At 41.5% G+C, this 72,089-nt stretch overlaps 1 protein-coding gene across 1 annotated transcript; it reads left to right on the forward strand.

Moving 5' to 3' along the window:
• Window positions 1-1,568: 1,568 nt before the first annotated feature.
• ngfr.L (nerve growth factor receptor L homeolog) lies at window positions 1,569-30,150 on the forward strand. Its single transcript, NM_001088466.1, is given in 6 exon segments — window positions 1,569-1,668; window positions 13,468-13,609; window positions 21,416-21,775; window positions 26,227-26,446; window positions 27,462-27,610; window positions 28,371-30,150. Coding segments are annotated over 6 exon segments (1,206 nt in total). The 5' UTR covers window positions 1,569-1,632; the 3' UTR covers window positions 28,670-30,150.
• The last annotated feature ends 41,939 nt before the right edge of the window (window positions 30,151-72,089 follow it).

Raw genomic sequence — 72,089 nt, forward strand, 5'->3', positions numbered from 1 at the left:
GCTGCTTTAATTGTCCCATGTAGGGCCAGTTTTCCTCCCTGCCTTTCCCTGTATAAGGAGATTCCTTGCATTTACTTAGTTACTTAGTGAGTCGGGCGGGGGAGGTGCTTGGCCAGGGGCCACTGATAATGAGCAGTTTTCTGGCTTATTGTGGCAGCCGTTTTTTTCCTGCTGGGGGGCATAATTGTCTCTGCACTGCTGTCCCTCAGTCACAGCCATAACAACTATGACCTTATTCCTACCCTATGACAGTGTTCCTTTAAATACGTCCCACCCTGCACTGACCGGCATGTCACAATAGCAGCAGGCTGAAGACTTTGGAGGCGGGGTTACTTGAACCAAAGAGCTTGCAATCTAGCCAACTGTAGCTGCTGTCCCCTGTCAGAGGAGGCTGTTGGAGAGGTTACTGAGAGGTTCGTTCTTTACTATACACACAATGGCACAGTCATCGTTTCAGCCCCATCACCTTTTTGCCTTACTATGCACAGTGCCCCAGACCCTTACCCTGACACCATCTTGCCTTACTACACCCATTACCCCCAGTTACAGCCCCTTACCTAATCCATTCTAACTATTCTCCAGTTATACCCCCTTCCCCTGAACCTCTTTGCCTTACTATACCCAACACCAACAAGTTACAGACTCTCTCCTGGCACTTATATTCTTTATTATACCCACTACCCTGACACCATCTTGCCTTACTACACCCATTACCCTCCTTTACAGCCCCTTACCTAATCCATCATAACTATTCTCCAGTTATACCCCTGGCTTACTATATACCAAATAGTTACAGATCCTCTCCTGGCACGTAAATGCTTTATTATACCCACTTCCCTGCACTGTCTTGCTGCCTTACAATATACACTGCCCCCCACATCTTGCCTTACTACACCCATAATGGCAGTTACACATTGCACCAAGTTTCTCCCCGTTGGGCTGTTTCTTTGCCATTACAGACAGACAGACAGACAGAAGCAGAGGGCAGAGGTGCAGCTGTAAGTACAGTTCTGCTGTTAGACAGGCACTTTGGAAACCTAAAGGGAAAATAAAACACTTATTTAAAGACAAGAGTGCTCAGTGGTCTCCCCCACCCCTCTTCCATACATGATGCTGTATAATGTCTGCCCTTGAGGATATTTAATGGGACCCCCAGACTAATTCCAAGAATGCCTAATGCCTTCCCCCTGGCACCCTCCCCATTACCTGTGCCCCTGCCTATTGCTTAAAAGCTCTATTATCTTCCTGCCAAACCCCAAGTGTGCACAGTAAGCCCCACTAAGACAATAAAGAGGAGATCAAGAGAATAAAAATGCTGCCTCTCGCTTTCCCTTTTTTTTTTTTTGCTGTCTCCTAATGAGCGTTAAGTGTATGTGGGGCTCCCATCCAAATATCTTTCCCTAAATCCAATCCAAGCCACCACCAGTCTTTGCTTGTTCTTATTGCAGAAGGGGCGGGGCTGTGGGTGACAGTGGGCGGGGCCTGTGGGGAGGAGGACAGCTCGGGGGGGTGGTTTTCATAAGCAGAAGGGGATGGATTCTTAAGGCTTAAGGGGCAGGTGTTGTTGAATCGTACAGAGCTGCATTCTGCATCTGCTTATCTGCCCTCAGCCATCAGCTTTCTAGGATCAGCATGGAAACCCCTCTGTTTATTATCCTGGGCTGCATGGTAAGTTCCTGACATCTGCCGGCTGCCTGTGCATTGGGATTTAACTGGCTCTAGAATAAAGCAATGGTCCAATGGGGTGTGGAGGATGCTCTGAGCATCCCCCTATGTGCAGCTTGGAGGGCTTCATTATCCCTATGGCTAGAGTAGGAGTTCTGCTGCTGGGAAGGGCTGTCTCAGCTTCCAGCTCATAAATGAAGGTTTATTTTTCCTCTTCCCTTTGAAGTCCTGAAATGTTTTCATTTTTGCTTAAGATCTGAGCTCTTGGGTGTCCCAATAACAGGACACTAGCACATCTAAAGTTTTATTGGGGCGTGTGCACCGGTTTACTGGTACTTTGAGTTCAGCACCCGTGCCGTGTTGTATGGGGTGTTTGTGTTTACAGGGCAGGTCTGAGGACTCTGCAGTGCACAACTAATGCAGTGGTGATAATTACCTTCCTATTACTGCGCACACAAAAACCTCTCCATGCTCAGATTTCAGCACAAGCGGCACAATGCCTGCTCTTCAGTCCCAGGCTTCCCCCTCCCTCCCTTCTCTGCAAAAAATCCATTAATGGAAGAGATAAGTTGGGCTGTCAGATGAATGGACTCTGTCGCTGTCCCTTTCCTTGGCAGGGCCCATCGTTGTTGGCTTTGGAAGCCTTTGCCACCCCCTTCTCCTTTAACCTGTCACTCAGGGCTGGAGAGGAGGTGGAGATATTGTTGGGGATCCCCCTATCAGGCGTCATCCATGGAGCCGGTACTAAATGGGACTTTGTTTTTTCTTTGGAATGGGTACAGGAGATCCGTGTGTGTATAGTGTTTAGCCATGGGATAGTGTCCTTATGTGGCACCGTGTAGTAGGTGCAAATAAACACACACAGGCTGCTACTCCTAGAATAGGACATAAAGGTCCAAGCTGCTTGACAATTAAGTGCAATGTTAATGCTGTTGGCAGATGGGTGGCATTTCATATCTATCCAGTGCTGGGTTGCATGTGTGTGACACTTCATATCAATCAGACCCTGGGTGCATGTTTGTGGCACTTACTATCAATCTCATCCCGGGTTCATGTTTGTGGCACTATATATATAAAAGTGACCCTCAAACTAACTGTGATCTGTCCAAAACTTCTTATGAAACTGATTCTGGAGGCACGTGTACCACTCTTAACTCTCAATTTAATTGGCCCTGGGTACATGTGTGTGCCACTTTATATCAGATTAACTTTGGCTGCATCTTGGTGGCATCAGATTGACCCACTTTATTTTCAACTGACCCCAGGTACATGTGTGTGTGTGGCATGTTGTCCAACTGTTTGTATAAATAAGGGCATCTCTTTCATGTTATGCTTTATTTGCTGTTTGGAATTTCATGAACAAGTTGGGAAAGGCTGGGCAGTGTGAGACATGTTTGTTAGAGAAAAACTTGGAAGAGGTTCTTGGATGTTATTGCCACAGACTTGTTCTGGATGGAGACTTGATAAGGGGAACTATAAATGTACTTGTGGCTTGGGATGGGGTGTCTGGATGGTTTGGGAAGTCTTCTTCTAGATGAGGAGCTCTGAAGATGACAAGGTGGTGCATGTTTGGGTTTATGAGGGAGATCACTCTGAAAGCACATGGGTTTGGTCGGTGCGTCCAGATTGGATAACAATAATAGGTTGGGGAAGAAAAGTAGATTTTTGATGGAGCTCTGATTTTAAGTGGGAGGTTTCGCATACTTTTCTAGATAGCCTTGGTAAGTGAGTGGGTGTTCTGGACCATCTGCTAAATGGCTGTTGTGTTTCTAGATAATCATCTGTGATTATTTCTAGTCCCTTGGGCTTCCGTACTTTTCCTTTGCAGTTGGAAGATGTAGTCTCATCCCGGGATAGAGACTGTTAGTGGCTTTGGCCAAATTGCACAAATGGTGGGATTACTGCTCCTCAAAAGACAGCATTAATTAGGAATGTGGGACTTTGTATGGTTTGGCCACAAGCATTCCATATAGATGACATGCGTAATATTTACCCACTTACTGCACCATGGAAAGAATTATTTACATAGTTTGGGCTTAGTGGCTTTAGGTAAGGTTTTGTGTTTTTTTTCCCATTTTTTATTTTTGTGTATATGTTTATATCTATGAAGAGGAAAGATACAGGACTTGTGAGGAGAGAAATCAGTTTATTAAGGAAACTGATACAAGTATGGGATCTGTTATCCAGAAAGCTCTGAATTATGGGAAAACCATCTCCCATTAAGTCAATTTTAATCAAATAATTCCATTTTTTATAATTGATTTCCTTTTTCTCTGTAATAATTAAACAGCACCTTGTACTTAGTCACAACAAAGATATAATTAATCCCTATTGAAGGCAAAACAGTAGACTTGAGGTAATTTCTGAAAGACCCCTTATCCAGAAAACCTAACATTCTGAGCATTCTGGATAACAGGTCCCACATTGATAACATGAAGATACATTTATATCCTGGATTTATCATATTCCACATTGGGTGTTCTCATGAGGGACCCAGATAAAGTTGGGACTCAGATTTGGAACCCAAGTATGCCCTTTATTAAAATTAGTTTTGTCTTTTGAATGGGATATGGTTATATTTAAGGGAATCATGGAGACCCACCCTGAACAACATGTCAAAGCCATTTTTGGGTCCCAATCCATATGTTAAGAATCCCTCTTCTAGAGAAATATAGAGCGATCATGGATAATGTGTGTGTTTATGACAAATACCTGAAAAACCCCAAATCTGTAGATTTTTTGATGATGGAAATTGTTTAGTACAAAGAGATTTGTGATGTTGGTATGAGTAGATATTTGGTTTCTCAAACAATTCCTGAGATGTTAATGTTTAGGAAATAACCTTCAGAAGGTTCATGGTAGTCTGCACCACCCAACACCCAGTTATGGTCTGTTATCCCATAATATGATAATATTCTCACCAAAAATGATGTTGGGGTGGTGATGCCGTGAGTTACATTTTGGTAACGACATTTCTGATTCAAGATGCTTGTGTTTTCCCATTTAAGTTGTACCTTGTTGCAGCAGATCTTTGGCTAGGCTCTGTTGGTTTGAGGGTTGACATAGCTTCTCTTTGAGGGATTCAAGACCTCCATGAGTCTGCTGAAATTAATTTCTGTAGCACTTTAGGTTCTCATGTGAAGCAGTTCCAGATAACATGAAACCACATTCCAAGCTGCTAGTCACTACCACGCCCAGAGTAAAATGCATTTTGAAGTGGCAGGTAGACGTAGTGACAGCTATGGCTGATAGAGGGTGATGATACTCATCGCTCATACGCAGGTTGTGCAGGAATAGGCACGACCAGTAAATGTGCTGACTCATAATACAGACCCAAACCCAACCCACATATAAAACATAGAACTAAAAGCCTTGGTTACATTGGGAGTAAAATACCCATTATATAAAACTTACTTAAAAGCCTACCTGAAAAACATATGTTGGACTTTTACACATTTATTTGTCAACCTGGCCCCCAACCCCCTGGCTCTGAGTCAGCATAATCTTTTTTGTTCTTCTTATCATCCTTAATGTATCTAATGTAAGTATATTGCACAGCTACTAGTCCCAATGGAGCTTGTCATCTCATTTCCCATTCCCTATCCCTAACCACACATTGGTGCAATTTGATCTTAAACCCATTAACATCTTTCAGTGCAGGAAATCACTAGAGAACCGATATAATATATCTATCATATATCTATCCATCTATCTATCTATCTATCATCAATCTATCTATCTATCTATCATCAATCTATCTATCTATCTATCTATCTATCTATCTATCTATCTATCTATCTATTCATCTATCTATCTATCTATCTATCTATCTATCTATCTATCCAGCCATCCATCTATTCAACTGTCCATCCATCTATTATCTATCTATCTATCTATCTATCTATTATCTATCTATCTATCTATCTATCTATCTTTCTATCTATCTATCAATCTATCTATCTATCTATCTATCTATCATCTATCTATCTATCTATCTATTCATCTGTCCATCCATCTATCATATATCTATCATCTATCTATCTATCCATCGATCATGCATCTATCTAAAGCCTGTGTAATACCTTTGTCCACCAGAACCTGCCCATCCCTTCCTAAACCTGGGGACCCCTAAATATGCCTGTTTGTGGCACATTGTTTAAAAAAAAAAAGGGAGTTCTGTCTTGCACCACTTCGGGTCCTCTTTTCTGCAGTCTCCAGACAAGACTATGAGCAGTTAAAGATCCAGACCTGGCTTTATCTGAGCATGCTTGGTGTCTGGGATTTTGAAGGACCTGAATTGGTGAAAGATTGTGCCCAACAACCCAATGGAGCTTACTGCTAGTGCAAAAAACAACAAACAAGGACATTTTTGAAGGACCCCACTGATGCAGTTCCGGAAGTGGGTGTGATAGCTCTGGAGAAGGTTCAAGGCATTAAACAAACTTTAGTTCTCCTTTAGTTCTCCTGTAGTATAAAGATGCATCTAGTAGAAATTCCGCAGTATAGTATTCTGATTATTTTGTGACATTCCATCATTAAATCTACTGTAAGAAAATACACAGGTGTAACAGTTATGTAAAAGTCTTGTTCGTCAGCAGGCTGAACCTCACAGCTGATAGCATTGCCTTCCTTTCCTTTTCCCCCTGAGGGAAGAGGAGGAGGAGTTGGATCTGAGCAGGTTCTGAGCTGAGTCTTATGATTCATACAGTTTGTTTGAAAAGAAGTAAAGAAAGAGAAAAGATTGTGTGTTTGTGGGAACATTCTTTTGTGCCTGCTCAAGCAAGCTGCAGAGCTTGCACTCTAATTTTTGGTGCCCCAAGCATGGGAAGCTTAAGATAGATGACATGGTTTTGTTATGTGTTTCCAACCAGAGTCTATTCTCAGTTCATGGAAGGAAGAGCAGTTCTATATCAGCATTGATGCTGAGAAATGTACTTCTGCAGCAACTGAGGAACCAGAAACATTTACAGTACTTCTATTAGAGCCGACATTAACATGACGTGTTTCAGGAAGAATCTCTATTATCTGCTAATTAGACTCTTCCTTCTCTAAAAGGGGAAAGATCCTCTTTCTTATTAAGGGTTCCACTCTCCTTGGCGATTCTGTCCAATATCCCAACCTTGGTAAATGATTCAACTGACTACTGAACCAAACCCTAATTTAGATTTTTAGAATTGAGCAAAATTACCCCAAAAATAAACAAAGAACCCCTAGAGTCTTAATCGTTGGCAAGGAAGTTTCTTCATTTTTGGATTACAGCTGGCAAGGTCAATATTAGTGTCATGTGACTTATGATAAGGGTTTGGATTTGGCCTGAATAAACTGACTACTGGATTTGGGGGTATCCTTACTTATGAGGATGGTAGGCACCTGCTAGCTCCGCTCCTGTTCTCCAACCAGTAGTATTAGGCATGCCACCCGGGCTGGGATGGAGATGCAGGTGAGGCATGCCACCCCTAGAATCCTGCTACCCTATGCACTTTGACCTTCCTATAAATGGGACCTGGATGACTGACTGTGAGTGGAGTCAGTGTTTATGAGCCAAGGAAACTTAAGTGCTAAGAAATTGCACTGGACAAAGTGAGGATTGGCAGTGGAGACCAGACAAGCATTGCTATCTATCAAGGAAAATTTAAATTCACTATTACTTTGGCAAACACAGAAAATATTCCTTGATTGGCTGAGCTATAATCTTTTAATTTTGGGTGACTCAGCAAGAGGTTTTGCACAAAACAACTATTCTTTTCCAAATCCTATAATTGGCCCTAGTCAGAAAGGGTGGTAACACATATGAGTCTGTGCCAGCGGCTGGCTCAAGTCCTTCATGGGGCAGGGTGCCATTCTACATGCCATTGGCTTTGTCCTGGAACAAGAGCACAGTAAAGTTCTTGAACCCTGGCATTACAGACAGATGGCATATTATACGTATTTGATGACATGTCTGTATGGGCCTTTATAGGAAAATGCTCAGTCAAACTATAGAAAGTCGAGATGAATTAAGAATTTGAATTTTTTTAAGACAGGAGCTACAAACTCACCAAAAAATAACCAGTTTTCCATGTTTTAATGTCACCTTGAGAAGAGGGAACACAGGCAACACATCAGCTATTCAAACCAGTTGTGCCGTGAAATGTAGGTCAAGAACTGGGCCCTGTACCCATAGGAGACACATAGATATGTTTGGTGTATGTGCAGGTCACTAGGAACTGGTGTGTCTGGAGCTTTGCATGACAGGTAATGACGCCCATAATGCTCTAGGGCAGAGTCTTTTCACCTGGGAGACGTGATCTGTGCTCACACAACCTCCAGCTAATGTTGTCCCATAATAACATCACTGAGAGTAAGAGGCAGGTCTTCAAACACAGCAAATACTTGAGATGTTATTAGTTCCATTCCAGGCATTGGCTCCTAAATAATATGATTACAGATATAAGGAAATGCACATATTTAAATTACAAGAAAAAAACCCCCAGAAGTTGGGAAATCATAGTCACCATGGAAACCAAAATATAGCGAAAACACGTCAGAGTGTATCGGAGACAACATAGTCCAGAGCCCAACATCAAATTACATTACGACAAAACAGAACCCTAACCCTGACGTTGTTACACGAATAAGTAGGGATTATGGGCTTTGTTTAAATCTCTCCAAAGTATATAGTTATTTTAGATAGATAGATAGATAGATAGATAGATAGATAGATAGACAGATAGATAGATAGCACAGACAGAAAGGTCTCATAGAGGAAGATATCTCAAACATTAAGGAGGTCCTTTTTAAGGCAGAGCTCTGCCCTGAGATAGCAAGGGCTCCAGACATTTATATATTGCATAGAACTAATCATTGCGAAATTGGCATTCTCCATCAATGTCACCCTTCTTTGCCTTCAGGCTGATCCAACTGCTGCGCCTGGGCCCTTAGGTGGACAGATTGACAGTTTTGGGAACCACTAGTCCAAACTCAAGACCACACACCTTCCTAATGTCAACATACATAAAGCCCAGGGAATTAAGAAGGTGCATATTTTAATTCCGGACCCTTGAGAAAAAGTTGTAATTTGTCCTAAACTTTTAGTATGATGTAGTCTAAGACAATTTGCAACTGGCAGTTCTTGAAGCATTCCACTTTTCCTTGTAACATCATCCAGTTTGTTGTAAATAACAGGTGGTTGCTATGAGGTAATAGACCTTTTATAACATGACCTCCTTTGTAGCCTGCCATATCAAGCCAAAAGCTATTTGCTTCCCGTGGGAGAAATTTGCTATATAAACCTTCACATTATGATTATCATTAATAAGAGAGCAAAGCTCGACGATGATGGGAAGAGGTGCTTTACACAAGTCAGGGCAAGAATCTCAGCTCTGTATGAATGAGTAGAGGAAACACCAGCATTGAAGACCTGAGATTTAGGAACGTGATCAAGAGGTCATAGAGATTAGATGGAATTGTCTGTACTCCATAGGAAAGGAGAACATGCTCAGAAGTATTTAAAATAGTATTGAGGGTTTCCTAAAGAGAATCATATGGCCCACTGGATGTAACAACCTGTGCGTCTCAGGGATCCTCAGGGGAGGCATGTCCTATCTTCTCAGGGAAAGACATGACCTGTTGGTCTCACTGATACTCAAGTGAAGGCACATGGAGGAGACGTGTCTCATGGATACTGAGGTATAGGCATGTCCTGTGTGTCTTGGATACTCAGAGCAAGCCATGTCCTGTGTGTAAGGGATGTGTATCAGGGATACTGAGTAGGAGACATGACCTGTGTGCCTCAGGGATACTGAGGTGAATGAACAGAGAAGACCTGGCAGGTTTGGAAGTCCAAATAATCAAAAATATCCTATAGCTGGCACAATAACCATCATTATCTGGAGCTGAGACTCCTCCGTGCCCTACGCTGAATTTACTACACATTTGACTCTTTTATGGTCATTATAACTCAGATTTATTTCTACTTAAGCTCTTTTCCCGCAACTGTTTCTTCTTTAATAACATTCCTGTATAAATGCTGACATGTCTTTGCTAAAACCCCTTTCTATTAGCGAGCTTTTACTTTTTAATTAGGGTTTGGCTTATGGTACATTTGTTAGAGGGCTGATGAGGTGCAAGAGAAACAAACAGGCTGTTCCTTAAGAATTCTCCCTTGGCTTCGGGCTAAATCTTATCTCTCCAAGATCTACGGAAACCTGCTAATGAAGTTTTGAAGTTTGGACACATACATTCTATCAGGCTCACCCACTTCTCTCCAATTCTTTCTTATCTGTAATCTGGGGGTTCCTCTTACATTTATGTTCAACCCCCCCATCCCCGTGGCTAGAAATTGTCTTTACCGGGGGGTTTGACCTAAACTTTATCTAATAGATTTAGTAAAAGAGGTGCTTTATGGTATGTTGTCCCCGTTGACTTGTGGAGTGCCCCACTGTCACTTCAGCATGCTACACACATGTGAGGCTCTGTATAATATGGGTTCCTTCTGTGGCAGGAATGCAGCGCTCACATCTCCTTAACGTCGATATACATCTTGTTCACGGATTGAGGACCCTGTGATCTTTTGCTATGTATAAACTTTGATGTGGATCATGTCTGCAGGGGAGTTGCAAATACCTGGGGGCACACATATGCTTCATATATAGGGGATTAGTGAGAAGGAGAACCCATGTGTCCTTGCTCAGAATTGGACTTTTATTTTTGGAAACAGATCAGCACTGGCTCTATTTCGTCTTTTCTTTCCTGTTTTCTCTACATCTCTCTTTTCTCACCTTCTCAATTTATTGAATGTCATCTACAGTATCGGTCCTGTATTCCAGCTTTTCTAACGTAGAGTTGTTTTTTGCTGGTTCTGCCGACGTATGTGCCTCACATAGAGCAATGGACAGAAATGTACAGATGTGTTCTGCTTAGTAACAATGGAGCACTGGGCAAAACAGATCATGCAGGACCATTTATTTTTTAATAAAGTAGTGGCCTAGCAGCCTTTGTTGGAATAAAACTCTTAGCATTCCAAATAGTCTTTGGTGGTTGCTACGACTGCAGGTTGAGTTACACTAAGATAATGTGTTAATTGCCAACATCTTGCTCTACTGGCAATTTAGGCTGTGCCTCTTATCCAACCATGGCCATGGTAAGTAAAGCTTCATAACCAGGACAATGCTTGAGGTGGTAGCTTTAGAGGGGCAGCTTTCTGGTGCCTCTCTAGAAGAACAGTGAAGGCCTTCTGATCAAACAGATCACAAGGCAATCCTGGTCATGTGAAGTGAAGCTGAAGCTTCAGAACCAGGCCCAAGGGCCCATGCTTAAGGCAGTAGCTTTAAAGGGACACATGTCTGGTGCCTCTGAAGCAGAATGGTGAAGGCCTTCTGATCTGTCCGATCAAATGATTAAAAAAGAGTAACGTTAATAAGCCAGTCTTATAGTATACTCAGAGACATCAACCTCAAGGAGGTGATTTCTGGGATGTCACTTTGGCCATACCGTTATGCCACTCAAACCACCAGCTTCATCCTATTACAGTGTATAAAGCACTGCGAAAAATGTGGTAGGGCTGACAACTGTCTGTACCAAACAATATCTTCACGTGCACTTTAGTATAAGGAACATCAGAAAAAGATGGTTGTGATGGATTAAAAAGTACTGAGAATGAGGCAATTCCCTGCCAGTGCCACCAAACAGAAGCTATGGAAGACCTCCTACATCATGGAATTGTAACTTTTCAGCCCCAATGTATTATGGGAAGTTTAGTTTTTCAGCCTCTGCCCTGACGATTAAAATAAAAAACACAACCTTGGTGCCCCCATTGGAAGCATTAAGATCTACAGCTGACATTCAGTGCCCAGGAGCTAAGCACTTTGTCTGAAGTGCAATGCCTTTATATGGACAAGGACAGAGCTCTAGTGGAACATTTAATCTCTGTACTAAAATATGTAAAAATACCCATAAATTATAACACTGTGAATTGACTCAGGCTCTAAAAAGTGCCAGTTAAGACATAGAGGCCACTGCCTGAATACTGGATCTAGAGGGATGTATTTTGGGGGGCATCATTATTTGTTTACCAATGAGTAAAGCCGGTTGGATCCCCTTGTAGTAGAACAGCACAGAAACAGGAGGTGTAACAGATGCCAGGTATCCCCATGCGGAATTGTGATGAATCATTATTTTACAATACAAATGCTTCAGATTAATGTTCCTAACAAACCGTGATGACCCAGACGGGCAGCATACGTTTACTGAAACTAGCTATGATAAATGTGCAAACCTTTGCTTACACTGGGGTAGCTGTGATGGTTTGATTTATTAAAATAATGGATTATTATACAAGGCAGGCTTATCATGTGCTTAATTTCATTTTCTTTCTCTGCCATGCTTAGAATTATCTGACACATGGACAAAATATCAAACTAGTTATTGGCTGTCAATATGTCCTCACGGAATTCACGGACCCTCCTCACCGCATTCATTCTAACCTGTCCTATCGAATTCTCACTGACCTTTGATAACAGATTCTTATTGGCCTCTCCTACAAACTTCTCAATGGTTTCCCACGGCAGATGTTCATTCTCTTCTCGTATCAGTTTATTATTCCACTTACCTCACCTACCAGATCCCCACTCACTATCTCTTTCTATAGACTCACTGACCTTTTCTACTATGTTCTTACTGACCTCTCCTACCAGTTTCTCATTGACCTTTCCTACCAGATTCTCACTGACCTTCCCTACCAGATTCTCATTGACCTTTCCTACAAGAGTCTAACTGACCTTTCCTACCAGAATCTCACTGACCTTCCCTACCAGATTCTCATTGACCTTTCCTACAAGAGTCTAATCGACCTTTCCTACCAGAATCTCATTGACCTTTCCTACCAGATTCTCATTGACTTTTCTTACCAGAGTCTTACTGACCTTCCCTACCAGATTCTCACTGCCCTTTCCTACCAGATTCTCACTGACCTTCCCTACCAGATTCTCACTGCCCTTTCCTACCAGATTCTCACTGACCTTCCCTACCAGATTCTCACTGCCCTTTCCTACCAGATTCTTACTGAGCTTTCCTAACAGAATCTCATTGACCTTTCCTACCAGATTCTCATTGACCTTCCCTACCAGATTCTCATTGACCTTTCCTACCAGATTCTCATTGACCTTTCCTACCAGATTCTCATTGACCTTCCCTACCAGATTCTCATTGACCTTTCCTACCAGATTCTCATTGACCTTTCCTACCAGATTCTCACTGACTTTTCCTACCAGATTCTCATTGACCTTCCCTACCAGATTCTCATTGACCTTTCCTACCAGATTCTCATTGACCTTTCCTACTAGATTCTGATTGACCTTCCCTACCAGATTCTCATTGACCTTTTCTACCAGATTCTCATTGACCTTTCCTACTAGATTCTCATTGACCTTCCCTACCAGATTCTTATTGACCTTTTCTACCAGATTCTCATTGACCTTTCCTAAGTGATTCTCATTGACCTTGCCTATCATATTTGGACCGACCTTTCCTACCAGATTCTCACTGACCTCTCCTACAATATTCTCTTTTAGGTGTCCTACATACAGTATAACTGCTGCCATCGTCTGCTGACTATTTCCACTGACTTCTCTTACCAACTTCTTACCTCTCTGACTAGTTTCTCATTCCCGTAGCATATTCTCATTCATCTCTCCTACTAGCTTAAAATGCTTCATGTTCCTATTCCAGTAGGCTCTATGTTTTGTCATTCTTTAGTTTCACTGCACTTTGTCCATGAGTTCTGTATTTTTCCAGAATCTAACCTGGGGTTGTGTTCTCTTGCAGGCAATGCTCAATGCTCAGAAAGAGCCATGTTGGTCAGGGCAATACACCGCAAAAGGGGAGTGCTGCATTTCTTGCCAAGTAGGCGAGGGGGTTATAAAACGCTGCGGAGTAAACCAAACTGTCTGCGAACCATGCCTTGACAGTAAGTACAGTTCTACCACGTTGTATATCTTTGTAACTTATTCTCAATAGTAATCCTCTGAAGTATTGTTACTAAACTGTTACTAATCTGTCATTAGCTGGTCTTTTTCATTACCTTCCATTTTCCATATAACTGCCGCCTGTAATTAATCCTATTAGTTATATTAAATATAATTATTTTAATCATAATTCCAGCTATTATAATGACATTATTATGTAACTTTTGATGTTGATTGCTTTCTATAAGGTGTCAGTTATTTTGTAAAAGGGTTGGGTATGTAGGGGTTAAGCCAGCAGCTGCTGCCCAGACCTGGGTATGATCCTACCCTTCGATGTGGGGGGGGGGGAGGCTGTCTTTATGCCCTTCAATTCAAAATCTGGATTCCATCTGCAATAATGTAAACCTTGTTACTGCAAAATCAATGGTTCACTCCTCTCTTCCTACTATGCCCTTGATGGCGACCTTGAGAGGGAAGCTAATGTTCACTGCTGTAGACTGAAGCAGACATTCATCTCTAATATCAGCACACGCTGAATATGGGAGAGCTTTCTCTCTTAATTCATTCTCCTATAGTGAAGGGCAGCTGAGCTTGTTGGGTGTCACTCTTACAATAAATAGTGTGGTTACTGAATGCCAGACAATTCCACATATACACATCCTTAAGCCTTGTCTGGGGCATCTACAGGGAATTGTTGACCAAAAATTATAACTTTTTTATAGTGCATGGAAAAGCTCAGGCCTGGGCTAGAATTTAAATGCATATATTAATGGTGATGATCAGGTTGTGATTATGGGGAAAGCAATTGCCCTATGCAAATGCACAGGCCACCAGTCTGGTCACACACAAAAGTCTAAGAACCAGACCAAAACATTGACTATGTATGCAATGAAGTCATTTTTATTTGAAAGCCTCATTTTTTGCATCTATTTTTCATACAGTTGAGCACGCGAGCACTATAATAATATTCTTATGGAGCAGATTTTTAAGGGGATAATCAGTTCCTCCTACATGGCACAAAGAATTTTCTGCTTCCCTAGCAACAGGGTTCCCAACATCACCCCCCACCAATACTTACGAAACTCATGTTGTAATCTCTGTAGAGATGTATGAGATATGGATTTACAGTACTGTAAATACCACATGTGATAGACCCCTACCTTGTTTTTCCTAGTAGAGAACTTATTTATAGATTCCTTGTCCCACCATAGACAGTGGGGCAATCAAAAGTCATGCTATTAATCACAAGTGGAGGTTAACTTGAATTTGGGGGACAGTTGAGCATGGAGTTGGAGTTGAGAGGAGCATGCAGCCCTCAAAAATGCACCAAGTATCATGTAGGGGCTCTAATGGTCCTTCTCCTTTGCATGCATTGACATATTGCTATTTTAGCAATCATGGACATTGTACAGAGCAGATGTCTGCCAATCAGACAATAAGTACACCTGAAAGAGGTGACCACCTTAAGCATTTTATAAATACACCACCAGACTCACATTAGGTTTGTTTTGACCCTGCCTGGAATTGAGATACTTTATGGTATGGTGCCCTGCTTGCAAAAGATTTGCATTCATTAGCCATGCTTCCAAATTGTCCAAGTCTGTAGTCGGCGTACAAAAACTTCAAAAAGTGGTGCTATGCTCTATAGTTTCTTATCATAATGAATTGCTTTCGCCAAAAATTCCTGCATAATTGCTCATGGGAGATAAGGACATATTGTCTACATCTTCCTTACATGTAGCCTTTGTCTATCTTGTCATTAGAAGTTACACAACTCTACATACCAAAGAGGGGTCAATTGCATGTTAGGACCATCTCCATTGTATTCTGAATGCCTTCCCCATGCTTCCTTCCCATGCTTGGAAAATGATATTTAGATAAGGGATACCTGGATCAGAGAATTCATTGAAGAAGTACTGAGTACATATAAAAGAAAGAGCAAATTCTCCAATATCTGGAGTTCTATGGCATCTCATATATCAGAAAGGCTTATCTTTCGTCTCTGTCCCCTTGAATAGAAGGTTAGGGATGGCTGAAGGCATTCTTCCTCTGCATCCTTGAAGTATGAATAGATAAGCCAATCTGAGATGCCATAGAACTCCAGATATTGGAGAATTTGTGTCGGTAAATACATTTAGTGGAAACGGGATCTCTGACTTTATAAAATGTTACAGTTTGATTCATTGTTCAGTAGCAGCAACTTCAACCACCTACCGAGTATGCTCCCTGTAACAGAGGCACTGTTAATATTGATACATTCGTTTATCTGCCATTTCTGTTACATAGTGTTTTGGCTCAGGTATCAAATTGTAACAGTTTAGAAGGTTGGCCCGCCTCCCTTGCAGAATTTATACAAGATGGACGAAAAGCATGATGAGTTTTAAAGCTTACAATTTTCTTTTTTTTTAAAAAAAAAAAAAAAAAAAGGAAAGAAGTAGCAATTGTAAGCAGCCATTATTTTTGGCGTACAATCTGAAAATGATACATTTTTGTATAGATGAACTTCCCCTTTAAGTGCTGTATCATGTTCTTACAGGGAGGAACCACACATTGTCTATAATATTTTTGCCTTAATAGTTCATTTGCATTACCTTAGAGCCCTTCGTTTCAGATTAAGCTGGAAAAGTACAATAGGAATGAGATGCTCACTGCAGCCCCAGTGAGCCCTGTCCACAAATCTTGTTCTATTAGAGGATTAGACCGTACATATTCTTGTCTGTTATTTCAGTTACTTTAGGCTTTGGGGATAAGTGTTAAAAAGCTAGGATTTCCACAATTATGTCCAAAAGCTGCATCCCCGCTGAGCCTTATCTCTGAAAGTTAATGCAGTTGACCTGAGGGAATGTGCATGTTATCCCAGGCTCAGTCGCCATTCAGCTGAGGCCTGAGTTCTTCTGAGCCTATTCTGAATTTTTCCTCCTAGTTGGCCACTGTGTTACCTGGTTATTGACAAAGCAAACTGCACAATGTATTTTAGCTGGACAATACATGTTAACTGCACAATTGTGTTACAAGAAAATGCAGATTTCCTAAATTAAGGGTGGCCAGTTGGGTAGCAATTAATGCTGTCCATGATTTTTCATGCAGTGGGCCAATTATCCTCTATTATACAGTTATTTCAAGGGGACTATAGCAGTCTTGGGTTTCCTGGGGGACTCCAGTTGGACAACCTTGATATAATGTATAATTATTACAAATTATCAGCCCCTATGGTCCCCAAGATACACCTAAAGAGCCCTAAAGAGTCATAGGTCACCTCAGCGTGTATAATACCAAGTTTTACTTATAGACCAGGGGTCCCCAACCTTTTTTTTTTTTTTTTACCTGTGAGCTCACTTAAATTTAAAAACTGTTGAGGAGCCACATAAGCAAGAAAATTCTTGGAGATGCCAAATAAGGGCTGTGATAGTCTAATTGATAGCACCATGGGGACTGCTAGTCTGCAGGAGGCTCTGTTGGAGGAAACCTGTGTCTTTATCCTCCAAAAACTTGAATTTTAGCCAGGAATTTCAAAATGAACACTTACTAATGAGAGCGGAGAGCAACATGTTCCACACAAGTCACAGGTTGAGGATCACTGTTATAGACAGTGGTTCAAGTTTCCCAGCAGTGTCCTCTCCTTCAAGTTGTAAAATGGACAAGACTTCCCAAATAAATACATTCCCAGATACATAGAGAGTCACAGTATTGGCAATGAGAAGCACATTTTGAGACCCTACCACCCTATCTTACTGGGGTCAAAAGAACTAACGTTTTTTCCTTATTCAAAGAGTAAATGGAGACTGACCAATCTTATGGCCTGATTCTCTGATTATACTGGATTAGAACTGACATTAGTTTAAGACCCCTCAGGGCTCACTATATGACTGGGAATCACAGCAACTGCTGACCTATTGGTTCACCTTGGGCAGAGGCTTTTTTAGCAGTATGATGGGAATACTATAACTTCAGTGGTACAATACTATCATTGCAATACTATCCTAAAGAATTCTTACTAGTTTGGTCATAGTGCTACAGTCCCAGGTTCAAGCCCCTGGTCCATCTCCTTGGGCCTAGTTCAAAAATGAGCCAACTCATCCTGATGACCCAGCATATGTCATGTGTTCAAAGATAGCCACTACTCTGATTGTGGTTCCACACTTTTAAGCCTCACAATTCCCATCAGACAAAAGTGCTGAGTAAACACTGGGCTTTCCATTCATGCATTAGCATTGGTATCACCACGTCAGTCAAGCTTTTGCTGTTCCATGCACTATGTAGTCCAAATATAACATAGTACACAATATGGTAGCTCTCACTATTAGCCTCCCTTATAGTAATTGAAAGCTTAACCCTACTTAGAGGTAAGGTATATATTTATGTTAGGAGTTGGTAGCGTTATCACTGCCTACTCAGATGTTGAGAGAACAAACCCATCGTAATCAAAGGCACTTTCCAGACAACATGCAAAAACTAATTATCCCTCTAAATGAGCTCAAATAATTTTTCATGTTCAGACCTGGTAAGAACAACAGTACTGAGTGCCTGAAATTGAAATACATAAACTTTAAAGGGAAAAAAACTTGAATCCGTCTTGAATCTGGCTGATGCAAGTATGATAAACATATCCCAATATGTCCCATTCCCATATAGCTATGCAACCAAAATGGTAGGAAGGGTCTGATATTCCTTGCTCTTCATCTATAAGGGAAAATGAATCAGGCTTGGAATAAAGCGGCAATACAGATCGGTGTCTTGGCATACTGAGCAAATTTTAGCTTTTGTTGAGGGGGCCACAAATTCTAGAGATCACCCTCATTCAAAGTGAATGGGAATTGCACCTGTGCACCAGGTCCTGTTAGGTGACAGGTATTTAGAAAAAATGCAGGAAATTGTAACTAGAGAGGACCATAGTGGTGATTCCCATGGTGATTTCCTATGGTAGCTGCCATGTTGTTTTCCTCATCTAAGGAAAGGTTTTTACATTGTAAAACACTCATTTCTGAGAAGGAAACTTGCATTTTGCTCCTTGGTGATACGGCTCATAGGTTTTCATTTCCCTGCTGCAGGATACTCAATGCTCTCTGGAGAATCCAGTAGAACGCATCGTTCGCAGCCCATTCCTCTGAACCATACAGTTAAATGTGCATTATTTGCTAACATGGCAGCCTTAATCCCCAATTACCATTCCTCCTGACTTGTAAGAGCAAGTTTTGTTACTGAGTTTGCTATGTAGGTTTTCCCTGCCGCTGGAGCTAATTATGTGCATTTCATGTTTGATTAGAACTCATTTCCAGGGATGGCGCCCAGGTGCCAATTTCCCCTGTGCTTTGGGTCTCAGAATTATCGCTGTGGTCAGAGAAAATCCTAGTTAGAAGTAGAAATTATATTATTATAGGCCATAAAAAGTACTTCTTGTACTTAGTCCTCCTATAATTTCTTTTTAAGGGTATAAATGGGGCAGTTGCCCTGGACCCCTAAAGAAATCATTGCAGGTTGGAGGAGTGGTCGGCAGCAGGTATAACCAAGTAAGATGGCAACAGCAAGGCTTTATACCCTTCTGGGAAGGGTAGTTCAATAACAACCAAAGTGATGAATGGAGCCCTGCAGAAGATGTTTTGCCACATACCCTTCCACAACTAAAGACAACCCTGGGTTTATATAGCACATGGCTGTAGATGAGCCACAACTACCAGTGTAGAGTTGGAGGACTTTAATGGCCTTTGCTAAAAGTGACTCCTGACCTAACTTCTGGCTGAGCTAGAGGAAGGTGAAAATATCACCTCCAACTGCTGGCAGGGAATAGACAAGGGAAGGCTCACCATGGTAGGCTGCGCTATGAAGTTCAATGGTGCTGACAATCACATGTCATATCTAGGGAATGCCAAGTTCTAGTTGTAGGCCAACAACAGACATGAGAACCTCAAAGTTAGGGGATTGGTCTTTAGGACAAGCACTATGAAGTGTTAATGCTCACCATGGTGTTGAATGTAGACCAGAATGTTTCCTGTCTGGCCCCAAAATAAATGGTCAAGGCAGAAGAGTGAGAAGGGCAAGCAGAACACAGGCACGGATATCTGCCTGCAAAGGAAGAAGCAATGAGCATCTATAGAGAAGCGTGTGAGCAGGTGCCGCTGATCAATGGGTAATCAGGGCTGCTCAGATTGCTAATCACTGCAGCTTCCGCATCTGTTTATCTTGATTAACGGGTGTTTTTGTGCGGCTGCCTCTGTTCCGAATTCAGAAATATGAGTCTTGCAAACTCTTCCCTTCTTCTCTGAGCTTGAAGGTTGGCCTAGGCCTGCAGCAACGCTTTACTTCTTCTACATGAAGCTCTCTAAAGAATCCAGTTTATTAACCTAACCTGCCCACATCATTCATAAAACCACCAAATCCACATTTCACTCCACCGGGCTGGAACTCGTATGGTTTCCCTCAGTAGAATTGCCTTTCTCTACAGGATTGTGCTCCATCTTTTCCCTGGGGTTTATCTACAGAACTGTTTCTCCTCTCTCTGCAAAGCTTTCCCTTCTTAACTCCACTAAATTACTGTTCCTCATGTTTTACCTACAGAACTGCACTTTCCTACACCTCCTTCTAAGGGACTGGTCTTCCCCAGGGGTTCAGACCAGTCACAGCCCAAGTTTTGCTCTACAGCACAGAGTTGTCCTCCTTGTATATGTTCTCAACACAACTAGCCCAACCTCTAGTATTTCTTCTCTGGTATATCTAGAGGACTGCCTCTCCTCTACAGATCTACACCTTCCCAAAATTCTACAACTTGACTCTCCAGACAGAGGTTAGCAGGACAGATATGGCCCTTCAAGAGATTTTATGATCTCCCAAGATTATTTAAGACCTCTTGTGATATAATCATTTTATTATAAACTGATATCAAACAAGTAGTAGAGTGAACAATTGGGCCACTCTATGAAACAGCTGGACAGTACTGCTTAATGGAACCATGACTCCCCTAGTTAATTTTCTATGGAACCTCCATCCCACAGGTTTTCTTCTTCAGAACTGTCTCTCCCTGTTATGAATTCCCTTCAGAACCTTCTCACCCATAAGGATATCTCTACACCACTGCCCACCCTGTATAGAAATAGAACATATCTATTGATATATGTGATTTTAAGTGGTATTGAAACAAATGAATGCCATTTAATTCAGATGGGTGAACTCTGAGCCAACTTCACTTTACAATGATGACTTATAAATATATGTATAAAATCAAAAAGTGACTTGATATAGGTCCATGTAAAAGTTATTTTAAAGATTTCCTTTTAAATAAAGCACCTATTTACAGCGCTAACACAAAATTTTTACAGTGTTTTTCATGTCCCTTGTTATTGCTCCCTTATGTGCAGGACCATTAAACCTTGGGAACATGCTGTTTCCTCGGGTCACTTAGCCCATTAAGTCTGTCACAGTCATTAAATGACTTTGTTAGGACACAAGGATGATCTCTGCAACAAAAAGGAGTTCAATTTAATTTCAGAAGAGCAGAGACAATGGTGATTTTCAAGATTCTACTTGCTAATGAGCAGGTGACTCATATATAAACAATATGACTATTGTTTAAAAGCCGGCATTTGAAAATGCTGTGCTGTCTCTGGCTTTTTGTAATGGAGCCTAATGACCCTACACAAACCCACAAAACATGATCTGCAACCCACTAAATATGTGAATGTCGTTAGACCACTTTAGGATCTCTTGGGATTCACAGAGTTGTGCATTAAAGGCATCTCTTTAGTCCTATTGCATGCTTAAAAGATTCCAGGCACATGGCTGACCCTTTTTTTTCTCTTCCATTCCTCCCTCCCTAGGTGTTACTTACTCAGACACTATCAGCCATACCGAGGCCTGCAAGCCCTGCACAGAGTGTTTCGGCCATAAACGTATGGAAGCACCATGTGTTGAGTCTGATGATGCTGTCTGCGCTTGTGCCTATGGATACTTCACGGACAAAAAGAGCGGACAGTGCAAACTTTGCAAGAGCTGCCCTGAAGGTTTTGGAATGATGATGTCCTGTACGAACATCCAGGACACCATCTGTGAGAAGTGTCCAGAAGGGACGTATTCAGATGAGGATAACGATAGAGATCCATGCCTGCCCTGCACTATCTGTGAGGACGGTGAAATAGAGGCTAAAGAGTGCACTTTTACATCTGACACAGTGTGCTATGGTGAGTATCTAGCGCTTGCAGAGTAGAGGTAGACTTAGGGTCTTGCTGGCATATAACAGAGAATGTCTCCACACGAGAATGTTGGCCATTTTGACCAGAGAGTTGAACACAGGCATTTTCTCATAAAGGCACAACTCTTTGCCCTCCAAGAATGGAGCACAATGAGCTGCACCTTCCTGTGAATACAGTACTGGGGTACCCAGGGCCCACCACCCAACCACCTCTGTTCCCACTTTGACTCCATCGCCTTTAATGTCAATTCAGCTTTATCTCCAATGGAAATATATAAAGATGGCGCGTTGCAAAGTGATGGGCAGTGGAGCTGGCTTGAGGGCAGGTGAGCGGGATCAACAGGGGCATTGCCCTCTCAGATTTTTCATGAAATCAGTTTGGGCCAGGCTGACCCTGGTACTTACCGTGAATAAATGGGTATCCCCTAACTTGAGTGTCATTTCAATACACAGGCTAGGGAACACCATTGGGTGCAAGAGACCCATGTATTTTCTCCAAATTATGTCTCCTACTTTATTCACTTACTTTATTCTCTTAATCACTTTTCATTACATATTATTATCCTTATCTTGGTTCTCATATAGAAATGGGGAATGGCCATGGAATAGGCACACAAGGCAAACAGTTGGGTGATGTAGAAGATTTAAGAGAATAGCACAACACCATGTATGTTGCAGGTGGGGAGCTTACCCCTATTATTTAAAGTGACCACCTGTGCATCAACATTTTGGGGGGGATTAACCCTCCCTTCCTGATGAAGGGAGGGTTAATCCCCCCGAAACATTGATGCACAGGTGGTCACTTTAAATAATAGGGGTAAGCTCCCCACCTGCAACATACATGGTGTTGTGCTATTCTCTTAAATCTTCTACATTGTACTGACGACTGCCAACCGTCTAGAGAGATCTGCACCACCAGGGCAGGAAGCATCGTGGAAAGGGTGAGAGGTGCGGTTCATCTACACACAGAAACAGTTGGGTGAGCCACAGGCACCTAGGCCCACCGGGAGTTTTCCTGGTATCCCAACACTGTGTGGCATTGTGTGCTAGAACCTTTATATTGCAATGTTTCTCTCTTCTGGGTTCCTTAGGACCTCAGGTACAGTCTTAACTCCAGTAGTTACAACCCTGCTCATATAAGTTAGGAAGAATGTAAGATTAATAATACGCAGATTTTTCTTTATTATTATTAATCAATTCACAGAAGTTCTAGCTCACATTAAAAGCCTAACGTACAAGTAAGTTGTAGAAACTGTCTTAATTCCCACAAAATCTTTGGCAAGGTATTTGTAGCCCTTGGTCCATTTCCCTTTTCAGAGAGCCAAAAAATATGAACAAAAAGCATTTAAAAAAAACTAAAAAAAAAAACAATGGATTACTGGCATCAAGGTCATGGTATTATTATAATTTCATTCCTTAGTCCCTTCTTCCAAAAATAAAAATATAATAAAGAGGATAAAAGGAGTAAAGATGAAAAAAAATATGGAAAAGTCATATGGAGGATTAGCAAGGGATACCGGGTACAACCTGTGCTTAATCATACGCCAGGCTATAAGGCTCTTAGTTTAATTTCAGCTGCCACTTTAATTATTCTAACCCCAACATGTTAACCATAGAAATGTGGTAAATGTAAGTATTCTATAACAAACATTCTCCCCCAAACATTCTACCCCACGCATTCTCACCATAGTATTTTGTAAATTCACACTATTTTATCCCATATCATATACCATTACCTGGATAAATTTCTATCCCATAAATTCTCCAAGAAATAATGGTATCTATATATTTGTAGTGGATATTTTGTCAAAAAGTCTTATATTTATATTTACATTTTCTGCTGGAATAAAGTTATAAAACGGCACTGCCTTTTATTATATATGAGATTGCCACCTGAGAGCTTCAGGGCATAAAACCTTTGTTCTCCTCCTGAACCCTTTGATGTACATATTTCAGTTATATCAAACTACCCTCTTCTCTCCTCCAGGCTACATAAACTTCTTTGAGTCTGTCTTAATTTATTAATTATGTTCTTAAGCGCATAAGACTATGTGTCATGTCAAATAGACATTCTTTGAATGGGCCCCATTCTGTTAATTTTATCCAGAACTCAATACTCTAGATGTAGTCTGACTTAAGATGTGTAAAGTGAAATTGTGACCTCTGTTCTAGGGTTTATATATACTATTACATAGCGTTAGACAACCACAAGGAAGATACTGTATATGGTTGTAGTATATGAAGCTAAAGAAAGGGGTAAAAACAAATACAAGAGGTCCTCTGCACTCAACTCATTACCAATATATTAAGGACATTGAGAAAGGTATATAGTTGTATGGATGAACAGTACAGTACAGGTTTTATCTAGAAATGTGAAGAGGTGGAAGGGGTGAAGTTATTTGGAGCCATGAATAACACACTCTAATTCTACTGACCTCTTACAGTGGCTTCATTGTGGGACTTAGGGAGCAGCAAACAGCCTGGAGGCCATTCCATTCTTCTCTCTGTTGGAAGATCGGTCTAAACCCCTGCAGGGGCTAAATGCAATCAAATGAACATACAATAGATACAGAGAGAGACCTGCATTAAGACAAAACAGACAGTTAGTTTAGAAGCCTCATACTGAGCACAGAAATGCAAAAAACTGTAAAGGAAGGAAACATAAGCTATGGGCCTCTGGGGCTGATAACTATACAGAAATGGATGTAGATTTCTTTCTCAGGTATATCCCTCATTCCAGCACTCTCTTTACTGTCCTATTCTGTCTCTCTCTCTCTTCTGTCACATTCCCTTACTCTTTGTTATCTCTCACATTTCTTTTTTTTTTTCCAGTCCACCACGTTTCCTTCTCTGTGTTATCAGTCATATTCTCTCTCTCCCTCCCATTATTGTCTTTAGTCTTTCTCACATTCCCACATTCTGCCTCATATTCCTACATGTGTTTTTTATCTCTCATTTTAATCCAGGTCCAGTTATCTCTTTCATATTCCCTCACTTCCTGTTATCTCTTTCACATTCCCTCACTTCCTGTTATCTCTTTCATATTCCCTCACTTCCTGTTATCTCTTTCATATTCCCTCACTTCCTGTTATCTCTTCCCCATTCCCTCCCTTCCTGTTTTCTCTTCCACATTCCCTCACATCCTGTTATCTATTTCACATTCCCTCACTTCCTGTTATCTCTTTCATATTCCCTCACTTCCTGTTATCTCTTTCACATTCCCTCACTTCCTGTTATCTCTTTCATATTCCCTCACTTCCTGTTATCTCTTTCCCATTCCCTCCCTTCCTGTTTTCTCTTCCACATTCCCTCACATCCTGTTATCTCTTTCACATTCCCTCACTTCCTGTTATCTCTTTCATATTCCCTCACTTCCTGTTATCTCTTTCATATTCCCTCACTTCCTGTTATCTCTTTCCCATTCCCTCCCTTCCTGTTTTCTCTTCCACATTCCCTCACATCCTGTTATCTCTTTCACATTCCCTCACTTCCTGTTATCTCTTTCATATTCCCTCACTTCCTGTTATCTCTTTCCCATTCCCTCCCTTCCTGTTTTCTCTTCCACATTCCCTCACTTCCTGTTATTTATTTTACATTCCCTCACTTCCTGTTATTTCTTTCACATTCCCTCACTTCCTGTTATCTCTTTCACATTCCCTCACTTCCTGTTATTTATTTCACATTCCCTCACTTCCTGTTATCTCTTTCACATTCCCTCACTTCCTGTTATCTCTTTCACATTCCCTCACTTTCTGTTATTTCTTTCACATTCCCTCACTTCCTGTTAACTCTACCATTAACCCACTATCTGTTATCTTTTTCTTTCTTTCTTTTAGTCTGTGTGATTTCCAGTAACTACTTTGTAATTAATATCTACAATCTGTTGTCTACAGCATTCCCTCTGTCTAATGGCTCTTATTTTCCACTTCCTGTTACCTCATATGTTCCCTCACTCTCTCTCATATCTCTCAATCCCACCACTTCCTGTTATGGTTTTGTCTCTATTTAATAAACAAAATAACAACTTTTGCTTGTGATACTTGAGTGTCAATCATGATGTCCTTATGGGCCAGGTTATTGCTGCTCAGAAATCACCAGACTCGCATTGTTATTCATTTTTTGGGCGATGACCCTTAATACAGTGTGTCATTGACCTTAACTGTCACCCACTTCCTGTTATCTGTCCCATTCTGTCTCTTTCTATGATCATCTCTCATATTCCTTTACTCTCCCTCGTCTCTTACTTTCCCACACTCTCTGTTATCTCTAACATTCCCTCCCTCATGTCTGTCCATGACGGCCACTCAAATGCTGACTTTCTTTTTTACTCTCCTCTCTATGTTTCTTGTTAGGGGTAGGGCCACACTTACAGGTATTTAATATAAATGTTACAATGATATATGTCTCATTTTCTAACTATGCTCTTATGTTTTTTCTCAGACCCCAACCCCCGTGTTTCTTCAGTGACCCCAGCAAGCTCAGACTTTCCCTACACAGGGACGTCCGTTCCTCCTTTTGATCTGAGCAGCAGCAGCGCCACCACCTCCGGAGACTCCAAAGTTTTGCCTCCAACTGGAGTAGCAGAGAATCTTATACCCGTGTACTGCTCCATCCTGGCAGCTGTCATTGCTGGTCTGGTGGCATTCATTGTTTTTAAAAGGTAAGACCCCCGTGCTGCCATTCTCATTATTATTATAATAAATATCAGGCAAATCTTCAGGTGTGGATGGGTGTGGTGGGGTGTTTGGTGGATTAGGGAAGCCTCTAAACATGACTGGAGAGGAATATCAACCTATAGGAAACGAAGAGTTATCAAGCAACATTGGGAAAAAAGAATAGATAGAACTTGAACTGCCTCTCCACCCAAAATGCAATGCTAAGCAATATACATGGGAATATATTTTTGTAGTTTTTTTTGTGGTTCTTTGTACTTCTTACTCTTGAAACAATGAAGCAGAGGGAAGCTGATCAGCAGAACTGATGGAGAACAGTCGCCTAGACCAGAATAGGAGAAGCGGCTACTGCTTTAATGTATTTATTTATGTAACACCAACTTATTGCATAGCACTTTACAGAAATTATACATCATTCACACCAGTCCCTGCCCCAGTGGAGCTTACACTCTAAGGCCACTATCACATTCACACTTACTATGGCCAATTTTATCAGAAACCAATGAACCTGCCCGTATGTTTTTAGATTGGGAGATGAAACCAGAGTACCCAGAGAAAACCCACACAGACACAGGAAGAATATACAAACTCCCAACTGTTAGTGCCCTGGCTGGAATCGATCCCACGATTACATTTACATTGTAACATGTGTAATCAATAGATAGAACGTTGCTTAGAATTCAATGTATATTCATTATGCAAAATGTTATACTTGGATTTACAACCTCTTTCCAGCCAATAAACAAAGAATGCAGGAAATGAATCTGGCCCAAGGATTTGTGGGAGACGATATGCAAATGTCACCTTTGCTTCTCTGCACCCTATACTAGTTCAACCGCAGCATAAACAGCACAGAGCACTGACATTGCTGGGTGATAGTAACAACTCGCAGACACGTTTTCATCTGATTAGCGTTTCTTGGGACCAGCAATAAATTAGACATCTGCAATGTGAGTCTTGGGAGCTTATTAAAGTCCCCAACCACTTTCCTTCTCTTCACAGGTGGAACAGCTGCAAGCAGAACAAGCAGGGAGGTAACAGCCATCCAGTAAATCAGACCCCATCGCCGGAGGGGGAGAAGTTGCACAGTGACAGTGGGATCTCTGTGAATAGTGACAGCACCGCAGAGCAGCCAACAGGACACCCCCAAGGTTTGAGGCCAGCATTTGTTCTTATATTATTTGCCTATCGTTGGACCTTAAAGGGATACTTTCATGGACATTTTATTTTTTCAAAACACATCAGTTAATGGTACTGCTCCATCAGAATTCTGCACTGAAATCCATTTCTCAAAAGAGCAAACAGATTTTTTTATATTTCATTTTGAAATTTGACATGGGGCTAGACATATTGTCAGTTTCCCAGCTACCCCAAGTCATATGACTTGTGCTCTGATAAACTTCAGTCACTCTTTACTGCTGTACTGCAAGTTGGAGTGATATCACCGCGCTCCCTTTCCCCCCCAGCAGCCAAACAACAGAACAATAGGAAGGTAATGAGTTAGCAACTACCTAACACAAGATAACAGCTGCCTGGTAGATCTAAGAACAGCACTCAATAGTAAAATCCAGGTCCCACTGAGACACATTCCCTTACATTGAGTAGGAGAAACAACAGCCTGCCAGAAAGCAGTTCCATCCTAAAGTGCTGGCTCTTTCTGAAAGCACATGATGAGGCAAAATGACCTGAGATGCACCTACACAGCCAATATTACAACAAAAAAAATACACTTGTTGGTTCAGAAATGAAATTTTATATTATAGAGTGAATAATTTGCAGTGCAATTTAGATATAAAAAAAATACATCATAAAAATCACAACAGAATTGTCATTTAGAATTTTGAACGAACAGTAAATATACAATGTATGTTGATGCTCTGGGTGTAACTTCATTTTTACTTTTTACTCCAGGTAAAAATGACATGCATCTTCACAACAAACTTTCTTCTCATAAGCAAGAAGAGGTAGAGAAGCTTTTAAGTGGGTCTCTAGAGCAGACCTGGAAGTCACTGGCTGGAGAACTTGGCTACCAAGATGAAATCATAGACTCATTCACCAGAGAAGAGTTCCCTGTACGAGCTATGCTTTCTGATTGGTCCTCCAAGGACAGCGCCACCACTGATGCCCTGTATACAGCCCTCCGTAAAATTCAGCGGGATGACATTGCCCAGAGCTTGAACAGTGACTCCACTGCTACCTCACCCGTGTGAACAAGAGTAGTGGGACAGAAGGAAGATGTTCATGTTGACTTCGCGGAACATCCTACCTGAGATGTGAAGGAAAGTTTGCCCCTTGATCCCCCCCGAAGACCCAGGCATCCCTTTTTACCCAGTATTAACAGACAATCCTTCTGCACTGATGCATTATTTTCAGTATTGTGGTGTGTAATCTTTTTTCTCTATGGACTCTCATGTCCAGGATCTCTAGGTCTTTTCACTGTGATGGACCATAAGGCTCTGAGATAAGGAATTATGAACTCTGGAATTTCAGACTTTCTTTTAAAATTCAAAGGTGCACCCTTCTACTCTTTTTATCTTCTTGCTTATTTTCATAGGCCTCTACTTGTGACCCCTTAAAACCCAAGTGGCTACTGCCTCAAGGCACCTTTTTTTTTTTTTGCAAGGAAACCTTTAGGCTTTGTGTAACAGCATTTGGGACACAAAAAGTCAGTATCTAAAGGTTGGGCCACTCTTGCTCTTAGAAAGACTTACAACTCAGTGATTGTGTCACACCTTTAGATTGAGTTTCTTCCATTCCAATTTTGTACCACGTCTGACTCATGTTCTTTCAATTACCCAGACATAAGTGTCTTATAATAATATAATAATATGACATTGAAGAGACACCATGACCGTAGTTCTCTTCCACCCACATGATGTCCCCATCACACATAATGAATGTGCCTCAAATCCATCCACATTGTTTATTAGCTCTATAATGTACACACACAAAAGATGTCTTATGTTTTATATTACACCAAAAAGGGACTAATTTAGATCTTTAAATATGAGGAAGTATACTGCAGAGGCCAACTTGTCTCAACCAGTGTTATTTCTGTTATTGAGTTGGAATTTAGGATCCTTTTTAACTTGACCTACCTTACTGAGGTCCCAAGAATCAAGGGACATAGATGTGTACACATAAGCATATAAATTAGAATGTTCCCTATGTTTCAAGATGCTGTTGCCCTGCATTCTCAGTATTCAGGGCAGGCTAAAAGCATCTCTTGATATCTTCTAGTAGGACAACATAGGAGTTCTCAACATAACAGTCCTCATTTGTGTTTACATTTGACAAGGACTTTGTGCTACCTAAGAGGACAATCTGTAAATTGTATAACTAAAGCCGGCCATACATGAAGCAAAACCATGTAGCCCTATTCGGCCGTTGGTCAACCAGTGAAGGTCTACATATCAATCTCAACCAAACTCAGATCAAACCAAACTTCAGAATTGAGAACCACCTGTATTTACAGGTCATCAAACAACCAGGTCAAAGAAATATATGTTCTTACCCTTTTATTGAATCCCTAGGCCGAACAATCAAATGACACAATGGTTGGTGCATGCGTTGCTAGCTTCTTTTCAATACGAACAGCTAATTTAGATGGGACAATCAATATTTAGGCCTTCAGATCTTTAATACAGAATGTAGATACAGTGTTATATTTGACTATTGATAACAAAAAAGGGAAAATGAGATGACATCCAAAGAAAATGATCCCAAATACGGATTTAGAATTAACTGAATTGACCTAATTGTAAATATATGTCTTCTGTGTGTGTTTTTTTTTTTATGAATGTTTTTGGTTCCCGTATATCCACACAGATGAATGAATGTAAATAGAACCTGCGCATAGATATTCCAGAACTCAAACAAAGAGCAAGCGGTGTGCATTGCCTCTACGAAGCTCTGCCCCGGTGGTCATAGGGAGTAGATGGTATTTCTAGTGTGTGCGAATACTGGTGTGTCAATTTGGCTTTGAACCTTTGGTGCAGTTCAGATGGGCAAGGTCTTCCATCCAGTGAGTTTGCCTTCCACACCTGGTGTTGCAGACCAGAAAATGCACTTAAGGCTTGTCTACTTGCAACTCCTGTCCTGCTACTTTTAAAAAATCCATGGTAAAGCAGCCATGATGCTGAGAGCTAGGGGCAGGATTGCTTTTCACTTTAATCCTAGTAAATTGAGGTACTCTTACAATTGTCCAAGAAACATGTAGCCAAACTGTAGCGGATGCTTAATGATTCCTTTTCACAGACAGACTTTAATATTGTTTTTCTTATGGTTTTTTTATATGTAAATGGTCTATTGGTGTGCTACCTCAACCTAACTTTGGTCAAACACCCCAACCATGATGTTTGTCAGCAGTGCATGACCCATACTGGAATCAGCCAGTCAGAGAAGGGGAAATCTGTCTTAAAGCAGAGTGTGTTTGTTACAAACAGGAAACATACTCAGCTGAGGAACTTCCAAATAATTAGTTGAATATATCAACAACTATAAGAAATAAAAAGACTATTTGTGAAACAGAACATCCACTATAATACAATTATTATCATTTTTTTAATATTCATGGTTCCCATTTAACTGCAATGACTCTGTCGTAGAAGACCCTTAGCTGACATATCTCTGCAACGTAACTGCCTTGAGTAGCAGGCAAGAACCTTTCTTTAAAATGATTCATTCAATGGCTGTTTTTTAATTCCTCCGGCCTGTGAGAAGCTCAGGGATTTTAGTGAATGGAATTAGTACAATTCAGACATAAAAAGAAGCGACCAGATACTAGTGAGCAATCCTATGTTAACAGGGTAATTATTCCTATCACTGTGCACCCCTGTTAAGCACTCTCCAAAAAAACTTCTCTTGAGATAGCACTCTGTTCTTCGGCTCCTCCTATTGCTCCATATAATCCTCCCTATAACTCCTCCTATTGCTCCATGTAACCCTCCCTTTAACTCCTCCTATTGCTCCATATACTCCTCCCTATAACTCCTCCTATTGCTCCATGTAACCCTCCCTTTAACTCCTCCTATTGCTCCATATAACCCTCCCTATAACTCCTCCTATTGCTCCATATACCCCTCCTTATAACTCCTCCTATTGCTTCATATAACCCTCCCTATAACTCCTCCTATTGCTCCATATAACCCTCCCTATAACTCCTCCTATTGCTCCATATACCCCTCCCTATAACTCCTCCTATTGCTCCATATAACCCTCCCTATAACTCCTCCTATTGCTCCATATACCCCTCCCTATAACTCCTTCTATTGCTCCATATAACTCTCCGTATAACTCCTCCTATCGTTCCATACAACTTTCCCTATAACTCCTCCTATTGCTCCATATAACCCCTCCCTATAACTCCTCCTATTGCTCCATATACCCCTCCCTATAACTCCTCCTATTGCTCCATATAACCCTCCCTATAACTCCTCCTATTGCTCCATATAACCCCTCCCTATAACTCCTCCTATTGCTCCATATAACCCTCCCTATAACTCCTTCTATTGCTCCATATAACTCTCCGTATAACTTCTCCTATCGTTCCATACAACTTTCCCTATAACTCCTCCTATTGCTCCATTAAATACAACTGGGTGTGGCTATGCAGGCTGGGTATGCTGTGGGCACATTCAGGGAGGGGCTAAAATGAATATTTAATTGATCAAAGATTTAGCGCACACTTTGTCAATCAGAGTCAGGGTTAATATGTCTTTACACGGGTGAAGATAAAACAGTGATCCGAACCTTGTAGCCATTCTGATGGTGACACCATGTCACCAGCAACAGCTAAGCACTTAAACAGAGATCGCAACCTTCCCGCACCCGCAGGTCAGAGGTCATGTGGCAGGCCTAGTTACCGTTATCTTTAAGAAAATGTGCCTTTATTTTATTATATCCCTTGGTTTCTGTAACAGATCCTGATTGCAATGTTTTTTGCTATTTTAAAACAAAATAATTTTTTAGAGCACTTTTTATATAGATATATAAAAATGTCGTTTGTTTTTTTTTTGGTTAATGTTTTTGTTAATGTTCAGCGGTTTCCTACGTTCATTTTGTTAAAAAAACTGTAAATATTTGATGTGTTTTTTCTGCGATAGACCTAGACCCTCTCCGCTCGCCCCTTGCCCCATCCTGTGTAAAATAATTTGACTGACAATTACAGAAACATTCTAATTATTCTCTGAGTGTGTTTTTCTCATTTTCAATATTATGGTGGTTTTGTGTCTTTTTTTTATATCTAACTTTAACAACAATACATTTATCCCAACAAGGATGATGTCACTTGGGTGTAGATGCAAGTGATGTCACAAAGATCAGATCATTTGGCACAGGTCTGATGTAGTTTAAGATTTTGCAGCAAATTCGAGTTTTTCAAACTAACTTTTTGGAGATAAAAAAAAAATCAGTAGGGATGTCTATTATCATCTTTCAAGCTATTTTATTTTTTGAGTATTAAACAGTCCAACATGAACATAATAAAGTGATTTTCTATGCATTCTTTTTAAAGTATCTCAATTTTACACAATTGAGTTTTTGACTTTCAATTTGTTTCATAAATAGCAGATTCTACAGAAAACAATTTTTTGAAATTCTAAAATACTCCATCTGCTTCCCCATCTTCATACGACTTAACAACGATGTCGGGAGCTTCAGCATATCTGCATGATAAACTACCCAAATTACAATGGGAAGGAAATTAAATTAAACTGAATAAAAATGAATTGGTAAAACATGAAATAAAACAAATCACATGCCAAAAACGTGGTTGTTGGAATTCTGAAATGTTAAATAATCACCAAATTTCTTGTAAGTTTTGGGTGGCAGACACTTTGCTACTACTGAGGTATTGATTGTGGACACATCTTGAGGAGTAGTGGTCATGGTCATTGAAGCAGATGGAAGAGATCCCTTAGGGATACCCTATTCATAAGTTTTCTCAAAAGTTTTCAAAGATTTCTCTAGATCATCCGCTAAATTACCAAACAATTTAAATTTGATATCTAAAGCAAGGCAGCTTCCTACGTCGTTTGGAATCACTTTCTCTTACTAAGGTGCTCCTACCCTATGACACCCTCTCAACTTCTCCTCAAACTTATAAGGGTGATGAGCTCCAGAACAAAACGCAATTGCCAGAGCAAATAAATCTCCTATCCAATGTTCTCTTGGGCAAACTAATGATTGTCTACATGTGTGGTATTCAATATACTGGTTTTGTGTTCCTTGGCAAACAACTGAAGCATCATTAGACAACAGAATTATGATACATTGGTCAAAAAAATGCAGACCATCAGTATTTTGGACTTAAAGGTGAACTGATTAACTGCTGAGCTTCTTCTGACCCAATGCACTTTGTATGTATTTATGGCCAAGAGTACTGAGTACAATCCAAACCATTGCCATCATACATATGCCCTAGAGTGCTGCCTTTGTAAATAAGCCCGATGAGTTTCTCTTGAATGGAAATGTGTCAGATCTAGTGAATCAATGCTTCTTGGCTGGGCAAGATTCGTTATTATTTCCAGGCCTCCGATAATACATTCTTGGCAGCCGTCAACATGTGAGAAGTCATTGTCTAAGAAAATGCTGATTGATGTTTGCCAAGGAGCGATTCCCATGGTTCTAATTTAATCCCTTCCTGCAAAAAATTTTTTTAAAATATCGCAGCTGGTAGTGTAATGGACTGACTGTGTTTCTGGTTCTGTTGGTGTTTCCAGCAAGTAATAAAGGCCTATTAATGTTGCCAATAATCTCTGAAAACATTCATGCAGAAATCAATGGATGTCAAAACACAGAAGAACCTTTCTGGTAACATGGTAGATATCAAACAAGGAGTCCAGTCCCAAACCACACCAGCTGGCCTCCAATAAGGTCCTGTTCCACTTTCACATATTTGGGGGTAAGCTAACTTTCATGCTAACTTGGTCTGCTGTATATATAGTTTCCAAATTCCCAACTTATTAATTTTTCCCAAAATGATTTCCATAATGAAGTACTGGCCTATCTAAGTAATTTCCATTCCTTCTCCATTGAGTGTCCATCTTGGTTTGGCTTCTTCCTCACTTCCTGAAGTTTCTTCTGCTCATACACAATGTTGCTATTGGAGTGGAGGATTCAATGCATGGGTCTCAAGTGATGACCCATAGGCATGGCATATTAACAATGTATCATCGCTGAAGACTTCAACTGGTGGTAATGACCAAGCTCTCCAAGCAGGTGGGTAAAGTTAAAAACAGGACATATACCTTTGTCGCCCAGTACACAGACCTTTCAAATGAAGCCTTATTTTCTAACTTTACTTGTCCTTTAACACATGTGGACTAGATGATAAGCACAGCAGGGAATTAGAATATACCCTATATTCTAATTCCCTGCTGTGATACACTCATATGAATCCTAAGCGTTATTTAGGGGCACATTTACTAAGGATCGAAGTGAATTTTCAAATTAAAAAACTTTGAATTTTGAAGTATTTTATGGGTACTTCGACCATTGAATAGGCCAAATTCGACTTCGATTCGAATTGAAAATACTTTGAATATTCGACCATTTGAAAATTGAAGTACTGTCTCTTTGACACTTGGCCACCTTCAACCTGCCAAATTGCTATGTTAGCCTATGGGGACCTCCTAGAACCGATAGCCAAAATTTGGCTAAGTTTTAAAAAGTCAAAGTATTTTTTTTTTAAATCGTTTGAGCGATCGATTAAAGATTTCAACGAACGGTCGAACGATTTTACTTCGACCGAAAACGGCCAAATAAATTCAAAAAGAAAAAAGTTCGACTATCGGATTTGGTCTATTCGATGGTCCAATTTTGAAGTTTTTTAACTTCAAAATTCAACCCTTGATAAATCTACCCCCTAGAGTAGAACCCGATTTCACACCAAGGTTGTTGGGTATTTAAAAATAGTATCAGTATTATGGCTTAATTACCTACAAAGAAACTTAATTGAACATAATGTCCATTAGGCCTCTAGTTCATTAGTGCTTCTAATGAATCTCGCTCCGCTGCTGGCTGACGGCAACATTTTTCGGCAACTTTCTTGCAGTTTTTTAATTCCACAGAAAGGTCATCTTGTCTGGCCCCCAGCTAAATGGTCTCATCAATAAACTATAAGAAGATCAATGAATCTTAAAAAAAAAAAAAAGCCTTTTCTCGTAGAAAAATGTTCTCACCAGAAATCCATTTCCCTTCGCAAAGACTTGGTTTTACAACTAATTGAACACAGGTGTCACTGTTTAGCAATCAGCCTAAATTCAACCTCAGTAAAGTGGATGCTTTGGATTAGCTTCAGCGGAGACTCACTAAGCAGAAAAACTTAAAAGGAAAGGCAGAAACTGTGCAGAAAACCAGCATCAAAGTTGGACTTCTAAGGACCAACACAGAAGCTGACACTCTGGGTCCACGTTTACAGAAATTCAATTTAGACAGTGCCAATTGGAACAGGTACGGGCCTGTGATCCAGAATGCTCAGGACATGGGATCTCCATACTTTGGATCTCCATACTTTGTCTACTAAAAAAAAATAATGCCTCCAATGAGGATTAATTATATCTTAGTTGGGATCAAGTACAAGGTACTGTTTTGTTCTTACAAAGCAAAAGGAAATAACATTTTAAAAATTTGAATTATCTTCTTTAAATTAAGTCAATGCAAGATGGCCATCTAATATTTCTGGATAATGGGTTTCTGGATAAGGAATCCCATACCTGTATAGGAATTGTATATAGGACCATGGTGGAAATAAAAATAGGCTGATGAAGGGAATTCCCTAGACTGGGAAACACTAGGGTCTAAGCCCATCAGAAGATCCTCTGGTGCTCTGATAGGATGGTCTCACGTTGCAGAAAGCTTGGTGAAATACCCCTCACCATATTGATAATTGAATGAATCCAAACATATTCCATAAATATCTCTATGAATGGATTTCCAGTTGTCAGCTCCCAACAGTGTCGAACTGGGACACCAGGGGCCCACCAAAAAACCTTAGATCAGGGGCCGACCCAAAAACCTTAGACCAGGGGTCCACTCAAAGAACTATTATTCTTCCTCTCCTCATTCAACCTCTATTCTCCTAGTCTCTTTTCTTTACATACTATAATCTATTATTCCATCTATGTGGCCTCTTTGTTCTCATAGAAATAGGGAATGGCCATGAAATAGGCTACATGTTTAGCAGCATGAGGGCCCACTGACACCTGGGCCCACCGGGAGTTTTCCTGATATCCCGTTGGGCAAGTCCGACTCTGGCTCCCAATGTCCACCAATCAACTCCAACCAGACCAGTCACAATATAGCATACAATAGTTTAAAATACTATGGCTGTATGGTCGTGGTGCTCTATCCAGAAACCTTGCTGCTTGACTTGGTTCCCGTATTCCATATAGTAAAGAAGTAGGATGGCACACACTGTTGCAATTGTGCTAAAACATAAGTGTTTTATTTGGATCTCGAACACAACGTTTCGGAGGTACAACCTCCTTTATCAAGTGTTCTTGATAAACCCTAGTTTCCAATGTTGATGAGTCCAGAAAATACTGTATATATGATAGGGACCTTAGATTGTAATCACCCGTGGTACTGTGTGTACCGATCGACGATATTAAAACAAAGGCTAATAATATAGTGAATAAAGGATATTATAAGTTATAAGTTACTGAGGAGTTTCATGACCATATAAAAGTACGAGGCCAAAGGCCGAGTGTTTTTATACAGGTCATGGAACTCCGAGGTAACTTCTAATATCCTCATATTTTACAACTGGGGGTACTTTATTTATTATAATACACAAATTTCAGTGAGTCATGTGACAGAAATGACATCAGAACTCACCGTTTATAACTGATGACATCAGAACTCACCGTTAATAAGGATATAATTTACAAGATATTCAAGGCTTTTGTGTATTATATGTAGATATAGATTAGGCAGTGGCTATATCAATGAAACCATAGTGATTTCCTATAAAAGGCCGGAGATTTTACAAGCGAAATTGAACGAATAATTGAATGACATTTTCTGGCAGCTCTTCTATCAATACGACATTGTTCAGCAAAGATAAAAAAAAAAAGGAGCGCAGAATTCTGACTGGTTGCCAAATGAATATTTTTGAGCCGTAGTCATCCTGCATCGCAGTCTTGTGGTGAGAGCCTCTCAGCGACGGGCAGGGTTTTCTTTTGGAGTTTGCTTAAAAGACTTAAGTGGTTTAATGCGAGGGTGGAATCTAATTATGGATGCAAGCTACAAGTCGCTTCCCTCCCTTTCCCACCATTATTGGGTGATGTCTCTCAGAACTAATTCTTAGCTTTTAGGGAACATGTGCTCCCAACTCATCGAGACACTTTTGAGGCTTCAGATAAATAAGGCACTTAGCTCTTTCCTCACTACAATGGTGGCTTTTATGTGCGTTTATTAGAATTAATGACCATGGATAGCCACAAATGCAGGATCAAAGATATTTCTTTTAAAAGCCAGTATACCTTGTATCCATAACTGACGTGAGGGATGTCAGTTAAAAATGATATTTGAGTGGATTTGAACTCTGAACATCCTTCCTTATCATTTCCTATGGCTAACCTATTCTCCTATGTTAGTGGTTGTTCCAGGTCTTCTCCTATAGTTATGTTAGTGGTTGTTCCAGGGTTTCATCTATAGTTATATCAGTGTTTGTTCTAGGGTTTCCGTGCATGCATATTTCTAGAAATTCTAGGAAAACTGCATTGTGGGTACAAAATAGTCGTGTCTTTGCACAAGCAGCACTGGGGGCAGAAACGGACCCTGAGGCTTTCAGTATCGGTTTACACATTCATATAAGGTCAAGTATGAGCACAAGTAAGTCTAGCCAAGCATTAAATAAAAGGGTTGACAAATGAAAGAACCACTTGACCTATGTAATCCTCTTATTCACACCAATACTCAAAGGTCTTACACAGGACAATATTGTGTGGATCTCAAGTACAACCTGAGTGTTGTTACACAAATTGGGACTGATGACATGAAACCCAATGGAGAACCCCTATATCTGTGCTGTCCAGCTGGAGGTCCATTTCCCTGGATGTAACCCCTAGACTACTCAGCTGACCCCTGTGGATGTGCACCATATGGCTAAATGTATGTTGACAGCTTTCAAAAACCAAAATCAAGGCTATTAATATGAAGTTGGTCCTTGCTCTACAGCAGAGATCCCCAACCTTTTTTACCTGTGAGCAACATTCAGATGTAAAAGGAGTTGGGGAGCAACGCAAGCATAATAAATGTTCCTGGGGTGCCAAATAATGGCTGGAATTGGCTATTTGGCAGCCTCTATGTGAATTACCACCATATAGGAGGGTTTTTTTTGGCAGTACACCTGGTTTTTCTGCAACCAAAATTTACCTCCAAGCTAGGAATCTAAAAATAAGCTCCTGCTTTGAGGCCACTGAGAGCAACGTCCAAGGGGTTGGAGAGCAACATGTTGCTCACGAGCTACTGGTTGGTGATCACTGCTCTACAGCATTGAGCCTTAAGACTTGTGGAAAGACTTACCACTAGACTTAGGAGCACATTTGTGAGGACCTAAAGCAAGCAAACTACACTCTAAAATAGTGATTAACAAAAGGTGAATTCCTTGACTAGGCCCCTGGAGACAAAGGTTAAGAAACATTGGTTTAGAGGCTCCGTTTACCAGCAATTTACCTCTAGGGTTCCATGTGTATTTAAACAATTCATATTAGAAGCAGAGAGAAAATTAGAACACAATAACTGGTTTGTACTTTCATACAAAGTCCTTAAGTCACCTTATCATTTGCCACTCTTGCACACCAGATCTTCAGCCAAGGAAAGATGTGTTAGGTTGACATTTTGGCAGACAGAGGTGATTGTGCAAAAGGTTAGACAATCTATACTGAATTACTTAGAAAGGGGGCCAAGGAATGTGCATTGATAAATTGGCCAAATCAGTAGCACTTCCATTGTACTTAAACACATTTTAACTTAGCCTTAGGAGTGCACCCACAACCCCCCTTTTTTGCATCAGTTACAATGACTTGTTCCACACCCCATTGAGCAATGTTATGTAGACTAAGGCTAAGCCTTCTTCATGGTTACTATTTTCTAACCCTAATTTTTGGAGCAAAAGTAAGGCGTAATTAAGGTCATAGGTTTTAAAAAAGCTGGTTCCTCTGTTTAAACATCATAGAAACCTGTAACATAAACCATTTCTATGTCAAAACAACTCAATTGTCATAAAGAAGAAACACCTTGTAGTAATTATCAAGATAGACACATAGTTGTTGAACGTTTTGTTCATTAAGTCCAGAATAAATCTGAAAAAGCCCCTTCGGGCAGTTTCCTATTTATTTCAAAAATAAAAAATTACAAGCTTCATAGCTATTTAATTGTCTTCTCTGGACAGTTCTTTATTGTCCTTTTGATGGTCTGGAAGCAAAACTTTACTGAGATGAGGCTATAGTAGAGGCAAATGAATCTTTCTTTGTTTGAGTCAAGAAGGTCTCATGGTCTTATATGTGTAGGAGTGCTGAAGGGCTAAGTGATCACCTATATCTTGTAGGCTCCTAACCCCCCCCCCCCCACACACACACTCACACACTTTGTCACTTGGCTTGGATCTTTAGATCTTAAGTAGACACCTTCAGCCTTATCCTACTAAAGAGTTAGCCTAGATAGAATATTGATTCTAGTGTCTTTAAGAGCACTCAACCCATGCTTTGTGTCCCAATTCACCAGCAACATATTGCTTTCTATGAACTCTTGCTGCTTCAGAGGAGGCTAAATCATGGAAGACGGCATCCAATGTATGGGTGGGGGGGATCATTTATTTTGTGTAATGTGTTTAATGCCTAAATCACATTCCAAGACCTAGGGTATAAGTATGAAGTCTCTCCCACTGCTGCTCTAACAGATTCTACATTTATGGAAAGCCTTCCCACTAGGTTGAACATGGTGGGATTTGCTTCCCCAAATATGTAAGACATTGGGCACTGATGTTGGGTATCAGGACAGGCTCACAGTTGGGGGACCAATTTATCAGGGCTCTTTGCCTTTAACTTTCATCTCTTCAAACCAGTTCTGCATGGACCATCCTTTGTGCATGAGATTAATATACAGGAGAGACTCCAACCTAAACCATTGGGTGTGGCCTAAATAGCCAATTCCAATAATCATTTGGACACTTGGTGATATAAAATGCTTCTTATTAAGATCTCTTTTTTTTCTTTGATTGGCATACTTTTAGAAGGAATAGAGAAGAAACCATGTATTATATCTCATCTCGCTCATGAGAAATGCAGAATGATTATTTATTAGCTGGCGCCGGTAGCGGAAACACTGAGCCCACATAACAGTCTGGCATCCCAGCATCTCTCAAATGCGAAAGCCTTAGGAACAGTTTTTTAATCATTTTGTAATTGCAGTAATAGAGGAACATTCTCAGAACATCCACCTGTGTAATACCACTGGGTTTTGTAAATGAAGGAATTCAGAGTTCTATATATAGATGTACACACACAAGATACACAAGACTATTCTTCTGCCTACTCCCTCTGATTACTATTGTCTGCTACAGCTTGTGACATTCCTGCTGGACCTCGTCTCCTCACTTCTGGACTCTGGACAGGTGAGGCCTGACATAGGGTAAGCTTTTGGAGGAAGGAGCATGAAAGATCTCTGATGGAGGACAGAGGATAGAGGAGTCCACGCTCTTCCAACAGATCTAGATTACAGGGAGGGAGCAATGTATGCATACGTTTCTTGATAACTCATAACAGAGACACTGAAACTCATGAGTGACAGTGTAATTGTCCCAGGATGTTTTAAATACATAGTAACATAGTAAATTTGGTTGAAAAAAGACACTCATCCATCAAGATCTACCCTTTAAGTCTATATATAACCTGCTTAGCTGCTAGTTGATCCAGAGGAAGGCAAAAAAAAACCCATTTAAAGCCTCTACATTTTGCCTCAGAGGGAGAAAAAATCATTTCAAGATGGCAATCCCTGGATCAACTTGTACTATGAGCTATCTTCCATAACCCTATATTCCCTCACTTGCTAAAAGGCCGCCCAACCCCTTCTTAAAGGAGACTAAACCCTTGCGAATAAAAACCCCTACCCCCCTACCCTACATAGACCCCTCCCTGCTCCCCCCAGCCTAGGTGGTACCTTTGGTAAATGTCCCTAACTCTTTACTTACCCCTTGGTGCAGATTCAGGGCATCGGAGTAGATGGGCACCATCTTCTAATGTATCAGCCTGATTCAGGGAGAGAATCACATCTTCACAGCTCTCACTGTAACAAACCCCTTCCAAATATTAAGACGGAACCTCCTTTCTTCTAAGTGTAATGGGTGACCTCTTGTCAGCTGGAAGGACCTACTGGTAAATAAATCATTAGAGAGGTTATTATATGATCCCCTGATATATTTATATACAGGTATGATATATAAATAAGCACCTCTTCTCCATATGTATACTGTACTACCTTATGCCCAATGTGCACTACCATGACCCACCAGAAAGCCACCCCTCTTTCTTACTTGTCCTCACAGATACACATTTCGTACACATTTTTCAGACTTGTTTTTGTGTTCTACTGCATACATAACATGACATTTGCATGCAACATCTTGGATTGTATCCTTCTGTATTGTCTTTTTGGGAAATGACTGGATCACTACAACCAAGTGATGGAATATTGAGAAAAAGTGATGGAATATTGAGACATTGCTCCAAAGACTTTGCATTTGTTGAACCACAACCTATGTGCAAAGTGTCCTCCTAAAAGGACCATCCACAATTATTAGCTCTCCTTTTTTTTACAGCCTCCAAAAATGAAGCTCTCGCATCTTCCAATGTAAGCCATATAACTTCTCGTTGTTAAAATTAACACCAGGCCTACACTAATATAACTGTGTATTCAGACCTTGCCTGTTTTTCATAAACCTTCAACTACTATCATGAAATGCAGCCCATAACCAAATCCATGTCTTATGACCAAGATCATTGTGATGGTGGACATGACAAATCCAAGGCTAATTATTTAGGATGTGAAAGAGGAAATTAATACTTTGCCCAACGTTCCATGGGATCAAATCCTGCAGAAATTAAAACTGCGGGTTCCCAGCAAAATCAGGCAGAAGTTATATTTTTTTATTTGGTTAAGATACTAGTAATTGTAACTGTTAAAAAGTACATTTTTATTACCCACTACCCACTATGTATGTTGTATGTGTTTGCATATGATTTATACCCGGGTTGCTGAAACTCCACTACCCTGGGGTAACACATGTTATAATCTGGCTCAGTTAAATTAAATCCTCTATATATCAGTCTAGAAAAGAGAAATGCTTTGGAGCACAATATTCAGTTTAATTTATAAGCATCTTAGATGGAGCAAACCTGATACCTTTATTCTCGTTTTAATCAAAGACAAAATATATTTCTGTGAATAGGCATAACCGTCATTTCCTTCCTGAACACGTATAATATTTCTTGAAGCTGAATTCATGTTTATTTCCCCTTATTGCAGCATCTTTGCTATCAACGGTGAATTCAACTCAGAAACAGGCCACAATATGGATATTTCATTATAAAACCCCATTGCTGCGCCATGCAATCCCTTCTGTCGATATTACATAAGCAGTTATGTAGACAGAATCAAGGAACGGCACTTGAGGGCATATTTACAAAAGTTTTTTCTTTTCCTCTGTATTTGGGTTTTCTCCAAATGGCCTTCTAAACACACACATAATCACCGCAGTTTATGCTCCTGTCACTGGGTCCTGCCATAAGGAATTCCGCCCTCGTCAACTGGAATTCATGTAAATTGTTATTCTGTTAGACATATGGGACTGATTTGACTTTTTTTTTTAAACAGCCCGGGGACTTAACCTTGGATTCTGGCTAAATCCTCGACTTGGCAAATTAGCAGTAATGGCAGGGAGCAATAATGGCCATTGTAAACTATATGAGAACAGAGGATCAAGACTGGAGTTCTATTTCTACCATGCCATCTATATAGAAATACTGACTGTGTGTATCCTAGTTTCAGAATATATGGTTAGATTTATGGCTAATAGTGATGTGAAAACTCTAAGACACCCCTACCCAGCCAGCATTCACCCCAGACTAAGAATTTTCTATCTGTTCCCATGCTAGAGAAATCATAGATGGGTGGAGCACCTATTAATGAAGGGAGAAGGATATGGATGGTGATCACCAGAAGGGATGTGGTAGGCCAGAGGGATTCTGAGCCAATTTGTGCACCATTAATAGCTACAATTGTGGAAATAAGTGCCTTTTCTGATTGCATATTTAGTAATATTGGTGCTTAACTGTACCAGTAGTAACTCATAGCAAGAGATTAGCAGTATGCTTTGTCTACTGCCAAGCAAATATCCGTGCCTGTAAATGCAATGGGCTAGTTTAGTATCTATAGTTTCTTAGTAGTAAAGTAGCACCACTACCTCTACTTCCTTTCAAAGATTCATAGTATGAAGCTACCTTGCTTTGCTTTCCATGAAATGGGGTCCTAATTGCCCCCCCCATAAAGTACAGACTTTAGGCCATGTTGGCAAGCAGCAGTGCAGACTACACTTGAACTCTTCCTCTCATTCTGAGCCAAGGGTGGAAGAGTTGAGGTGGCCATACACGGGCCGATAAAAGCTGCCGACAGACCGAGTCAGCAGCTTATTGGCCCGTGTATGGGGGCCCCTGACGGGCTTCCCCGATCGAGATCTGGCCGAAAGTCGGGCAGATCTCGATCGGATGGGACTAAAAATCCCGTCGGATCGCGGCCGCATCTGTAAATTGGTCCCGTGATCTGACCGCCCGTTCCCTAGGATCCGATCGTTGGGCCCTAGGGCCCACGATTGGATCAGCTCGATATTGCCCACCTCAAGGTGGGCATATCGGAGGGAGATCCGCTCATTTGGCGACATCGCCAAACGAGCGGATCTCTCCATGTATGGCCACCTTAAAATGAAGACCTCATGGTAGATCCAGCAGGACTTTTATCACACCAATTAGTTAAGTGCAGAAGATCCAAGACTCTCTGTACAATCAAATGCGGGCGATGCTCAACTATAACTCACCGTTTGTTGTAGCGTGAAAAGAGATTTATTGTGCCAACAAACTAGGCAACGTTTTGGGCCAACTCCCTTTCTCAAGCCTTGAGAAAGGGCATTGGCCCGAAATGTTGCCTAGTTTGTTGGCACAAAACTCTCTGTAGATACAATTGATGGTAGGAAGATTCCTCAGCACGGGTGGGTCACACTCATATATCCCCACTATCTGTCCTCATTGAGGATGTTCCTGATCTTCACTTAATCTTACATGTCCTGACCCTATCTTGACAATGCCTCAATGTACAGAGCATTCCTCTGGAATTCACATTCACGTTCCCAGTGTGTGTGACACATGGGTCAAGGAGACACATGCACAGTATTTCTTTTATAAAGTCTACTTGCTGGACTCTTACATTCTCTCTCTCTATATATTTTAGGTGCAATTTTACATTCTTCTGAATATGTCTGAACGTTGCCATTTAGCAGAAGCTTTACATGAAAATAATTCTGTTGAATGCCGGATGGTCTGTAGGACTCTGAATGGAGAGACCAAGTTGTATATTTCTATAGCAACGTACCCCAAGCCAACCAAGGTAATCAGGCCTTGGGAGGTTGCCATGACAACGGAATAAAGAGGCCTACCACTGGGTAAGGCTGGAGGGGGGGCACTTAAGATCAGACTTTCTGTTATAGTGTCATGTTTGTTCATGTTTCTCCACTCACCTTCTATGTGCCGATGTCAACTTCATGTTAACCTTTATATTTCCAAGAGGCGCTGACATGTTGTGACAAAAGAAAGTATTAAATGTTTTCCTTTCCCTTGTGAAAATAAAAGTGGTTTATACATTTAACCACTTCAATGTCGGCTGAGCTGGCAGTTCGTGTTCTAAGTCGTTTATTTTCGATTCTCTATCCAGAGAGTTGTGATTGTTGGTTGAGCTTTACTGAGGTACAGCCATCAGCACACATCACTCGCCCATAGTCACCAGCTACCCATACTTTCCATTGGGAGTCCCTGGATTTGAGCCTCTATCCCTGGTATTTCAAATTGACCAACTGCAACTGCTTAATGCAGGTTTAGTGACATGAGCAAAACTAGACTTATCTTTCAGAACATAATAATTAGCTCTGAAGCATCAGCGTCTAGGACTGGAGAACCTTATTTTTTGCTTGCTGACTTGAGATGACTTTGGCTTGGCTTCTCAAAGCTGCCCAGATCTCAACGAGCTTGTGAGTGTCACCAGCTTTTTACGGGCAAGCTTTAGGTAGATGCCACCACTTGTACCCAACTGGATAGTGATCAGGTCCCAAGGACCGAGGCAAAACTGTGCAAAACCCTTGATTTTTATTGTAACTGAACAAACAAAAGTTTATCCAGCATGACAAGGTTACAGCAGCTTTCTATGGGCAGACTTTAGATGTATTTCATCAACCATCCCCAAATGGATAATGGTCCAAGCCCAGCTGTACAAACCCCTTATGGTTTAAATTAAATGACCAAAAACGAGTTTATCAGTGTCAGGGCACACAAGTTTCTTACAGGCAGCTTCAGAACGATACTATCAGTAGGTCCCCAGTTGGATGGTGGTTGAAACCCAAGGATCCAAACCTAACTATGGCTGATGGTTCACTTAATAAAAAAGAGGGCAAGAGAGTTTCATATATAAGGAAACAGCTGCTCAAAAGTATGCCATAAGACAGTAGTAATCCTGATATCTAAAATTTGATTCTGTATGCCATTCACACTGGTGTTGAGGGATGGACAGCTTCCCAGATCAGGGAAAAACGTCTCTATTGCCACCAAGCCTATAAGTACCCACAGACGCCCTGCAGCAATCAGAGCAAAATATGATTTTTTGCTACTTCATCCTTCATCCTGTAACCCACAGCAACCAATCAGATGTTTGCTTTTATTCCATTTCCACTAGACCAGCATTATCTGACTGTTGACTGGTTGCTATGGGTTAGCGGACCAAGACCAAGTTACCGTTTATGTCACCTCTTTTAATCCCAGTATTATTCATATTGTCAGCCAAGACAACAAGCAAGATATTTAGGGTCAATCATTTTGATCAGAACAGATTCTGCCCATGTGGGACCTTGGCAGTTCTGTGCCAAGATCTTCTTACAAATCTATAGCTATTTCTATAATGCCAACAAGCAACATCTTGTCTGTCTCAAATAAAAGCCTGCTACATTCAGTATTCCGAAAACGAGTTGCAGAAAAGAAACATTTGCATAAAGAGATTAGCCGTAGCGTCTGCATTCCCTTGGCTTCACAGCTTGGCAGGGTGGTACTCTGTGACCAATATCTCCGGGTGGTCTGACTGTGCGGAATCACTTAATGCCCAAGGAAATACAGAAGTATGTGTTGAGAAGCTGCTTTTTAAACTTGGCCGAATCCCACATCTGGCAGGGGATGGCTCCATGTGGAGGAGAGCACAAAAAGCATTAGGGTGTTTTAGAAAGCAGGTCATTGACTTTTTCCCCCGCATTCACATGTACGATACAGATCCTATGGTTCCTGTCTCTCTCCGGTGCTTGCCTAGAGTTAGAATTATGAGGATTTTATAACCTCGGCAGTGTAGAAGCAAAATATTTTCTTAAAAGTGCAGTTGCTTCTGTTTCACCTTCTCCCCCCCCCAAATCCCTTCATTCTCCCACTGAGTTCTCCTAATAGATGCACATTTCTGAGCAATTTCTTTAGGAGCCAGTGAAGACGTCCGTCATCTCACACCCAATTATACCAACGATTTCTAAACACATGTCGGTATGATTATGTGAGTTAAATGCCACATGAATGTGCTTTGGTATATTGAATCCCGTGTACCTGAGTTCTGCAGGCACTTATGGCAGATGGTTCTTGTTCTCGGCATAGAAGAAATATAGTAGAGTATGGGGCTGAAAATATTGTATATTCTTAAATTTCACCTTCCATTGAGAGAACCGTGATGTACTCATATGTTCACTTTAATTTCTGAATGGTAATTACTAACCATCAAAGAGCCCGAGTGTCTATTAAAGAGAAGCCCATGATATACTAGAGGTCCATCTATTAGAGAGTGAATCTGATGGGTTTTATGGTTTTTACTGAAAACGTTATGGACAAACTTATGGACAACCGATATTTCAACCACTCCCCCAAGTCCACTGGCCAAATGTTCTGATGAAGAACTTGGACAAAGTTGGACAAAGACAGACTAAGTCCAATGAAAAGAAGCAGGGCCGTGCATCTAGAAGGAGGAAATTAATATTAAGGTGATATTGCCTCTGGCTTGGTGACACTAGAATGGCTGTAGTCTTCCTGAGCTTGCAGGGTGCAATGTTTTTTGGTTATTTTCTCACCAGCAACAAAGTAGTGATGTGGTACACAAACCATTGGTGGCCTGGAGCAGTGGCAGGAAAGGCTAAACATTAAGGCCAATTTGAGTAGGATTTGGGGAGAATGCCCCTATCTTACCTTCTAGGTGTCCTTAGGGTATGTCCTAGATATTCTTGGGACTATATCTCTTAAACCAATGTTTGCCTTTATCTGTTACCCTGTTATGAACTAAGACGGGTCATTCGAGGAAGAGCTTGAACCAAAAAAAGTCTGACATTGACTGGAGTAGTGAGCTAAGCTTTCCAAGAGGCCAACTCCCAACAAGTAGTTGCTATTGTTTATGGAAATAAGGAATATTTATTAATACAATGATGTATGTATTCCATTCCAGTTCTTGTGACTATTTTTGATATTAATAAAGCATAATGATAATAACTATAATGATAATGGTAGACCTAAAGGCAAAGGTCAGAAGAGCCATGACAGGGCAGACAGCTTACAATCAATGTCAGGGTTCCAGACAAAGGTCAGTGCAGACTCCATTCATGTGATGTCGGGGTCACATGAGAATGTCAAAAGCAAAAGACATACCAGAACTGAAGGGAACTACAGCCAAGGCAGAGGCTTTGATCAGAAAAAAGAACCCTACCTGAGCAGGTTTTATTAAGCCCCAGACAAACAGAGATTGCCCAGATAGTTAGGGCCCATGTGCAATTCATAAAAGTCATAATTCTAGGCAGATGAGGTTAAGTACAGCATGGGTAATCTCACTTGGGACGGGCCCCAACATGAACTGTATTAGGGATCATTTAGCTGCATCTGTAAATGAAAACAGCTGAATATGGCGTAATTGGGCCAAAATGTATACCCTGGGAAACAGCTACACAAGAGACTTTTACTAATACAGGTACTGCTGTATTAGTTGTGTACCTGGCCCCAGGGTGCAACACACAGAAGGTCCAGTAATTTGCCATCACTATTGGCCAGATATAAAATGCAAGGTTCTAAAAGGTTCCATGTCCATTCATGTGACACCTACGATGAGTATATATACAGGTTTTGAAATCAACGTGGAAGCTCACCAGGCTCTAAATATTCCAATTTTGGATCTCGCTACTAGCTTTTCAGAAAGAAGAAGTCAAGAAACAACAATTGAGTGACAGAGATTTGGTTTTGGTGTGGTTACCGTTCTTTCCCAGAAGATTATAGAGCTACAAACAGATGTAGCCAGAGGTATCACAAAGTGATACCCCAGGCTGTAACAGATAGGCATTAATTCCATTAAGTAAAAGATGGCTTAGTAGAATTTGAATTCCTTGTGGGATGATGGAGAGCAGTTTATTTTCATTCAGCTTTGGAACAAGATATCCTGAGACATGTTCTAAGCAGGATTCTGACCCACCTCCGTTTATAATCTATGTGCACTTTACTTGATAGGACCCTTTGTTTAGTAGCAGTTTTCAAGATTTCCTTTTATCCCTTTGAGTTTATCCAGGAGATGAGGCCCCTTTTCAAATAACTGCTGGTTAATCCCGTTTAGGCTTGTGGCCCCGAAGACGTTTTGACCACTAATGTTCTCTCGGGGAGATCAGGCTAACACATCTCTTATAACTGAAGCTCCACGGGGTGGGAAGAAATATTTGTACTGAGTTAATGTACCCTCCATTGGATTTGTGTTGGTCATTTTGTCCCTATGAGAAACCCCAGCATGGAGACATGGGTCTGGACATACAGCTCCATCCTCTCTATTATTAATCCGGCCCTGAGTTTAGCAATTTAGTGATTTTATGACGAAAATTACAAGAAGAACCGTTCCTTTCCCTTTTGGATTTAGGCTTTATCTCATAATATTAGCCTCTTATTACTAGGCTTTTCCCAACAGGATTTAAGGCTTACCTCATGCAAATTAGCCATACGGATCCATTCACTCGCTCCCCTTGCACCCACACCTCATTCATACAAACTACGGGACAATAAAAAGCTTGTGTTTTATGCATGAGATGCAGCGAGTTGTATTCCAGAGTCATTACAGTATAGTTAATATGAGCGGAACTCTCGGTATACATGAGTTTATTACTATTTAATAAAGCGTTTTCATAGGAAATTTGCCGGCGTTTTATACAAACTTTACTTTACACAAGGGTTATATTTTTCCTATCCCAAGGGAACTCTCACTTGGGTGATAAAATATGTTTTAGCTTGTTTTCATGGGAAAAAATCGGGACATTAGGATATTTTCAAAAATATTAGTCAATCTCTAAAGGAGTAATTTACTTACCGTAGACGTAGTGGGCAAAGTGCGTGCTCAGACCCAATTGCCATGTGTTTTACCCATAATGCAGATCCATCATCCTGATAGCGTTCCAAAATTGGCCACCTCACTCACTGTTATTAAAAGGGTGAAGTGGAAGCAACTGTGCAGAATGTTTTTAGGTCAATTTCTGCCATTTGGTTTAAGAATGGCACCTGATTGTTTTGGTGCATCTCATCTGCACTGTACCTATTGAAGAAGGGCATTATGGGAACCCTACAGCAACCACCTGGTTTGGAGGAGGCATAGCTCCAGTGTTTCCCTGCTCAAAAGGAGCCCATGAGGGCCAGGGCCCATCAGGTTTTTTCCCAGTGTCCCGCCGGCCCAGTCCGACCCTACCCCAGTCACTTTCTTACCTTAAAGGGATACTGTCATGGGAAAAAAAAAAATTTCAAAATGAATCAGTTAATAGTGCTGCTCCAGCAAAATTCTGCACTGAAATCCATTTCTCAAAAGAGCAAACAGATTTTTTTATATTCAATTTTGAAATCTGACATGGGGCTAGACATATTGTCAATTTCCCAGCTGCCCCAAGTCATGTGACTTGTGCTCTGATAAACTTCAATCACTCTTTACTGCTGTACTGCAAGTTAGAGTGATATCACCCCCTCCTTTTTCCCCCCCAGCAGCAAACAAAAGAACAATGGGAAGGTAACCAGATAACAGCTCCCTAACACAAGATAACAGCTGCCTGGTAGATCTAAGAACAACACTCAATACTAAAATCCAGGTCCCACGGAGACACATTCAGTTACATTGAGAAGGAAAAACAGCAGCCTGCCAGAAAGCATTTCTCTCCTAAAGTGCAGGCACAAGTCACATGACCAGGGGCAGCTGGGAAATTGACAAAATGTCTAGCCCCATGTCAGATTTCAAAATTGAATATAAAAAAATCTGTTTGCTCTTTTGAGTGTTGTTCTTAGATCTACCAGGCAGCTGTTATCTTGTGTTAGGGAGCTGTTATCTGGTTACCTTCCCATTGTTCTTTTGTTTGACTGCTGGGGGGGAAAGGGAGGGGGTGATATCACTCCAACTTGCAGTACAGAAGTAAAGAGTGATTGAAGTTTATCAGAGCACAAGTCACATGACCAGGGGCAGCTGGGAAATTGACAATATGTCTAGCCCCATGTCAGATTTCAAAATTGAATATAAAAAAGACTGTTTGCTCTTTTGAGAAATGGATTTTAGTGCAGAATTCTGCTGGAGTAGCACTATTAACTGGTGCGTTTTGGAAAAAAAACATGTTTTCCGATGACAGGATCCCTTTAATGACGCAATATAAACCCCCAAGCAAAAGGCCCCAAAGTGAGCCCACAAACTATGGTTGCCACCTTTTCTGGAAAAAAATAACGGCCTTCCTATATACTGTATTTATCTTTTTTCCCTATTAATAACATTGGGATCAACCATCATTTTTACCAGCCAGGCCGGTAAAATAGCGGCCAGGTGGCAACCCTTCCGCAAACTGATGGAGTCGTAGTAAACAAGAAACCCACCCTTCATAATGACTGAGTATAATAATGTATAGGTCCTGTGCAATCAGAAATACTGGCTAGCCATATTTATAGTATTCTCAATTAAAATGAATCAATAGGATATGAAACATTACAAAGCTCTGTGCCACTGGGCCATCGGTTTGAGATCTCAATGCAGCCTGATAAAAGTGACCAAGGCAAGTGATCATTTCCATGGTAACACGAGCCAACGTTATGTGCAATAAATCGGACAGTCATTGACCCCTTTTCATAGTCATGTGTTTCTTCATGTGTTCATTTCTTTGGCAATGAGTGGGATGACCCAACTTCTAAGTGTAGGGGAGTTATGTGTACTTGTCTCTCCTCTGTGTTGTTTTGAGCAAAGAGGGGGCAAAGTCCCCACCCCTGTGAGCAGGGTTGCCAGGTTGGTGGTTTTCCAGTCAAATTGGGCTACTAATTTAAAGCCCAAGCGGGTTTTGAAAGTACAGACTAGCCAAGGAACGGATTTGGGATGGTTTGTACTTTGGAAACCAGCCAACGGTTTTTCTTGCCCTGATGTGCTGAGCCGCTAGCAAATTTGGGCTAGGCAGAAATGAACGCTAGCGCATCTTCACTTTGAATTGCTCGCATGCCGAAGTAACATAAAATTCATCAGCGTTCTGCGCCCAGGATGAAACCCTCAGGGGCCGATTCACTAAATTCGAGTGAAGGATTCGAAGTAAAAAACTTCGAATTTCGAAAGTATTTTTTGGGCTACTTTGACCATCGAATGGGCTACTTCGACCTTCGACTACGACTTCGAATCGAAGGATTCGAACTAAAAATCGTTCGACTATTCGACCATTCGATAGTCGAAGTACTGTCTCTTTAAAAAAAACTTCGACCCCCTACTTCGGAAGTCAATGTTAGCCTATGGATAAGGTCCGCATAGGCTTTCCTAACTTTTTTTGATCGAAGGATATTCCTTCGATCGTTGGATTAATATCCTTCGAATTGTTCGATTCGAAGGATTTAATCGTTCGATCGAAGGAATAATCTTTCGATCATACGATCGCAGTATTTGCGCTAAATCCTTCGACTTCGATATTCGAAGTCGAAGGATTTTAATTCCTAGTCGAATATCGAGGGTTAATTAACCCTCGATATTCGACCCTTAGTGAATCAGCCCCTGAATGTTAGCGAATTAGCGTTGTCTGGGCGAATTGTGATCGGTGCAAAGCAGACGCTGATGAATTTTCACCGGTTGGTAAATCTGCCCCTAAGACTACAATACCCAGCATGCAATGGGACTGACTTGTGTAGAAGTTGGGAGTTACCAGATTTTGGGCTCTGTACCCCAGTCTTCCATCCCATTCTCACATTTTCCTGTGACTTTCCTCAATTTCAGACAATTTTGGGGCAAAAAAGTTGCTGGCCACCAAAATGTCTACAGGTCGACCTGTTTTACTAATAATTATTGAAATTGTATATTTATTAAGGACCCCTGTACCTGCTGGGTTGCTTTTGAAGTGTCTCTTGGCTAGTTTTGGGCTGGTTTTGTAGCTGACTTTGACTGGTTTTGAAAATTAGACCTGGCGACCCTGCCTGTGAGCTGACAGGAAGTGCTGCACAGGAAGTGCTGCTGTGACATCATATTACTGTGTGAGACAAGTCAGTAGGGGACCCCAGTGGCAGACAAGCGCACTCTATTTAGGGTGTGGAAGGAAAGGGGTCCTTGTCAGGGCTCTGAAGAACAAAGCGCACTCTTTTCAGGGCACGGAAAGCCAAAGGGAGTCCTTCTCAGGGCTCTGAAGAAACTGCCACATAAGTGGGGATCCCCTTCAGCAGCTCAGACACCAAACTGTCTATAATATTAATTATGTAAAGTTGCTCCTGGCTGACTATGGGGGAAATTTACTAAAGGGCGAAGTGGCTAACGCTGGTAAAAATTCGCCAGCGTGACGTCATTTCGGCACTTCACCCATTTACTAACGGTAGCTGGTGTAAATTCGCTGGTGTAAAAGGAGATAGACTCTGGCGCAACTTCGAACTCTAACGCCAGGCGAATTTACTACGTTTTTTATTTTACTGACCGTTACCTCTATCGCCAGACTTGCCTTCACCACCTCAGACCAGGCGAAGTGTAATAGAGTAGATAGGACTTCCTCAAAAAAAAGTTGAAAATTTTTCTGTCCCAAAAAACGCTGGCGTTTTTTCCTATTTAAAGGATGACAGACTGAAAAAGATCGTAAATTTTTGGGGGGGGGGGTATCCTCCTTCCCCCCTACATTTGCTAACATGTGGCACCTAACCTATACTGTGGGCACATGTGTAGGGCATTATAACAACTTTATATAATTTTAATAAGGTTCCCTGACTTGTGTAGTGCAGTGTCGGACTGGGATACCATGGGCCCATCTGAAGACCTTGGACCAGGGGCCCACCTGAAAATCTTAGACCAGGGGCCACTCTCAGTACTATTATTATTCTTCTCCTCACTCAACCTCTATTCTCCTAGTCTCTTTTCTATACACAATTATTTAAAGGCGCAGTGTCCTGCAAATGAACCCATCAACCTTTCCTCTGTGTGTGAGACTGCGGATCAGGTAAGTTCCCAAGGAAGGGGTATTACTGTTTTCCTGTCTGTCCCTGGGTGGAGGCCAAATCATAGTGTAATTGCTCTTCCCTGTAGCGGAGACACAGGACTCCTGTAGCGCCACAAGCAAGAAAATGAGTCTTAGATTTCCTGCAACAGCAGAATCGGCCTATATAAGCATGAAGCATAAGGATTTTTCTTTGTGAACAAGCCGGTGTTGTATTGAATAGATTGACAGATATTAAACAAAAATACTCTTCACAGCCAATTGAGCTCCTTCCTTTGCTCCTACAAGAGCCACCAGTACACAAGACAAATTGGGCTGCCGGGGTTTAGCTTGGCTTTCCCAGCAGCTGCGCCATTGCCTCCTCCTCAGCCGTCTTTCCGGAAATCTTTTCACACTTGTGTGCCGTGACAGGTGTCCATCATACCAATACTGTGACGGCATCTGGTGGCTTTTTGTTTAAGGGCTATTGTATTGAGACATTTCAAACATGGAGCTGGGGTTTAAATCTGGTTAAATACGGATGCAGCCGCGCACATTATCACAGTCTGGCTTTTATTATGAGTGAGAAATTAGGTATCGCTTAAAATCCGAGCCATGAATAAAAGAGACTGTTCCCAAACTGAGACGTGGCCTTTTTTTTTACATCAAGTGTTAAAAGGATATTCTTATTGGCTGTCTCAGCAGACAACACCTTTTCTTAAGACCACCATTAATATGCAGAGAAAATAGCCCGGGTGCCATTAAACTAAGCTGCCAGTTCATTTATTTTTTTACAAAAATGCTGATTTTATAATAATTGTGAGTGCAATGCCAGACATTATGCATTTCCCGGAACTCCCTGCGCTTCTTTTGCTGAAACTTGTAAATGGTTCCTGGCTTTCATGTGAGCCTAGCGCGACTGAGGTAAAGATCTTAATCTTCTTCACACAGCGGCGACCCCGGCCATAACTAATGCTGTAGAAAATGTGGCCCAAAACCCCCCCCCCCCACATTAAACTTGTTACAATAAATGTAAGGGAATGGAGTCAGGAGATTTAGAAAAAAGTGCAAATAATAAGTATGAGCGTAACCTCTGCGCCACAACAGACCTTCTCTGTTCCCTGGTTCCCTCATCTTTGACTAGATCTTAATAAGCAGGCGGTCTTTTTAGGAGAGATCTCAGCAGAAAATAATGAAGGTTTAGACAAGCTTAAAAAAAAAATTCAAAATGAATCAGTTAATAGTGCTGCTCCAGCAGAATTCTGAACTGAAATCCATTTCTCAAAAGAGCAAACAGATTTTTTTATATTCAATTTTGAAATCTGACATGGGGCTAGACATTTTGTCAATTTCCCAGCTGCCCCAAGTCATGTGACTTGTGCTCAGATAAACTTCAATCACTCTTTACTGCTGTACTGCAAGTTGGAGTGATATCACCCCCTCCCTTTCCCCCCCAGCAGCCAAACAAAAGAACAATGGGAAGGTAACCAGATAACAGCTCCCTAACACAAGATAACAGCTGCCTGGTAGATCTAAGAACAACACTCAATAGTAAAAACCCATGTCCCACTGAGACACATTCAGTTACATTGAGAAGGAAAAACAGCAGCCTGCCAGAAAGCATTTCTCTCCTAAAGTGCAGGCATAAGTCACATGACTTGGGGCAGCTGGGAAATTGACAAAATGTCTAGCCCCATGTCAGATTTCAAAATTGAATATAAAAAAATCTGTTTGCTCTTTTGAGAAATGGATTTCAGTGCAGAATTCTGCTGGAGCAGCACTATTAACTGATGTGTTTTGAAAAAAAAATTTTTTCCCATGACAGTATCCCTTTAAGGCTTAGCCTCAACAGTCAGTCGTTCCTAAACTGTGCTGCTGGGAGAAGTTAGGGTGGGAAGAATATCTATTTCTTATTTTGGATGCACCTGAAAGTCGAGCTTGAAGGTCAGTTACAGAAAGATTTGGGGTGAATATGTTTTTCTAACTTAGATATTCTTGAAACTACAGCTGAACGAAAGCAGCAACAATATTTTCCTAATGCCGTGCTAAGAACGTTCCCAAACAAAGGCTAAACCTTTAATGGTGGCCCTGACTAAATGTTGGACCTTCAAAGGGGACCATGACCAAAGGTTGGACCTTCAAATGGTGGCCCTGACCAAAAGCTGCCCAAGAGGAGCCAATGGCATGAGAGGGAAAGTTGAATGTAATTTTGTGAATTAGTGGAAACATTAAAGGAGAATTTATGTTGATTGCGACATTGTGAGGCAATTTGCATGTGGTTTTATGTCTTTTGACTTTGGATCATTTACATATATATTTTTAAAAAGTCCGTTACAATTATTCTTCGGAGACTTTTTGTCTTCATCCAATGAAAAGTTATGTTTCAAGGTGAATTGAAACTGTTTGGGGCCTAGACCCAAAGGCCATTACAATTATTCTTAGGAGACTTTTGTCTTCATCCAATGAAAAGTTCAGGCCTGGGTCCACCAGTAAATTCCATGGTGCCTAACTTTATATATTTCCATTTTAAGCAATATTTACATATTAGGGTAAAAAAAGGTTGGTGTTAAATTTAGATGGGACCTGAATAAGGCAGACAAGAGATTATAGGGTTTACTAAGGTAAGGAATGGTGTTTAATGCATTTTATTTGCTGCTCATCCCATAAGGTGACATTAAATGATGGAGGGGAAAGAATGAAGAGAGATGGCAGTATAAGGACAGAAACAAAGGGGGCAAATGAGAAATAGAACACGGGAGAAACAGAGGAGAAAAGGGGAGAAAAAGAAAACGCACTCCAAAAACAGAAAGATAAGGATCTCATAATTTCTCATGTTAATTCTCCCAGTTGCCACCCAACTAGTGACATATGTTACTGTGCTATAAATCTGCCCAGACTCCATGCCAAGTTGTGCAGTGACCAGAGGTTGGGGGGCATGTAATCTGCCAGCCATATGTACAGTACTAGGAGTTGTTCCAAACTGAGCTCAATGAATAATGTGAGTATGTGGAGGGGGGGAGTTCCAGGCAGCCTGCACCGAGGCACAATCCAAGCTACACATTTCTCGCTCGGGAGATTGTCTTGGCAAACGCAGAACATTCCATCACCAAAAATATCCCAATGGATAAGCAAAAGTATCAACCTGCAGTGACTTTAGTGCCATTCTCAGGAATATAACATAAGTCAGGTTGTCTCATCTACTGCAAAAAAGGACAATAATGGTGACTGAACACGGGTCCCACGATTTCACTGGCCCATGTATCACATCCTCTCTCACTGGAGTTGCCAGTCTGTATATAACCCAGAGGCCTGTGCCGGCCTCGCTGTGATAACAGGGCCTGTCACGCACCTTAGTGTTCGCTCTCCTGCCTTCCTCCAGTTTTTTAGGACTCTGGCCAAGAGATACTTACCATATATACTCAAGTATAAGCCGACAAAATATGCTGAAAAACTCTACCTCGGCTTATACTAGGGTCAAGGGCAAAAACGGACGCCGGCGTCTAAGAATAGTTGCCGGCGTCCAAAAACTAGACGCCGGCACCTCCAATGGGAGCAGAAACCCTCAATTTTTTGATTGAAACTTACCAGAAGCTGCTGCATTTCTCACCCTAGGCTTATACCCGAGTCAATAAGCTTTCCCAGTTTTTGTAGGTAAAATTAGGTGCCTCTGCTTATACTCGGGACGGCTTATACTCGAGTATATAAAGTAATCCCCTGATGTGATATTAATCCACAATGATACAATGCAAATCAGGGGGAAAATAGGTCCTTACTGCCAGCTCTGGAGTCATAAATGGCCCCAATGGTGTAGCATTCTGTTATAATCTGTAGGGGATTTCATTCTCATATTTGCTCCTGATCACGGCACTAGTCTGTGGGGCCTTATTACCCATGTATTACTCAGGTATAGCTCCATGGTTCTCACACTGGTCTGGGTCAATATGTCCAACTGTCCTCAATTTGACCAGGTGCAACTATTCCAAAGTGAATGGGATTTTTTGGTGGCACTTTGCAGTCATAGTTACTGCCCTGGCTTTGTCCTGCTTCTTACCATTATACATGATCGTGGAATTTTTTGTGCAACTGGCTTCAGCTAATCACAGCTGTGGATCGGTAAATCCATGACCCCTTCAGACATTAGCAATTGTCCTCATATTTGCATGGGTACTGCTCCTTCCTTTCAAGAATAAATACTGGTAGTTTTTGGTTAAAGCGGGATCCTGTCATCAGAAAACATGTTTTTTTTTCAAAACACATCAGTTAATAGTGCTGCTCCAGCAGAATTCTGCACTGAAATCCATTTCTCAAAAGAGCAAACAGAATTTTTTATATTCAATTTTGAAATCTGACATGGGGCTAGACATATTGTCAATTTCCCAGCTGCCCCATGTCATGTGACTTGTGCCTGCACTTTAGGAGAGAAATGCTTTCTGGCAGGCTGCTGTTTTTCCTTTTCAATGTAACTGAATGTGTCTCAGTGAGACATGGGTTTTTACTATTGAGTGTTGTTCTTAGATCTACCAGGCAGCTGTTATCTTGTGTTAGGGAGCTGTTATCTGGTTACCTTCCCATTGTTCTGTTGTTTGGCTGCTGGGGGGGAAAAGGGAGGGGGTGATATCACTCCAACTTGCAGTACAGCAGTAAAGAGTGATTGAAGTTTATCAGAGCACAAGTCACATGACTTGGGACAGCTGGAAAATTGACAATATATCTAGCCCCATGTCAGATTTCAAAATTGAATATAAAAAAATCTGTTTGCTCTTTTGAGAAATGGATTTCAGTGCAGAATTCTGCTGGAGCAGCACTATTAACTGATTCATTTTGAAAAAAATTTTTTCCCCATGACAGTATCCCTTTAAGTAAACCCTAAATTAATAACTTTGGCAGTCAAGCATCATACTCTATGACTTACCAAGGTACCAGAAGACCACTGGTGGGTCCAAATGTCAACGAGTCCTCCTGCTCAACTTGCCATTTGGTATTTTCCCATTTCTTGTGATCTAAAATATTTAGCGGAGGGGGGTTCAACAGTGTTTTTACTGGCCGCGTGTCAACCCTCGGCAGCTATTGCTGCAAGTGATTGAACGTTTTCTGTAAAGCATTCTGTATGGATCATTATGAATCATAATAAGCTTGGAGTGCTCTTTTATGGTTACTGGATCTTAAACAGCTTGCTTGCCCCTGGATGGGAACTCTTCCCTTTTATCTTACATTACATTCTGTATTTTAATACCCTCGGTGAGCACAAGGCTGGATTGATTTCTCTTCTACTGCTCAGAGGCAGGACCTTCCATTGTGAGTGAGTAAGGCCCTAAGGCAACGGAGGCATATGGTTAAGTGAGGGAGCAGAAAAATTGCTGGTGGCAAGGTGGGTGCAAGGACAAAGCCTTTTGTTTAGCATCTGCTTGACCGGGGTGTTAGGAAAGCTGCGTCGGCCCAATTATACTACAGCCATCAGTAAATCCATATCAGTCCCATACATTTCTATTGTAAGGCAGTTCAGCTAATGCATAATGGATGCTGGGTAGTGTTTTATGCTGAAGACATATAGTATTACCCAGATGCACATTTATATTTATGGACAGTTAAAGGAGATGGATCAGAAATAGAAATCATCATTCCTTTAGCTCCATGGGAAACGAGAAGGGTAAAATTATCTTAGAAAGGCCCCTGACCTCTCTCATGGAGGCCGGCCAACTGACCCCAATCTGTGAAGGAGCAGGACAATTAATTGCACGACTTTCAGGAATGGTCCTGCTCTAATGTGCTGCTTTCTCCAGTGCGTGAGGCCTTAAAGGAGAACTAAACCCTAAAGTAAATGTGCAGGGCCGGATTTACATAGTGGGTGCCCCTAGGCCCACTGACGTTCGTCGCCCCTGTCCCCCCCTTTATTCGTGCAAATTTTCATCATCAATGGGGATTGGCGCATGGGAAATTTAGAAAGTGATTGTATCTCAAGCGCATCTCCAGGGGTTTTAAACCAATGTGGGTGTGGTTGGGCAGCATGCCGCCCCCCTAAAATCCTGCCACCCTAGGCCCGGGCCTAGGTGGCCTTTCCACAAATCCGGGCCTGTAAATGTGGTTAGAAAGGCTGTATTTTATATACCAGAATTAGTTCACTAGCTTTAAAGTTTCAGAATCTCTATGACAGTAATGATTTAGGCCTGCAAAGTTGTTCACAGGGGGTCACCATCTTGGATTTTGTTTGGGCGTGTCAGTGGCCCTGCACATGCTCAGTGTGCTCTGAGCTGCCATTGAGAAGCTAAGCTTCATCAAGCAGAAAATTCACTATATTCTGTAGATACATTATATTGTGACATTTCTATTCTATGTGTACTGTATATTGTGAGTGGCTCCCTAAGCTCAGTAAGTGACAGCAGCACAGAGCATGTGCAGTGAATCAGCAGAAAAGAAGATGGGGAGCTACTGGGGCATCTTTGGAGACACAGATCTTTACTGCTAAAGGGCTGTGGTTGCCTTGGGCTGGTACAGAAGCATAAAACATCATGTACAACATGTCTACCTACTTCTTTATTCAGTTTTAGTTCTCCTTTAAATGACCATTATACCCTTACATTTACTACAAGCAAGTAAGTTTGCACCCATATGAAACACTCAGTAAGACATGCAAGCATTGTTTCCCTTCTCCTGTCAGACCAACGGAAGTTCTTTATATTTTTCACGTAACAGAATATCTTTTCACAAAAGAACAATTTGCTTTTAAACATTCCTGACAAGGTATCACCTCATTAATCCGTCACCATAGAATTCTTCCGTGGCTACAACATGGAGAAGTCCTACAGATCTTGGGAAACAATCTTGTATCTCACTACTTCTCTCCTGTCTCCTCTGTACCGGCCAGGTGGCTCCTAACTGCAGTCACCTGAGGATTTGGGGCTTTACTATATTGTGGGATCATGTTTATTCTGTTGCAGTGCCAGCAAGCTAATGGTGTGTTATAAATGTATTAATACTTGTGGGACATGTGTAGAATCCTACCTTATAATCAGTGATGAGCTAATGAATTACTATTTCATTTAATTACTATTCACAATCTGAATTGTTTAATTTAGAAAGATCTGTTACTATAGGCACCATCTCTCCCTACTATACCTGCTATCCGACAGTCACACTCCCTTCCCAGAGACTATTATCCACTGTTACTATAGGCACCATCTCTCCCTACTATACCTGCTATCCCACAGTCACACTCCCTTCCCAGAGACTATTATCCACTGTTACTATAGGCACCATCTCTCCCTACTATACCTGCTATCCCACACTCCCTTCCCAGAGACTATTATCCACTGTTACTATAGACACCATCTCTCCCTACTATACCTGCTATCCCACAGTCACACTCCCTTCCCAGAGACTATTATCCACTGTTACTATAGACACCATCTCTCCCTACTATACCTGCTATCCCACAGTCACACTCCCTTCCCAGAGACTATTATCCACTGTTACTATAGACACCATCTCTCCCTACTATACCTGCTATCCCACAGTCACACTCCCTTCCCAGAGACTATTATCCACTGTTACTATAGGCACCATCTCTCCCTACTATACCTGCTATCCACAGTCACACTCCCTTCCCAGAGACTATTATCCACTGTTACTATAGACACCATCTCTCCCTACTATACCTGCTATCCCACAGTTACACTCCCTTCCAGAGACTATTATCCACTGTTACTATAGGCACCATCTCTCCCTACTATACCTGCTATCCCACAGTCACACTCCTTCCAGAGACTATTATCCCACTGTTACTATAGGCACCAGCTCTACCTACTATACCTGCTATCCCACAGTCACACTTCCTTCCCAGAGACTATATAGGCACCATCTCTCCCTACTATACCTGCTATCCCACAGTCACATTCCCTTCCCAGAGACTATTATCCACTGTTACTATAGGCACCATCTCTCCCTACTATACCTGCTATCCCACAGTCACACTCCCTTCCCAGAGACTATTATCCACTGTTACTATAGGCACCATCTCTCCCTACTATACCTGCTATCCCACAGTCACACTCCCTTCCCAGAGACTATTATCCACTGTTACTATAGACACCATCTCTCCCTACTATACCTGCTATCCCACAGTCACACTCCCTTCCCAGAGACTATTATCCACTGTTACTATAGGCACCATCTCTCCCTACTATACCTGCTATCCCACAGTCACACTCCCTTCCCAGAGACTATTATCCACTGTTACTATAGGCACCATCTCTCCCTACTATACCTGCTATCCCACAGTCACACTCCCTTCCCAGAGACTATTATCCACTGTTACTATAGACACCATCTCTCCCTACTATACCTGCTATCCCACAGTCACACTCCCTTCCCAGAGACTATTATCCACTGTTACTATAGGCACCATCTCTCCCTACTATACCTGCTATCCCACAGTCACACTCCCTTCCCAGAGACTATTATCCACTGTTACTATAGACACCATCTCTCCCTACTATACCTGCTATCCCACAGTCACACTCCCTTCCCAGAGACTATTATCCACTGTTACTATAGGCACCATCTCTCCCTACTATACCTGCTATCCCACAGTCACACTCCCTTCCCAGAGACTATTATCCACTGTTACTATAGGCACCATCTCTCCCTACTATACCTGCTATCCCACAGTCACACTCCCTTCCCAGAGACTATTATCCCACTGTTACTATAGGCACCAGCTCTACCTACTATACCTGCTATCCCACAGTCACACTTCCTTCCCAGAGACTATTATCCACTGTTACTATAGGCACCATCTCTCCCTACTATACCTGCTATCCCACAGTCACATTCCCTTCCCAGAGACTATTATCCACTGTTACTATAGGCACCATCTCTCCCTACTATACCTGCTATCCCACAGTCACACTCCCTTCCCAGAGACTTTTATCCACTGTTACTATAGGCACCATCTCTCCCTACTATACCTGCTATCCCACAGTCACACTCCCTTCCCAGAGACTATTATCCCACTGTTACTATAGACACCATCTCTCCCTACTATACCTGCTATCCCACAGTCACACTCCCTTCCCAGAGACTATTATCCACTGTTACTATAGACACCATCTCTTCCTACTATACCTGCTATCCCACAGTCACATTCCCTTCCCAGAGGACTATTATCCACTGTTACTATAGGCACCATCTCTCCCTACTATACCTGCTATCCCACAGTCACACTCCCTTCCCAGAGACTATTATCCCACTGTTACTATAGGCACCAGCTCTACCTACTATACCTGCTATCCCACAGTCACACTCCCTTCCCAGAGACTATTATCCACTGTTACTATAGGCACCATCTCTCCCTACTATACCTGCTATCCCACAGTCACATTCCCTTCCCAGAGACTATTATCCACTGTTACTATAGGCACCATCTCTCCCTACTATACCTGCTATCCCACAGTCACACTCCCTTCCCAGAGACTATTATCCCACTGTTACTATAGACACCATCTCTCCCTACTATACCTGCTATCCCACAGTCACACTTCCTTCCCAGAGACTATTATCCACTGTTACTATAGGCACCATCTCTCCCTACTATACCTGCTATCCCACAGTCACACTCCCTTCCCAGAGACTTTTATCCACTGTTACTATAGGCACCATCTCTCCCTACTATACCTGCTATCCCACAGTCACACTCCCTTCCCAGAGACTATTATCCCACTGTTACTATAGACACCATCTCTCCCTACTATACCTGCTATCCCACAGTCACACTCCCTTCCCAGAGACTATTATCCACTGTTACTATAGACACCATCTCTTCCTACTATACCTGCTATCCCACAGTCACATTCCCTTCCCAGAGACTATTATCCACTGTTACTATAGGCACCATCTCTCCCTACTATACCTGCTATCCCACAGTCACACTCCCTTCCCAGAAGACTATTATCCACTGTTACTATAGGCACCATCTCTCCCTACTATACCTGCTATCCCCACAAGTCACACTCCCTTCCCAGAGACTATTATCCACTGTTTACTATAGGCACCATCTCTCCTACTATACCCTGCTATCCCACAGTCACACTTCCCTTCCCAGAGACTATTATCCACTGTTACTATAGGCACCATCTCTCCTACTATACCTGCTATCCCACAGTCACATTCCCTTCCCAGAGACTACTTATCCCACTGTTACTATAGGCACCATCTCTCCCTACTATACTGCTATCCCACAGTCACACTCCTTCCCAGAGACTATTATCCACTGTTCTATAGGCACCACTTCTCCCTACTATAACCCTGCTATCCACAGTCACACCTCCTTCCCAGAGACTTATTATTCACTGTTACTATAGGCACCATCTTCTCCCTACCTATACCTGCTATCCCACAGTCCATTCCCTTCCCAGAGACTATTATCCACTGTTACTATAGGCACCATCCTCTCCCTACTATACCTGCTATCGCCACAGTCACACTCCCATTTCCCTAGAGACTATTATCCACTGTTACTATAGACACCATCTCTCCCTACTATACCTGCTATCCCACAGTCACACTCCCTTCCCAGAGACTATTATCCACTGTTACTATAGACACCATCTCTCCCTACTATACCTGCTATCCCACAGTCACACTCCCTTCCCAGAGACTATTATCCACTGTTACTATAGGCACATCTCTCCCTACTATACCTGCTATCCCACAGTCACACTCCCTTCCCAGAGACTATTATCCACTGTTACTATAGGCACCATCTCTCCCTACTATACCTGCTATCCCACAGTCACACTCCCTTCCCAGAGACTATTATCCCACTGTTACTATAGGCACCAGCTCTACCTACTATACCTGCTATCCCCCACAGTCACACTTCCTTCCCAGAGACTATTATCCACTGTTACTATAGGCACCATCTCTCCCTACTATACCTGCTATCCCACAGTCACATTCCCTTCCCAGAGACTATTATCCACTGTTACTATAGGCACCATCTCTCCCTACTATACCTGCTATCCCACAGTCACACTCCCTTCCCAGAGACTTTTATCCACTGTTACTATAGGCACCATCTCTCCCTACTATACCTGCTATCCCACAGTCACACTCCCTTCCCAGAGACTATTATCCCACTGTTACTATAGACACCATCTCTCCCTACTATACCTGCTATCCCACAGTCACACTCCCTTCCCAGAGACTATTATCCACTGTTACTATAGACACCATCTCTTCCTACTATACCTGCTATCCCACAGTCACATTCCCTTCCCAGAGACTATTATCCACTGTTACTATAGGCACCATCTCTCCCTACTATACCTGCTATCCCACAGTCACACTCCCCTTCCCAGAGACTATTATCCCACTGTTACTATAGGCACCAGCTCTACCTACTATACCTGCTATCCCACAGTCACACTCCCTTCCCAGAGACTATTATCCACTGTTACTATAGGCACCATCTCTCCCTACTATACCTGCTATCCCACAGTCACATTCCCTTCCCAGAGACTATTATCCACTGTTACTATAGGCACCATCTCTCCCTACTATACCTGCTATCCCACAGTCACACTCCCTTCCCAGAGACTATTATCCCACTGTTACTATAGACACCATCTCTCCCTACTATACCTGCTATCCCACAGTCACACTCCCTTCCCAGAGACTATTATCCACTGTTACTATAGGCACCATCTCTCCCTACTATACCTGCTATCCCACAGTCACACTCCCTTCCCAGAGACTATTATCCACTGTTACTATAGGCACCATCTCTCCCTACTATACCTGCTATCCCACAGTCACACTCCCTTCCCAGAGACTATTATCCACTGTTACTATAGGCATCATCTCTCCCTACTATACCTGCTATCCCACAGTCACACTCCCTTCCCAGAGACTATTATCCACTGTTACTATAGGCACCATCTCTCCCTACTATACCTGCTATCCCACAGTCACACTCCCTTCCCAGAGACTATTATCCCACTGTTACTATAGACACCATCTCTCCCTACTATACCTGCTATCCCACAGTCACACTCCCTTCCCAGAGACTATTATCCACTGTTACTATAGGCACCATCTCTCCCTACTATACCTGCTATCCCACAGTCACACTCCCTTCCCAGAGACTATTATCCACTGTTACTATAGACACCATCTCTCCCTACTATAACTGCTATCCCACAGTCACACTCCCTTCCCAGAGACTATTATCCACTGTTACTATAGGCACCATCTCTCCCTACTATACCTGCTATCCCACAGTAACACTCCCTTCCCAGAGACTATTATCCCACTGTTATTTCACTGTTTTTCACTGTTATTTCAGAATCAGAAAAATAATCTTTTCTGTCTCTCGTTCTCTCAAATAAAAACTTCACTCCCCTTTTTATATGGAATCTTTGACCTAAGTGATGGTTTTCTTTTCATATGCCAAAGGGAATGTCATCACTGATAACATTTTATATTAAGCTTTCTATCAAGAACCCCATAAGCCATTTCTGACTGACTGTGTATTATATAAACTGCCATACGTCCCCTCCTGCAACCCATGGTTATGTCCATGATTCAGGCTGAGGTTCCGTTGCCCTCTCATGGTGACCTAAGAGAAGTATCTCAAGCAGTGGAGCTGTGGGGGATATCTGGCCTGTTATCATGTATTCTGACATGTTATCCTTGTCAAAACTCACTGAATGATCTCTGATTAACCTGAGGCTTATTGATTCGGAGAACTCAGACATGTAAAAGAAAAGCTCCTGCTGGGCAAATGCAAAGGCAGAGCCACATAAATACTTGTTTTTATTCAATGAAAGGCCCCGAGACATGTGGCATAGTCTTTTTTTTTTTCATGCGACCATGTGTGCTTATTTCTACTGCTCCAAATATGTTACTCATTCCTTGAATTAATGCTATTGCTCAGGGAGTCCTTGTAAACCCGTTGGCACCAACCTTACTGGCACTTATAGAGTTGTGGTTACCATCTGGCACAGGATAAGTCTGGGTGTCTCTGTCTCCATGATCATATGGAGAGAGACTGGGTACGTGGTACATTATGGTGCAGGGCCTCCACCTAGTGGGATCAAGGAATACACATAAGGGTTACCTCTCAAGAAAAATAAATGTTGCTATTGAACTATCATTGCTACACTTGAAGAGCCTGTGTTCTTGAGTTTATTATTTGTTTTTATTAATATTGGTAGACTATTGGCAACTTTTAAGGAACCCATGATGTAAATCCTGCTCTACCTCCTCAAAACATCTGGTGAGCTCTCCATCTTTTAGCCTCTGGTTTGAGGTTGTTAGAAAGCCTTGCCCCATGATGATCCACATGCTACATGGTATCATCCATAGTTTGGGCCTATATCTACCAGGTGGATGACAGATCTGAAGGGGGCATAGATCAACTAGCCCTTGACATTACTCTTGTCTCTTTCCACCTTGGGTCTTGGGTATGAATAAACCAAGTGACCCCACCGTCACCAAAAAAGTAAGAATTATAGAGTACGTGCACAACTTTGACTGATCTTTTGACTGATGTTGGGCCCCTGGAGGCATAGCAAATACTGAGTAATGTAACATATTTTTTTGGGAGGGGGGAATCATAACATGATTATGTTCTATGGCCAGGTAACTTACTTCTAGTCATTCATTCTAAGCAATAGTTTTAAGTTCTGGGACATTATGTTCTAATTGGACCCAAACAAGACAAATAATTGTGTAGAGCTCCAGTTGGCAGAGGCTAGAGCAGTGCTGTCCAACTTATTACATAGAGTGGGATAATTATATGTCTTACAGCATGTTAACGGGCCAAAATAGTGAAATTTATGGAACCTCTAAGTTGATTGGGGGGGGCATATTCAACCCACAAGTTGGACAGCCCTTGGTTGGCTTTTCAGCCCTCCTATATAAGAAGACTATTTAAATCTAAAAGACACCTGAACAATTCAGAAGCCTGCTCAGGCTGTATGAATTAGATCTGACTCATTGCCTACAGCAGAACAATTGACATAAACTTAAATGCCTATAATCCCGCAGGGATAGATAAAGGGATTACTGCTGGAACTCAGCACTTGCAGCATGGATACAGTTGTTCTGCTGAAGGGAGATTACTATCAGTATAGTACAAGTACAACCTGCCTGGCTTTGGGATTGTTCAGATGCCTCCAGGTGATATTGTGGCACCCATATGTAACATACATGATTCATATCATTATCGTAGATTCCTTTAAAATCTAAAATTGCCCTTTTTATACCCCTATATAGCTGTATTAGGAGTTCTTAGAGGGAAACCAGGCATTGTGAAATAACTAACGTATGTTTTATGTAGATAGAATAAATTCCTGTGCTCTCAGTACCCAACTACACCCCTAGTTCTACACGAAATCCTTCTTGGCGGGGTGATTTTGCAGATGATTCTGATGTTGCTTCATTACATTTTCTCTGAAGAGTTTCCTAGTAAAATCGATCTATCACTTAAGCATCTGTGCCCCAAGCTCACCAACTATACTCATTGAAATCTGGTCCACAGATGGTGCTGGGCTTAAATAATACAGGTTAATTTGCTAGTTTATACAGGGGAGAGATTGAAAGAGAGCAGGCACATACAGTCTGAAATAGAAGATGTGGAAGAACAGAGAAGATTTTGGTGAAGACATGGTATAAAGCACAGAAGGATGGTCAATATTAAGAGGGAGCAATTGTAGCAGTTACTGCAGAGGGGTTCATAGGGGGCCCAAATACTCATGAATTTTGAGCCTATGTTGGTCAGTCTCTTGTGGACTTCTGCTATGGTTGATGATTGGATTGATTTCTATTTGGAGTCTGCTGATATCCGATCAGGCATCAATGAATGGTTCTTCAGTCTCTGAGATGGTTATGAGAGTTTTTTTTTGTTTTCTCCAGGAAAAGATGTGACCTTTGATATAAGTCTCCATACCTTATCCTAAAAATATGATATGGAGGCTAATGTCCAAAAGAGGTGGAAGATAGAGCCTGGTTCTTCTTGATTGATTTACATTTGGTGACTACTGATACCCGATCAGTCATCAATAAATGATTCTTCAGTCTCTGATGGTTACTAGAGGTTTTTTTGTTTTTCCCATAAGATAATATCCTTACACGTGTCCTTTGATATAAGTATCTGTACCTTAACCTTAAAAAGACTATATTTAGGGTCATGTATAAAAGAGGTGGAACATAGAGCCTGGTTCTTCTTGATTGATTTACATTTGGTCGCTACTGATATCCGATCAGTCATCAATAAATGATTCTTCAGTCTCTGACGGTTACTAGAGGTTTTTTGTTGGTTTTCCCCATAAAATGATGTCCTTACACGTGGCCTTTGATATAAGTATCTGTACCTTAACCTTAAAAAGACTATATTTAAGGTCATGTCTAAAAGAGGTGGAAGATGGAGCCTGGTTCTTCTTGATTGATTTATATTTGGTGGCTATGCGATCAGCTGTCAGTAATTGATTATTTAGTCTCTGTGATGGTTATGAGATTTTTTCGTTGTTGGTTTTTTTGATATAAGTGTCTGTACCTCATCCTGAAAAAGATGATATGGATGGCCATGTCCAAGAAAGGTGGAAAATGGAGCCTGGTTCTTCTTGATTGATTTCCATTTGGTGGCTACTGATATCTCATCTATCAGTAAATAATTTTACAGTCTCTGCAATAGTTTGGGGAACTTTGAACAGATGTCCTTACATGTGGCCTTTGGTATAAGTCTACTGTATGTACCGCATCCTAAAAAGACAATATAGAGGGTCAAGTCTGAAAAGGTTGGAAGATAGAGCTTGGTTCTTCACACCCTAGACAGTCTTGAAAATATTTGGTTTAACCTAAGTGGACTGTTGTCCTGTGACATCAAATATCTTCTTTTTGTGACATTTTTCTTGGCATGACAGACAACAATATTGACTCCCACTCTTTAAAGTCTAAGGTCCTATCAAGATCTTTTCTCCGCCGTAGAACATATTTGTCTTGGGGGGAGGGTAATAGCAAAGAATTGTAAGCAGTCACTGTTGAGCCTGTTCAATGATCTAGCTCAGTATCAGATGGATACCATATGGACAATGTGAATATGATTGGTTTGATAGTACACAGATTGTGTGGCAATGTAAATGAAAATATACATTCCCCAAAGCTTCAAAAGCATGCAACACAAATAAACAAAATGACCTCCCCCTCTGAAAAGAAAGAAGGGAGGAAAGGGGGGTATCGGAGGCCAAATCGTCCATTGCTCACGTAAATAGAGGCAGCAGCTGCATTAACTTCAAGTTGCGCCCAAGGCTCCGGCAAATGTTTATGGTTAGAGACCATCTACTTTTTGGATTCCCTATTCTGGAAAAGTCACAGCTAAAGCGAGACTGTTTTCTTTAATTTGTTACTGTCACCTTCCCCTCGATCCGTCACCTACCCACATGTGGCAGCTGTAGCAGAATAGGAGTTGACTGACCCCTACAGGAGTGAATTGGAGGGAAATGAATCCGCAGGGAGTGACGAGAGGGATTGGAGCGGTGGAAGGGTTTTATTAAGGAAAGGGATTAAGGAAGAAGTGAGACTTGAGCGCTGACAGTGTCAGGAAACTGATTTCCCGTGTAGCAGACCCCTCGAACTCCAGGGAGCCGCGTAGGAACTCGCCCTAAACAGGCTTGTTCCTTATAATTGCATATGATGGGAAGGCATTTGTTACAATTATTACCTATAATTAACCAATTATTTTTCCATTGGCATTTTCTTTCCCCCTCGTCAACCCAACTAGTGTATCCAGTAGGGCCTCTTACCTAGAATGTGACCTTGAGTGAAGAACAAATAACATTCTGCGTTTACTGCTCAGTGGATCAGAGGCTGCTGGGAGTTGTAGTTAACAGTATCTGGGGACATGTAGGTCAGACAGTAACAGACAGTATTGGCCAAAGATCTGAGTAGTTTTTGAGCACTGTATTTTATCAGTTAAATAGATTTCCAGAACTGCATTATTTCAGTTATTTCTACTCTTCTCTGTACCTTTTTTACTGGGATGTTCTATTGTTGGCCCATGCATAGGGCAAATCATATGGCCGCCTAATAGATAGTTTAATCAGACGGGTTTGTTGAAGACCACATCAGCCCTTTCCTGAGGGCCTTATCATTCAATAGTTAGCTCAGTGGACCAATAAAAGTAATCAGATCAATTTGGCCCAGCACATTGGTGGAGAAATTGACCAAAGATGCACTCCTTTGGTAACCTCTGCTGTATGGCCAGCTCAACAATGGACTTTTACAGCAAATGCTCATTCAAGTCTCTGCACAAGCACCAAATTTATTCACCGGCGGCGAAACCCTGAAATTCGAAGTAAATTCGAATATATTTGCCCATCACTACTCACAATCTAATGTTTATACCATAAGCACACATACATATTCTAGGGTCAGTTTCAACACAGGGTTGGTAACCCATCAACAGTTGTGGGATCAACAGCTTTCAAACAACGGGAGAATGTCCAAATGCTAGGTCTGGGAATTTTAACCTATAGGTTGGGACCCAAAAATTAATCTCCATACTGTTGGGTTGAATCAGGGTTGGACTGGCCCATTGGGACCCAAATTGGGCTGACCCTCTTGGGTCCTGCCTGCAACCCAGTTGCTCTCAATCAGCACTGATCTCCACTCCGCTGCTGTGCGTTCCTCTTTGAAATGCATGGCCATCTTTAATTTTTAACAGGGTAAACAATTTTTAACATTAGATCGCTTTTAGAAGGGGTTGGATGGTGTTTAGCAAGTGAGGGAATACAGGGATATGGGAGATAGCTCATAGTACAAGTTGATCCAGGGACTGGTCCCATTGTATCTTGGAGTCGGGAAGAATTTTTCCCCTCTGAGGCAAATTGGAGAGGCGT

The sequence above is a fragment of the Xenopus laevis genome, chromosome 9_10L (assembly GCF_017654675.1).
Source record: "Xenopus laevis strain J_2021 chromosome 9_10L, Xenopus_laevis_v10.1, whole genome shotgun sequence".
Classification (NCBI taxonomy): Eukaryota; Metazoa; Chordata; class Amphibia; order Anura; family Pipidae; genus Xenopus; species Xenopus laevis.